Below are 69,233 nucleotides of genomic sequence, written 5' to 3' on the forward strand. Positions count from 1 at the left end.
CTCTATAAAGTAACAAATGCAGGTGAACAGACAGAAAGAAAGTAACAAGACAATGCAGCCCATGGGAACCATGGGCATTTGGTCCTCTTCTTCATGTAACTCATTTGTGCCTTGAGGGCATGCTTGGCCAAATCACATATATATACTACTTTCATCTGATGACACAGTGTTCACTCAAATTTATGGTTCAATGGGTCAGATGACATCAATTCACAATGGGCAGCCCAGGTCACATGGTAACTTGGTGGCCCATGGTCAAGTGTTCAATCTCTCCAAGGCTCAGTAGCAGGCCAAGAGTTGTTTCTCAAAAAGAGAGTATTTCTCTGCAGATGATGGCGGGGTCTAGCTCCAAAATGCAAGAGGCTTGTACTGCAGTTTACCTATAGGGTCTTGCCAACATTCTAAACAGCATCCCTACCTGCCACTGAACCTTCAGTACCTTTGGACCTGCTAGATTGTGTAGCCAAAGTGGTAGAGTAGCTTGAACAGCAGCCTAGACCTGCTGCAGAGCCTTCTTGTGCTCTGGTCCCACTCAAAACTATCAGCTTTTAAGTTTGTTCAGCAAATGAGCGAGAGTAATACATCCAAATAAGGAATATCTTGCTTCCAAAATCTAAAGAGACCCACTAGGTTTTGTAACTCTGTTTTGGTTGTAGGAGGGATCAGGTGCAACAACTTATCCTTCACCTTACAAGGGATATACCTTGATATGTCCAACACCCCTGGAGCCCTAGAAATTTCACTGATGTAGAAATCCCCTGAATTGCAGTCAGATTTATGTACTACCCTCCGATATGCAAATATCTTTTAATAAGTTTAGGGTAGTTGTTATTTTGAGCTTACTAGGTTTAATCATATATATGTATACACACACACACACATATATATATATATATATATATATATATATATACATATGAAACCCATTATATTGAGGATACAGAGACTCCTGTGTTGGTAAAGTACTAATGAAGTGAATTCTGATTCTGAAATAAGAAGTGTATTAATGTCATTTGGAACGGAAAGAAAGTAAAGAGGAGAAAATAAGCACAAAAGAAATTATCAAGTTTTGAACTAACTGTGGCTTTTGCAGAATATCTTAGGTCCTGTTTGTGCTATTCAAGCAAAGGAGAAAAGGAAACAAGAGTCAAGTTAATAGAGTAATAATGCCTTAGACATGAGGAAGTAATATGTATCTACTATTAGTAAAGCGCTTTGGATGTACACCAATTTGGATGTGAAACAGTGAATTTCACTGGGCTCGGAAGCTCATGTTGCCCCAAGCAGCAGTAATTTCACAGGGAGATTTGCACATGGCTGGAGTTTCTCCATCATCTGAACAGGGTGAAATAATGAATTTGTGAGAAGGATTAATATTTGATGTGATCTCATCTGTACACTGATAGGTAAGCCCTTATTCTACCTAATAAGTAGAGCATCACTAGGATTCAACTCAGCTATTGCTGGTGTCCTTATTATTAATACACAGAATATTTGTACTAGAAGGAATCTTACAGATCCTCTTTATGGAAAATCTTAGTACACACATTAGGAGGTGCACACAAGACAACTGGCCAGCACTTTTCCATGTGCAGCAAGCTGACCAATATCCCAGTGGGCCTTGCAAATAATAGAAACTCAACCATTAATGCTTTAGTAATTGATATAAGTTTAGTTAAAGGACCTTAATCATGGTCTAAATTTCTCAGACTCTGTTAATAATAACATATGGTATTTCTGTATTTAAGTATTTTTGCCTTTATAATCCCATACCTATATCCAGATATTTTCATATAATACTTTTATTTTGTAATCACAAATTTACCTAGAGATTATATTTTAACCATCATGGATACCTAGTGCTTAGCAAACTGCTCAAAAATAAAACTCAATTAACACTTATAAATATCACAGTAAGCAGAGACACGAACTCTAAATTGTCCTATATGATCTTTTGGAGCTTGAGAAGCATCGCAGAGTTACAGATATTTTCATTAGGTAGCATAGAAGTACATTCTTCTCAAGCAATAAGTTTTCATCTGCATCCATCATCTCAAATTCACGAATATGTTGAAATGGAAAGACATTTTGTCAGTGGTGCTGGCAGAGTGTGTGTTTTAAAATATAAAAATGACACATTCTACTAAAATAACCTGTTGCAAATTCAGAACTTTGACTAGATTTCTCAAGAAGAATTTTTAGTTGGCCCCAAATCAACTTATTATTTCCATCTGGCTCTTAGCAACAATGTATCCTTGGCATAAAATTGGTCTAATCTAATACTAATTTCAAATTAAAAAAAAAAGGATGAATCAAATTTGAAGGGAGAGTTCAAGTTCTATCATGTCATTCCATTTCATTTAAATATTCTATATTATTTTTGACCAGAGATAATATAATGGCAGCCCTCATTTTATTGCCAAGTAAACAGAGGGAATGTTTTTGAAAGCATTGTTATCACAGTCAAGACTAAGTTCGAGCAATCAGTGATGTCAAGAGATAAAAAAATGCTGTCACTAATCCAGAGTGTTTCTTTGGAGTATCCTTTTTCCGTGTCTCCTCTCTATTGGTTGAGCTTGGGAAGTCTCGATTATTACTTCCAAAGAGCTAAATCTAGTATAATTTTATTATTTACAAATTTATAGAAGCCATTTAATTGGTTCCTAAATAAATATTCTCCAAAGAAACAAAAAATAATAATAATACATGTATTTAGAATTCTTTCATTTGAAAAACCTTATATTGAATTATACCCTGTAGACCCAAGTGTCTTTCTCTCAGTGCTTTCCCTTCTCATATTTTGTGCATATTGGATTTGTACTGTTTAAAGTTCTGTATGAAACAACGTGCCGTGTTAAGACTTAGCTGTCACTCTAAGGGCTTGTTGGTTCTCAAGATCCTCAGGAGCCTCCCGAGTAAAATCTGTAACCATCCCCAATACACAGAGAGGGCAGGGAGAGACTGAAGAAAGAGGGAGGCCCCTCCACATTGGTGGTGGCAGGTATAATAAGCAAGAAAAGTTACCTATGAGGCTTTTCCTGTACAGCCTCGAGATGAGTAAATCTCTGCACTGGCTGGCCAAATCTTAAAAGTTTTATAGGTACCTTAACTGGCTTCAGTCATATATATTATCCAGAGGATCTTAACACAAGATCACCATCTCAAGGCTATGGAAAGAGCAGCCTCTGGGCACGGGGAAGGGAAGCAGAATGCACCTTCCAAGGACAGGCAAGAGGGTGAGGAGCCTCCTAGTGCCCTGAGGTCAAGTACTAAAATGAACCAGAGGTCAGGTACCCTCAAAGTCATCCCCAAAGAGCTTTCTAATATACACTGCTTGTAGTGGTTACTCTTTCTTTCTTTCTTTTTAATTTTTTTTTTTTTATGTTTTATTTATTTTGAGAAAGAGAGCATGGGAGGGACAGAGAGAGAGGGAGACACAGAATCTGAAGACAGGCTCTGAGCTGTAAGCACAAAGCCTGACACCGGGCTCCAACCAGGAACCGTGAGATCATGACCTGAGCTGAAGCCTGTCGCCCAACCAACGGTGCCACCCACGCACCCTGTGGTTATTCTTTCTTAAGTGCTGACACAACAAAAGGGTCAGTACCTTGCAACTTTAATTTTCTATTTTCCTAACTTTTGTATTGCCTAAGAGATCATAGATAAATGCTGATGGAGAATACAACCATTTGATTTTTAAGAGCTTTGTTGTAGGAAAAACATCATCAGTGTTCTGCAAGCTGCCCTGGATTTCTTCTTAGTGTTAGGTGTCTCTTTAGCTTTAATTATAACATCGTCCTGGGATTTACCACTATGGCTGGTGCTTCCTTGAAGGAAATAGTCAAGATATGCAAACACAATTTGCCAATTGTTCTCTTCAGATCAATTCAGAGGATAAAAAATAAAATTTTCTCGTAGCATTATAGTCAAATTTTGTTCTCGCTATGCCAGCTGCCCTGGATCAATTCACCTTCAAACATCCTACAAAAACAATATGCTTGTGTATTAGCACCTGATAAGAGAACATTTATAAGAGAATAAGGTCCCTTTTTGAGAGGCGCTTGTTAATAAAGTTTAGTAACTTAAAATTGGGTTGCCAGAATGTGGAAAAGTGTATTGACATAAAATGAATGCTTATGGCCAAACATAAAATCTGGTTATGTTAGCTTAAGAAAACCTGTGGCCAAAACTGTCTGAATATTCTCCTCATCTTAATTAAACTTTAGACAGGTTGCTTCTTGGCTTTCCTTTAGAAAACACACAATTGTAAATTCCTTCTCTGTTCCTTTGAAATATAAACCTTCTCCCAGCCTCTTGTCAATATTTCAAGTCAGTAATGTCATTCTCAAGGGCTGGAAACTATCCCTTGGTAATGTAATCATCAAGAAAGTACCCTTATCTCCTAGTTTCTGTGGGAAAATAGGGGTTTAACTTTGATGAACACCAATTAGCAAATACAAATTGCCTCATCACTTTGGCCTACCTCTTCCCTAAAGTCACCCAATACTTTTCCAATAACTCATTCTAGCACTCAACACTCTCTTTTCTTGTTAATGTTTATTTATTTTTGAGACACAGAGACAGAGAGAGAGAGAGCAAGCAGGAGAGGGACAAAGAGAGAGGGGAACAGAAGATCTGAAGCAGGCTCCACACTGACAGCAGAGAGACAAAGGTGGGGCTCAAACTCACAAACCATGAGATCTTGACCTGAGTAGAATTTGGTCTGAACCACAGGCGCCCCTCTTGTCTTTTGTTCTAGCAGAACTGAATTCAATCTCTCTCCTACTGTAGTAGTGTTGAATAAAATCCTCCTTGCCTTTTCAACGTATCCAGTGCAATTTTTCTTTGACACATGTATGCCATTATTACTTGAACAATTTCTCAATAATACATTAATTAGAAGATGAGAATTTTTTAGGCCTATAGAACATTGAGGCAAAATAAGTATCCTTGCTAAAGGGCAAAGAGGCACTTAAATTAGTCAACTATACCAATGATTTAAGATATTCTGTTTAACTTCCTCCTGTACTCATTTACAATGACCATAACAATGATATAGAAATCCATGTCAGGTGTGAATAAAGGGACAGAATCACTCTCATCTTTGCAGAACCATTCTAACTTCCCATATCTCAAAGAAAAGAACCCTGCAAGTATTTATAGGAAACCTCATATGGATAAGGCACAATGGAAAAGGGATGGCTCTTCAGAGGGGAAAAGGAAGACAATCTGAAAAGTACCAGTGTATGAATCAGACTTATTACAATAACCTGGGAGTGTCCCAGTGCTCTGGGGAGAATGTCTACGTACAAACTGATAAAAGAGAGGACTTCTCAACCTGGAGTACTTTGGGCCCCAGGCCACTAAGATTAAAGTCTTGTAATTTATTGTGATATTGGAAACGTTTCTTTCCCAGGGAAATGCTACTTAAAAGATTCCTCTAGAGTCTTTCTGGTTGCCACCAGGTAAGTCGATTAGCCTCTGAAATGAAGCTTTGGGTTCCACTGTCAAAGGCAATATGACACCGCTCCTCTTTGAGGAGGTCAGATGTTTCAGATGAAAAGACTCTTATCACTCCCTGTAGGTCTGATTCCATCACTCCTCCCTATCTTTGAATCAAAGAGGAACTGAGAGAACTTTATCTAAAAGAACCTGGGAGTTCTGACTAAATCCCCTACACTAAATACATGCAACAGAGTGAGAAGGTGAATACCTGAAGATTTGCTTCTTTAGGTAATGTGTCTCCTATGCATCTGTGTCCACTGCAAAAACTAATATTTCTTCTAGATATGACATTTTCATCATTAAGGTCAACTTTTTCCTCTGTGGTTATAGTCAATATTTGATGGCAAAACCAACCAGAATCCACAGCTCTCTATGACTCTTAAGAGTTATGCCAGGACAGAACCCAGAATGGGGAAGCAGGCCTTAGGAGAGGGATAGTTTAAATGTCCATTACCAGAAGAGGACAACAATTCCTTACTCTGGGGATAGAATGGAACATATTATCTGTAGCTTAAGCTATGTAGGACAATCTGACTGATGTTATGTATGATTTTTACCTTTATTGATTTTTAATGACTTGAATTTTCTTAATTGATGCTCTCTCTTTCCTTAACTTTAGTTGCTATGTATAGATATAATATCCTTCATTGTTGTAGCCCTTGGAATGCTATTGAAAGGTAACATCTTTAAAGTCCATTTTGGTATGGTTTAGGTTTTTTTAATCCGTGCCAGACATTGTAATCTGGCTACCAAAGCTATGACTTTTGGGGGGGCACCTGGGTGGCTTAGTCAGTGGAGCATCCAACTCTTGATCTCAGGGTTGTGACTTTGAGTTCCACTTTGGGTGTAGAGATTATCTTAAAAAATAATAAAAGCGTAACTTCTTTTTACTTTCTTTAAGAAATCTATAGTACGATAAGATGCAAGTATTTTGGTGGTGATTCATGTTTTTAGTTTTTGGGCTTTGTTTTTATTAATCATGTTTATTACTTTTATACAAACTACGTTTCAAAGAAATTATATCAATTTTCATTCATAATGATATAGTAATTTCATCCTTTTATAAGCCCTTCCATTCCATATGCATGAATGGATGGAATATAAATAGATAAAAACAAAATGACACAGCTGGGTTCAAATACAAGTTGAAAATTTCTTTGGACCAGAATCAGAACAAAGATGTAAAATATTAATATGTTCTGAATCTCTGTAATATTTCTGACTTTGGGGTCTAGAATTTGTCAGGAGAATCCTAGACCTTACATAGGAGAGTGACTAATTCAAGACTCCCTGCTGAAAACTAGTTTTTGCAGTCTCCAGATTTGTTTTGGGGAGTTATTTTTTTGACTATTATAATATTGATGATTTTCCATAGTAAGGAATGATTGTTTTCTCTCAAGTCAAGGAAAACAAAATTATTACACAATTTTTGCATTTCCTTATCTTCAGAGGTTGCCATTTCCATATATTTTTTTGTTTGTCTTATTAAGGTCTTTTTCTTCCTTGAAAGACCAAATTCTAAGAACTTAACTGGGGTTCATTTAAGTTGTACTTTTTCTTGCACTATTGATTATCCTCTATTTGTAAAAGTTCTATTATTTCATTAGCCTTTTGATACATTTTTCTTTATTTTCTTCTATGATTATATATCTATAAATATCTATTACAGTTAAATGTTTTTACATAGGTTATTTACTCTCTTTGGTCTACCGAAATAACTCTTGGAGCTATCTAATGAAAATATATTAGGCCCTTTCCATGTAATGTGAAATGTTTTTGGTGGTCTTCAACTATGAAATTGCAAAGAGCATGAGACAAATAAATTGCTGACATGTATTTCCTCGTGGTAACAGAAATCTCACAAATTAGTTGTCCTAAACCTCATCTAGATCCTGCCAATTTTGTTACCTTTTTTTTTTTACATTTTTAAAGTCCATGACAAATCTCCAATTCATAGAAGCTTTTTATTAGCAAGCTACACTTTTGAATTATATTATGAAATGGTGACTTTGATTATGTCTTTTTATAAAACATCCTATATTATTTTTACTAGGTCCTTAAGTTTCTTTGTACTTTGTGTTGGAGGCTATTTGCATTTTGAGCTGGGTTGGAGAGATAGGTTCCCATCTCCTTATCCTACCTTCATAGACTTAGATTTTATTTATCTGTCATGTATTCTGAAAAGCAACCCAAATAATATTCATTGTTATCATGCATTCAGTTGTTGGAGTAATTATTGCTTTATATTGTCTTATAGGCCATCTCACAACCTGAATCCATTATTTTACATGCCATTTAATTATATTCCTATCATTTCCCAACATTTTAAACATATTGTTTGTGGACATTCCATCCTTGCTTCTTCGGGAATGCCTCTCCCTAAGTGTGACTTCTAAGTAGTGTTTCTACGCAACTTATTATAAATAATGCCTAGCTCAATATACTTACTCTGTTCATTTTTTCTTGTTTCTCAAGCTTAGCTCTGAAGCACAGTTTTTATTCTATGGCATCATTCCCAGGCACACGTTAAGCCTTCAATGTCTTTAGCAGCTGTTATGCTATCTAGAATATTTTTCCCTTCTGTTACTCATGTGGATTTTATTAGTATTTTCTTAATTTATGCTTCCTCTCGTCCACATATAATAAAGGTTTTGCCTGTCCATTTAGGCTTTGTTCATATATTCATTTAATCATTTTTAATTTAGTTACTAATCTGATTATTTCTGGTATATTTTTTCCAAGGTTTCGGTCCTGTTGGTTACATGAGAAACTGGCTACACTTCAAATAGCCTATTAAAAAGAATTTGGAACTTCCTCATTCACAGACATTGACTTTAATCCTTGATCAAATACTGAGGCTTTACTTATGGTGCTGCTGGAGAAACTATTGTCGATTGCTTTCTGATATAGATTTGGAACCATTGAGTCTGTGACAGTCCTGGCTCTTGACAGGGATATTTTTGGAAGTGTTCTAATTCTGTCCTATTATGTGTCCTAGTTTCTATGACTTCTTTGAGCCTCCTTCTGTTTTAGTATTGTTCTTTAAAATAATTGGTTCAGCTGAACCAGGACCTCATGGGACATCATCTGGCATACAGCTTATTTTTAATACGAAGAAGTAAAACTGAGATTGATAAGCAAAAACAAATTTTCTTTTAAGCCACTGTTAGAAAGTTCTGTTATACATTATACTTGTAGCAATAGCTGATGACACACTCCTATTCTATATCTATTTGCACATTTTAAACAAATACCATGCATATGAGATTTAAAATATTTAATATGGAATATGTTCACTTGCTTACTTTATAGTTACGAATTTGTTAACTTATCTGACTTAAGTTGGATTAACAGCTCTCTTTTGTGGGGACAATGTATACTTAACCTATTTCACTTTTTCAAAAATAAGATGAAAGATAGAGAAACTAAATTAAAGAAGACATTTAAATAAGTTTACCACATTCATTTAAAAACTTTATTTCAAACTGAAGTAAGTGATTCCATATTTTTAAATTTATCTTTAATTTTTAATCAATGGCCACTTTTAATCATTTATTCTATAAAATTTTAAATGAATTTAACTTATGTGTTTATAAAATAAATGAATGACTGTTTCACAGATTTCTTATTATCTGAATTGTAACAGATTCTGTATCTAAAATTTGATACAAATTTTACATATTTGTATCAAATTTGCAAAATCTTAAGTAATAACTTTGATTAGATGTGCAAAATCACGATTTCTACCTACTTATAACAAAAATTGTTATATGATGAAACATGACATAACAACCTATAGAAATCATTCTTCCAAGCCTCCTACTTTTATTGTTGCCTTATGATTCTAATTGCTAATGAAAAACACACTGAATTTTTTTCTCACATGGCAGTATAAATATTATTAAACATACCCAAGACAATAGACAACTAAGCAAGTCAGTGTGCAATTCACATTTCTAAAAAAAAAAAAAAAAAAAAAAAAAAAGAACCAAACTGATTTCTGGTTTTGTAGACATACAAAGAGTAGATCTTCACAGAATGTTTCCTTCAACAACCACTGCACCTTGCTGTGCTGTGATGATTGCTTTTGATCACTTTCCATATCATTAAATGACATAGCGCATATTCTCTAAATGTATTGCGTTAACATTTACATCATTCAGAGTTTTTATTCTGTTGCTAAATTCAGTGTTTAGCTGGCTTTTGTTTTTTTATATCAATACTTTCCTGATGAAGGAAGTACAACTCCTTAATCTGGGTAACTACCCAGAATGTTTTCATACTATCGCAACAATACCCATCCACACAGACTCCAACACATAATTTAAATTCCAAACCACTTTTTTGGTCAGCATAATCCTTCATAGCTGCACATCCTTTAGTTGTGTTTTTAGGGAATGAAGCTGAAAAAAGAAATCCTTACTTTGAATCATCATGTTCAAACTGTACACATACAGAAAGAAGTGCTATGTATTTCAAAGATAAGATTTTGGTTTTGTTCTTCCTATATATGGTGTCTACATTTCTTATCTACTGAAATCTAGAATATGGTCCTGGTGCTCTACATCAACCGGTCCTGAGCCACCACAAGATGAGTACATAAATCACAAGTAAGTATTTAGAAACTTTTATAGCCACATAGCATGTGATTAGCATACTCGTCTCACTCAATGAATTCTAGGTTATGGACCCGTTCAGGCATTATACAATTTGCAGGTGAGTCACACATGACAAGAGCTGTATAATCCTTGCTGGCAGTAAGTAGAAACATATTACAATGTGTGATATTTCAGTGTTACTAGTCAGCTGTAATCTGAAAGTATAAAGTAATATAAGAAAAGGTGAACACATAGTTATTTTTGTGAATTATGATCAGCAATTTTGATTTTTAATCCAGTGTTTTTTATTAATTTACCACCATTGCCTAAATTAAGAAAGTAAAATGTATGTTATTATTTTTAATCTGATTTTAATGATGGCAAAATAAGCTTCACTGGAATTTTGTGCCAAGAAAAGACATAATCGTTCTGAGTCTCCTATACGTATTTCTTCCTATGTGCAACTTCCTTTACTCCATTACCCTGCCCATTAACTTCAGTCACCTCAATAATATCAAACTCCAATTTCTATCTTCTCTCCTCAGAGACTGCGTTTTTTGTTTGGGCTCACATCCATATAGTGCAGCCTAGAAGTTATTTTGAGATAAAAACCAAGGACATCACTTTTTTCCATATTTCCAGATATTAAGCCCTACCTCTTATTGTCTAAAATCTAAGAACAGTATTTATTATATTTACATATATATTAAAAGGATATTTCATGTATTTTATCCAGGTAAAACTTGGATATGAGAATTTAAAAGGTAGTAATGACATTCCTATAAGTGAAATTGACATCTCTATTTATATAATCATTATAATTGCTTTTTCCTGTTTGATTTAAACCATCTAATTATGATTGTTAGTAATTTTACAAGATTGGTTTTCTACCATGAAGAACATTGTGTAGAATGTAAAAATGGAAATCCTTACAGATTAGTTTTCTGTTGACTCTAGATCTATATAATGCTGAATCTATCTGAACCAACTAACTCCTCTGCTCTTTAAACTGCATAAAGATCCAATTATATGAATTTATTTTTTATTTCAATTTTATCTCCATTTTATAAAATATATGTGTTATATATATCATTTCAGGATATTTCCTAACATGAATATTAATTGATATGCATGAGGAATGAATGTACTAACAAATTGCCCCAAACTAAATATTATAGGAGTGGAAATTAACATAAAATGGGAAAAATATAGTAATATTTAAAGACAATCTTACATGAAAATTGCATCGATTCTGAATAAGAAAATGCTGCTCTATACTTGTATTTGCAAAAGGAAATACTAATTTGGTTTTTGTTTAATTTTTACCTGCTCACTTTGCAGTTATATTTAATGTTATTTAAAAAGTGTGGAATGGTTAAAACTTTAATTTGTATAACAAAAGAGAACAAAGGTAATGAGAATGATTTTGCCTCTATCATGGAAAAGAACCTATAATATATGGAGAAGAGTAACATTAGCAAATGTTAGAATTATTGTGCTATTTTAGGGGAGGGAGAAAATGAGGGCAAAGTTGGAGTTGCATGGCTGACAATATGCATAGCAATTTATTAGACATGCAATTTCCTAATATGTGACACTGTGATTAGTCTGAATGATTTGATCCTAAGTAATTTATTTGAATCATTTAATTTGAATGCATGATGATTAATGACATTATAGAAATGTTTACCGAAGGTGTGTATTACTTTGGGTCTTTCTAACACACTTAGTTTGATAAGATCTTTTAATGAACTTATAATTTATGTCTGTTAAATAAATTTTGAAAGTATTTTTAGGTCCAAATACATTGGAATCATGTGGACATCAATAGATGTCAGACAACTGGTATGTCAAGATATTCTTGAGTTATTGTGCATGTGTGTACAAAATGAAAAAAATACAAGGGATTTATTATCTTGGTTTTTGTTCATTAACAATAAATTTGACTGTGAACCTTTGATTGTTTTCCAGGTATTTCCAGGGCTCCAGATATTTTGAAGAAAATAAAATTTTTAACAGAAAGAAGGTAGTATAGAGCACTGTACAACACTGTGAAGGCTCAAAATTTTGTGGAATTCTGAAACTGAGTATAAAGTTTTGGTTAAAACAATATTTGTTGAAGGTCTCCTAAGAAGCAATTAGATCTCTATATACTTTTGGACTCTTTGAGATGGAGTGAAGTGTCTCTTCTTATCCATCAGAAAACTAGAGAGAAAGGAAAGCACACTGTCTCTGTAATGCAAGACATCAGACATTTACAAAATATCGTACTAGATTTGGAGGAACTAAGTGAGAGTTTACATAAACCATGTTAACCCAGTCAGTTCCCAGAAGAGAGTCAATCACTTTTTAACCTTAGCTTTTAATCTTTCACCTGAAGCTTCTGATCATAGTGAACCTTATGGTTGACCAGTGGTACTTATGTGCTCAGAATTCTAATAGACTTCTTAACATAATCTTATTCATAAATATGAACAGAACTCCTATGATCACCAGACATTTAGGAAAAACCTCTTTTATGAAAAAGAGTGAGATACACAAATATAAAAAGCAACTTGAGGAAATAGATTAAAAAAAAACTATTGTCAATTAACAGAGAGAGGAAGAGAGAGAGAGGTGTTCCATATATGAAACAAGAATAGAATACAATAAAAAAGGCTATTTGTACAACAGAAAGTGCTCTTGGCAATTAAAAATATAAAAACAGAAATAACAAATTCAAATGAATGAGGAAGAAGGTCAATTTGAAAAATCTTCAGGAAATGAAGCAAAAAAATTAATTTTTGGTTGGAAAACAGGAAAAATGCAATTAGAAGATGAGTTAGTGGAAGAACAAATTCTGAATAATTGTTTTGCAGAAACTAAAAATTATTAACACAACAAATTAAGGAAAAAATCAAATTTGGAAGACAAGAGTATCCATATTGAAAAAAATCCACTGATTGTCTACCACAATAGATAAAAAACATACAATTATTGGGGCACCTGGGTGGCTCAGTTGGTTAAACCCCCAACTCTTGATTTTGTCTCAGGTCATGAACTCAGATCAAGCCCCACGTTGGACTCTGTAATGGGCATTGAGCCTGCTTAGTATTTTCTCTCTCCCCCTCTCTGCTCCTCCCCTGCATGTATGCACATGCCTGCTCTCTCTCACAAAAACAAATACAAAAATAAAAACAAAAACAAAAATCACATTTATTAAGGCATACTGTCATACAATAACAAAACACTAGACACAAAAAAACTACACTATACATCTTCAGAGAAGAGACAGAGGAGAGAGAAAGAGAACATTTCACCATAGAATATGATTAAGAAGTAAGCTTTCAGTATTATTGCATGGCTGCTTTCTGTTACACAGAACAATCTTATTAAGATTTGAATTAAAATCCAATAGACCTTTGGGATGCCTGGGTGGCTCAGTCAGTTAAGCATCTGACTTTGGCTCAGGTCATGATCTCACAGTTTGTGGGTTTGAGCCCCACATCAGGCTCTGTGCTGACAGCTCAGAGCCTGGAGCCTACTTCAGATTCTGTGTCTACCTCTGTCTCTGCCCTTCCCCTGCTAGCACTCTGTTTCTCTCTCTCAAAAATAAGTGTTAATTTTTTTTAAAAAATCCAATAGACCTTTTCCATTTTTGTCTTCTACTAAGACTTGTTCCCATCTGTCACCTTGTTAGAATTTCACAATCTATTCTCATTCCTGTAGAATAAGGATACATGACACTAATTGATATTAATGAGCATATTAGTCTATAACAGAGCTAGTAGAAGAGATAAACAGAAGAATAAGAAGGAGAGAAGCAATTCAGATGCGTAATGATGTATTTCAGTTCAAGCTAGAGGGCATATGTTCTTCAACATTTACATTTGCTCCAGTTCTTTTTTTTTAATTTTTTTTAATGTTTATTTATTTCTGAGATAGAGGGAGACAGAGTGCAAGTGGGGCAGGGGCAGAGAGAGAGGGAGACACAGAGTCGGAAGCAGGCTCCAGGCTCTGAGCTGTCAGCACAGAGCCTGATGCGGGGCTCGAACCCATGAACAGTGAGATCATGACCTGAGCCGAAGTCAGACACTCAACAGACTGAGCCACCCAGGCGCCCTTACGTTTGCTCCAATTCTTAGAAAGTATCCTCTATGATTTGGAATGAGTTCTAAAGCTACCTGTGTAGGACAAAAATTCTGAAATCTTCATGGAGAAATATGGCACATTATAGTTCACTATAAATATCTACATAACAAAGGAATAAAGGAAAAAATAAGAAATGAGTGAGTAGGAAGTGGTAAAGAAAGGAAAGAAGGAAGAAGGAAGGAAGGAAGGAAGGAAATTTACTTTTAACAATGAAATTTATTTTCTTTCTTGTTGATTTTGTTTCTGGGCCCCTATCACAGAACAACCAAGTGGAAACAGTTTTTTCTCAAAGATGACATGACCGTCTGTGTAGAAAATCCTAGAGTTGACGAGAAGAAACACAGAAAACCTCCCTGAAGTAACAGCAAGTACAGTAAATATATTGAAGAGATATCTGTGCTACCATGTGTATTGTGGCATTATTCATGATAGGCAAGGTATGGAAACAGCCTAAGTGTCTGTCATTGGATGAATGGATCCAGAAAATACATACACATGTATACAATGGAATATATTATGAATATATATTCAGCCTTAAAAAAAAAAAAAAAAAAGGAAATCCTGTCATTTGCGACAACGTGGGTAAATCTGGAAGGCATTTTGCGAACTGAAATAAGCCAAACAGAAAGACAAATACCTTATGGTAACACTTCTATGTGGAATCTAAAATAAAGTTGAACTCAGAAACAGGAGAAAAATGGTTGCCAGGACCCGGAAAGCGTGGATATAGCAAAAGGATGGCGGAAGGGTACAAATTTTCAGTTACGAGTAAAATCTGAGGATCCAATGTAGAACATGATACTTTAGCTGATAACATTGTATTGTATGATTTAAATGTGCGAAGAGTAGAACTTAAATGTTCTCACAAAAGAGAGAGAGTTAAATGGGTGAATGTTAAGAACAATAAAACTATTCTTTATGATACTATAGTGGTGAATACAATACATTAAATATTTGTCAAAACCCAATGAGCTTAAAGCACAAAGAGTAAATCTTAGTGTGCTAAGGGTTGTAAATATTTTGTCCCATCCCATAGGCTGCTTTTTCATCTGTTGACAATTTCCTTTGCTGTGCAGGTTTTTGGTTTGATGCGTATGTAAATTTTTAATAAAATCATTTAGGATATTTGGGAATTTGGGATGGAATATAGAAAGTGGCCAAAAGAATCCAAATGTGTTACAAATATCTGAAATAACCTCACTGAAGCAAGTAGGAGAATAAAGTGCTGGCCTAACATCTGGAAGTGAGTGTAGTCTGTAACCATAAGGACAGAAACAAACAAGCAAGAACCTGTACATAGCACCATACTCTATTGATAAAGCTGTTTCCTGTGGGGTGGCAAATGAACAATCCCAAAACTAATACACATGCATACTGACATTGAATGTAAACTGATGACAGATGGTGAGAGCCAGGATTCTCACTGTTGGAAAAGAAGGTTACCTTTAAGGAAGGGGAGGAAGCTCGAATAATCTACGTGGTAATAGATTACAGTTGGAGACATCAGTGGGAAATCATGTTTAACATATACATATATAAACATAAATAATGGCTAAAATATATATATTACATATATATAAATATATATAAACACATATACACAAACATATATGTAAATAATTATACATATAATGTATATACAGCTTAGTATACACACATATACTTCAACCTTTGTTAGTTAAATGAAACTATAAGAATAAACACCCCAGTAACAACAAGGACACCCAGAACTCTGATCTTGCTTGGTTGTTTTTTTTTAAGTGTACTTATTTATTTTGAGAGGAGGAGAAGGGGCAGAGAGAGAGAGAGAAAGAGAGAATCGGAAGCCAGTTCCATGCTGTCAGCACAGAGTCCGATGCAGGGCTCGATCTCACAAACCATGAAATCACAACCGGAGCCGAGATCAAGAGTTGGTCACTTAACTGACTGAGCCACCCAGGCACCCCTCGGTTTTTAATATTACTCTCCAATTTAAGGAATCAGGGCTCTTCAGAGAAATGATTGATTCTAGGACTGGGGCACAAGTTAAGCCTGTAGCATAACGTAGTTCCACAAAGTAATAAACTACTAAAAAAACACACTCACATGCATGTGCACACACAAACACAATGATAGGAGCATGTCAAAAGAACATGGGAGCCAACTGAAAACCCCCAATAGTCAAAGGTGGGCCAATTTGAGCAAAAAATAAAGTAGTATTTGATTAAAACCCAGAGTATAAAATAAATATCCATGAGTCCCTATTAATGTACTAAACGAATAACATAAATGGAGAAGATTCCAGTAATAATAAACAAATGGGGGACAATTGTGTGTAAAAGATATTCAAATAACTGAAGTAAATATTCTGCCATTAAGAAGTACAATGTAACCCCCACTTCCTGAGTGGAGACTGCACATAGTAACTTTCTTCCAAAGAGTGCATTATGGGAAAGGAAGGAAAAAAGAGAGTAACTTCACAGAAGACAAGACTGACAATCAAGACCTCAAGCCAGATGATCAGAGTGAACATCAAGACTAATATCCTATTGACGGTATTGACCCTTGACATGTTTTGATGAGAAGGCCCTTCACCTCTGTGTGGCCTTCTTCCCAAAAACACATTATCCCACTCTAATCATGAAGAAAAAAGGAGAAAAAAATTGCATTTGAATGACATTCTACAAAATATTTCATTGGTAATCTTTAAAACCGTCAAGGTCATCTCATCAAGGAACATGAGAAGTAGTCACAATCAAGCTAGCCTAAGGACACATGGCAAGTAAATGCATGTGGTGTCCTGAATGGGACCCTGAAATAGAAAAAGGACATTAGGGAAAACTAAGGAAATCTGAATAAAGTATGTACTTTAATTAATAATAATAATATTTCAGTATCCATTAATTAATTATGACAAATGTGTGGTACTAACAGATGTAAATAAGAGGGAAAACTAGATGTGGGTATAAAAGAATTATATCTGAGTTCACTATACTATCTTCACAATAATTCTGTACATCTAAAACTAAACAGTTGATTTATAAATGAATGAAATAGAAACTAAACATAAAATAGAGATCCCATTAAAAAATGTAGCTTCAAGAAAGAACACCTAAACTGAAAAATTATCTAGCTAGAATGAATCTAAAAAGCATGAAATCACAAATATATCAAGAAGGTAAAAGAGGCCAGTGACACTGATATTTACAAAAAATAAGAGAACCCTATAAATAACTTCATGTCACTACTATAGGTAAAATGGAAAAAAGTACAAAGACAAGCAAAGCAATGCCATTTAGAATGCAGATACATATTGAAGATGTGTTCATATTGCTTAGAAATGAAGACATAAGGTTTGGAGCAATAAACATGCCCAGCAGGGACATTAATTACTATCGCAAAAGTTAGGATAACATGATCTTGAGAAGAGGAATTGAATCACGAGGAAGAAGTATCATACGTTACATGAAAAGACGTCAGTGATCTGTTTCTTGACATGGGTAATGATTTTGATGGTGTTTTCTTCATTATTAGTTATCATTCTATACATATGTGTTTTTGCAGTCTAATATATATATATATATATATATATATATATATATATGAAATATCTGATCAGAAAAAAAAAAAGAAACATCATTCTATCTATACAGTGTAATATGGATGTGAGTGGTGCATCCAGGAAGCCCACACATAATACACATAATTTGGGAGGGTTTTACCTGATCCAGAGAGACTATCAGGTTGTGAGCCAGGGCAAGGCTTATGCTTAACCCACATAGGCCACGCATGCACACCTCCCCCCAGAGGGAGGCCACTATCTTGGAATTCGATGCGCTTGGCCACCTTAGAACTGGGCAACACAATGACCCAATCCAGGAGATAGATATTGGTGTGTTCAGTGAGAACAGATAGCTAAATCTGTATTTGAAAAACATGATTAACATTATATCATGTTATGTAATGGGGTTTAATAAAATAGTAGGGTAGTTTATTGATATACGGAAAAAATTAAAAAAAAATTGCCTTACCCCAACCCTGGTTCTCTTTCTGAGTACTTTTACTTACCAACTTCTGCCACCCACCACATATTTTGCTGAAGTAACGTTATACTTTAACTTCAATTCCATGTGTTCCTTTGTATTAAATTCATTCCAAGTATCTGCATGGAACATTTTATTAAACCCTTAAGTCACTTATCATGATCCATTTATATTTATTGTTCACCAATATTTACTCTATGCTTCATCTGTCCCATCTTAAACTGTCTTCCAACTTCTTTATTATAATTCTTACTTGAGTATTTTCTTCTATAAATAATGAAGTTCCTGTAAACACAAATGCACACATAAAAAGCGAGTTTAGGTGGAAAAAATTTATGAAGTATAAATGATTACTCCCATGTTTCTGATTTGGACATCAGCATGAATATAGGAAATGCAGGGGGGGAGATCATGTTCAGAAAAAACAGTGGAATTAGTTTGGGGTATTAATTCAGTGATTCTCAACTGAGGGTGATATTTTTCCCCTAGGGAAACACTTGACAATGTCTAGAAACATTTTTGGCTGTAACAACTGAGAGGCATTCTGGCATTTAGTATGTAGAGGACAGATATACCGCTGAACATCCTACAATGAGTAGGACAACCTCCTATCTTCAAAAAATTGTCGAAATACGAACAGTGCCAAGATTTAGAAATGCTGGTTTATTTTAGGGTAACTGGAGAAGTCCAGGATGAGATCTGGTCCCCCTACCTGAAGCTTAGGAGAGAGACTTGGTAAGAAACCTTATCTGTTCGATTGCTAGAAAAGGTCCTGCAGTAACTGAGCCCTTCCCTCCTTTCATGTAATACTTTGTAAATGTTTATTGGCAATTCTGCACCCTAGTATAGAGTGTGGAATCACTCAATTGATGAATAGGTTTTGAAGAAATGGTCTGCTCTCCAAATATATTTTCCCTTTAGGTTTGTTTTGAAATAGCAACAAATGACAGTTCTTCAAAGAGCTTTGAAAGGGACTACATAAATTCGTAAAAATTGATAGTGCAATACAAGGCATAATTATTGAGCCTTTAAGTGAATGACTTTTGCAAGTGTATGATTATTTTGGTCCTGGCACCAAAAAAATCCATTCTTCCTGAGAGAAATCATTATCATTTTCACCGTGTTCTATTTTCTATTCAATCAGAAATGGGGAAATACTTGTAAATGCTTTAAAGGAATATTCCTGTCAATGTGCAATCACAATTTTCTTTGTACATGATGTTCATTCATGGTAAAATAATTTGATTTGAGTCTTCAAGAGCTAGCCAAAAAGAGAATGCTTAGATGCAACACATTCACTTCACACAATGCTCCTGTTAGAAGTCAGGCTTTTTATGTAGATTTCTGCAGGTTCTCCCTAGTGAAAATCTACTTTGTTATTGCCATCAGGTCTTCTCTGCTCAGAGAGTTTCCGCAGGTGGGTGATTGTTTTTCTCGCACGGACAACAATAAACAGCTCTTCCAAGACTTCGTTGTCCTCATTACTTTTCTCAGCCCACTGTGTGGAAATACACATGTTTGTTGCCTTTCAGAAGCGCAAACACTTCTGGAAAAAAATCCAGGAGACAGATGTGCATCATCTTGATGCTGCCTCATCCCGGGTCTCAAACTCCTCTATAGATAAGGGTCTTTATTAGGGAAAAAAAAAACACACAAAACACAAGAAAAGATAGAAATCGGAGCCATTTCTTATGAAAGTTAGTTTCAGAAAATTCCCCTGGAGGGGCTCCCGGGTGGCTCAGTCGGTTTAAGTGTCCAAATCTTGGTTTCGGCTCAGGTCATGATCTCCCAGTTCATGAGTTCGAGCCCTGTATCGGGCCCTGTGCTGACAGCTTAGAGCTTGGAGCCTGCTTCAGATTCTGTGTCTCCCTCTCTCTTGCCCCCCCACCCTCTCAAAAATAAATAAACATTAAAAATTTTTTTAAATATGTCAAATTCAGATTTATTTTTGGCATTATCCAAAATAATAACAGGTATGAGTTTACTCAGTAATCTGGCAATGGACCTTCCCATTCCCGACCCCCCCCCCCCCCCGCCAGATGCAGATAAAACTTCCCTATCAGCCTCAAGAATACGGAAGATCCAGACAGAAGGTCAAATTCTCATCAGCCACTGTGAGCCCAGAGACCACAGATCCTCCCAGGAACACTGACACAGGCCATTTTCCCCTGGGGTAGGGGGGGTCCATGAAAATCAGAATACCAAGCTCTCTACATACTCTATGCAAATCTCATTTTTGCTGCTGATCACCAAGCTCCCAAAAAGGGAGTAAGACCAGTCAGTGCCTTTTTCTCTGTCAGGACCCTGACCAGAGGCTCTTCTCAAATCTCCCAGCCCTGGTTGGCTGCCCCAGAAACTACTCAACTAATTAGAGATGGGGCGGACTGTGGTGGCAGGACTGGAATTAGATGAGAGAGCAACAAATTCACTTTCAAGCAAACACCTTTCAAGACTCTTTCTCAAAGTATTAAAATGAGCATTTATACCTTCAGTATGAGAAAAAAAATAAAGGGTGATTTTATTGTTGCTGTTGCAACACTGGTAATATAGGAAAAAGTTACGTTACATGAGAAATATTCAGCATTTGGCTTAACATGGCTAATATTTCTTCTTTAGATTATTGTAAGTTAGAGAAAGATAAATATATGATTTCACTCATATGTGGAATCTAAGAAACAAAACAGATGAACATAAGGGAAGGGAAGGAAAAATAAGATAAAAACAGAAGGGGAGGCAAACCATAAAAGACTCTTAAATACAGAGAACAAACTGAGGGTTGCTGGAAGGGAGGTGGTGGGGGAGATGGGCTACATGGCTGATGGGCATTAAGGAGGACACTTGCTGAGATGAGCACTCAGTGTTATATGTAAGTGATGAATCACTAAATTCTATTCCTGAAACCATTATTACACCATATGTTAACTAACTTGGATTTAAATAAAATTGAAATTAATTAATTAATTAAATGAAAAATAAACACAAAGTAAAAATTATTGTTATTATAATTTATGAGTTCAAATGAAATTTTTATGCGTCATAGGAAGATTGGTGTTATGCCTCATAAGCAGGATAGAATTAAAACTTGCTAATTGTTCAATGCCCTTACTAAAATAATAATCATTCATTTCACTATCAATAAAACAAAATAACGAAAAAAATCCTTTGAGTCAGTACATTTACCAGAGACAGTAACAGCCCTACAGCATTCCAAATCCAAAGAGATGGCCCTATAGCAGATATCAGCATTTGCCTCTTATTATTAGTTTTATTATGTATGGCATAATGGTTTGGAAACAGAGATGACCCTCCAGTTGTTCAAACTGTACAAAAGAGTCAGTGGTATCTTCATAAAACAGAAAACCTGAAAATGAATCTAGGACAAACCTAGAAATACCCAATTTTCAATATTGAGGCAATATTACAATATTAACATTTGTTGAAGATCAAAGAAATAATAAGTAAAAGAAGGAAAAGAAATAATAACACATTCAAGACCCCACTGTGTTTATACTTCAATAATAAAAACTAATCTTTGATTTATAAAAAATGCTGTACTGGAGTTGAATGAACAAAGAAGTGATCATTTTTAACAACTTATTTTCTCAAAATATAGATGAGGGCCGGGATATTCTGATTCATATTTCTTATGCTTTGCTTGAAAAATCAAAATCTTTGTAAACATTTAAGGCTTGAGGGGGCTCCTGAGTGGCCTCAGTCAGTTGAGCATCGGACTTTGGCTGAGATTATGATCTCAAGTTCATGAACTGGAGCCCCGCATCTGGCTTGCTGCCGCCAGCACAAAGTAGGCTTTGGATCCTTTGTCCCCTTCTCTTTCTGCCCCTCCCCCACTTACATGAGCTAGCATGCAGTGCTCTCTCTCTCTCTCAAAAATAAACACTTAAAACTTGGTATTTAACCCCTGTAAGTGTACTATAGGGCTTCAATGCTTCAGTTTACACATACATACGACATATCAGGGAATTTATAGAAAATCATAAATAAATAATACACTAAGTTATAACTCCCATCCAAAAATATTCTCAACACCCATGCCATTTTTCCTAATTCATATTTGTAAGTCAGTTATATAAAGCAATGTTTCTCAAACCCTAATGTGCGCATGATGACCGAGGACCTTGTTAAAACACAGATTCTTATCCGAACAAGCTCCCAGGAGTGTTTACGTTACTGGTTCATGAACCATTCTTTTCAAAATAGAGGACCTTTTGATCCTACTAAATATGTCTGAATTCAATGTTCAAGAAGGTAAAACTGGTAGTTTAAAAATATGAAATATGTAACTAGCAGCCTTTATGTATAAGCACTGTATTTATTTGAGTTTGGAAAGAAATATTCTGGAACAAATAATAGTCAATCTAAGTCATTTTAACCTCTTCTGCATTGCAGCTTATGAACAGAAAGAATAGGACATTAATTTTAAAAACGGAGTGGAGAATAATTAAAGGAAATGTCAACTGCTGAGTTGATTATTTTCCTAAAATTTTAAATAGAGTGCTTTTTGCCAAAAACACTCACAATAAAATGTAATGTCAACTGCAAATTAGGGGCAATTGCAGTACAGAAAACTCTTAGGCAGTACTTGTCAAATCCCTGATTTTCACGTTAGACTGGCATATGAAAAGGAGAACACTGCATGATTTTTCTTTTTCTTTATCCTTGGTATTGTGTATTTTTCCTACTTGCGCTGTAGAATTGAAGTCCGCACAAATCCTTTCTCCAAATGTTGAGTGATAAACACCAGCCTCTTCATTTCCTAACAGCACTCTGTGCTTAAGGGGTATGACTCTTGTTTCTTCTAATGGAGTCACAGTTTTGATCCCACACAATTCTTTGAAAAGCATGTAAAGAGAAAGCTGCACTTTCCTTTTATCTGCCAGGTTGGGCCAGGATATTCTATTATGCACTGGCATTTGAGTGGGAAACCTAAATGATAAATACACCCTGGAGGTGTGGTATTTCAAATCCCTCTTGGTTTAGAAATGCCCTGGGGGAACTAAGGGTATTATTTACTGAGCATTTCTAAAATGGTTCCCTGCGATGCATTGTTGTTGGTACTTTGTCTTACCCACCTAGTGGAATTGTGATTTGTTTTATAGTAAAAATATATGAAAATGACCTTTCAATCCCTGTAGCTAAAAAGAAAGCTACTTTTGAGGCCAGGAACAACCATTTAATTACTTACATGATTTGTCACCTTCTGTTTATTTTTGTCTCCTCCCTGGGGGCAAAAGTCTTACAAGTATCTTATAAGTATTCTTGCTTTCTTGGCTATTTAAGTTCTTGGATTGTCTTTGATTTTTATTTTAATGTATATAAATATGTAAGAGAGTTCCAATATCTTTCATTTTGTTCTTTCTCCACACCCTATATGTTTATTCTGTTATTTGTAGATTTTTTTCAGAGTTTTTCAACATACAAATAAATACACCAACTAAAATGAGAAGAAAAGGAAGGCAAGACATTTTTTTTGTGTGTGAGAATAGTTTAAGTCATTTAAAAGGCTGTATTGACAAGTCTATATCTTAATGTATAACTATCTTGATATAGATGATAGATAGATATTTGTAATTTGGGCAAAAAATAGCAGAAGCAACCTTTCCTATTCCATTGTGAAAGTGACAAAAAAACTAATGCAAAGAAATCTCTAAAATAAGAGATACCAAATCTACCTGTAGCCGGGCGCAAAGACGCAAGGACACCTGGCTCCGGGAGTCACAAATAGATCCGGTTTGGCCATTCGCTGCTGCTGCTGACAAAATCCAAAGACAGAGAAATAAATAGTGGAAACAAGGAAGGAATTTATTTCAGTGATGCCCACACTGGGAAGACAGCATGGGCTGTCAAAGACTCTCCAGAGTGTGGAAAGTACTTCCAGATTTACATAAGGAAAATGTGGGGCAAAGATGGGTGGTAGTGCAGGTCAAATGGACCACTCTCTTGGAGTCAATCGTGGGTGATGTCTTGCCGGCTCAGGGCAGTCCTTATGCTTGAGGGGGTAGCTTCCTTTCCCATGGTTTGTCCTCAGGGTCTTCCACCTGAGCCAGGAGACAAGCTGGAAAGAGGAACCCAACTAGAAAGTTTGAGGTCAAAATGGAGGCAGCCGAAGCCCTCGTATACCTAACATGACAAAAAACTGTGTAGAGTCCCTATGATATGGCAAGCTGCCATAGACACTGCCAAGACAGAAATATGTGAAGGTATCTAAAACTCTATGGTTTGTTTAGGTACCGAGTAATTTAGTAAATTTCCCACAGTAAATTGTCACTGAAGATATTTATTTCTCTCCCTGTGTGAAATAATTTCTGTAGCCTGCTGTAAGAAATAATAACAGAAATGCTACAAAACCCATATAAGGAGTGTTAAAAAGAAAACCACAGGCTCAAAACGGTGTTACGGCCCCAAATCAGTAAATCAAGACTAAACACCTAACCTAACTGCAGTTTCTCCCCAAGGAATATAACCTTTCACCAGTCAACGTGGGAATTTCTTGATCAGCATCAGAAATTTACTGATAGACCTCTTCTGTTCCCCTTAGGAGTGTGACCTTGCCTAAAACAGTGGACTCTTTACTAATAATTTCCTTTTTTCCATTCTTTCTCTATTTGTAAAGATCTTTCCTATTCTGTAGCCCTTTGGAGCTCCCCTATGCTTGTTAAATTGGATGCTTCCCAACTCATGAATCAATTAGTAAAACTAATTAGATCTTTAAAATTACTTGGTTTAATTTTTCTTATTTAACCGTAGGATTAACAAGATTGGTCCATCTGTATAAATGAGACCAAAATGTTCCAATCTGCTATAGAATATTTGTGCTCTACACTAAGCATATGAATTTCTGGAGTTTTTTGAGCTTGCAAATTCTGAAAGATAACTAACTTAGTGGTTTTCAAAGGATGGTCCCTAAAACAGCAGCCAAATAGTATCATCTAGGAAACTGTCTTTTTTTTTTCTTTATTTTAATGTTTTTATTTATTTTTGAGACAGAGAGAGACAGAGCATGAGCAGGGAAGGGGCAGAGAGAGAGGGAGACACAGAATCGGAAGCAGGCTCCAGGCTCTGAGCTGTCAGCACAGAGCCCGACGCGGGGCTCGAACTCACAGACTGTGAGATCGTGACCTGAGCTGAAGTCGGACGCTCAACCGACTGAGCCACCCAGGTGCCCCTAGGAAACTGTCTTAAATGCACATCTTTAGGCCTCAACTCAGATACACTGAACCAAACGCTCTGGGGTTGGGACCCAGAAACTACTATTTTAAGAAGCCTCCTAGTGATTCTTATAAACATTAAGTTTCCTCTGACCTAACTCCCTTTTTATCAAAGGAGAATATTAAAATCAAGGGGAGTCAACCAGGGCATAGAGCTAGCTAAAAAGTTGCAGAACATAAAGTGTAGCACATAGTAGGTACCCAGTTATACAATCTGACCCGTAGCATAATTAAAGCCATAATATAATGAAATGTAAAAAATAGAATCATTTTATGTCTGAATTATTTTTGCATTTTGGGTAATACTGCATTTTCCTAGTACCAACACCAAATCAAATATTGAACCTAATCCTTAAGATCACTTCGTATAATGACTTAAACTGCTGATCTGATGATGGCAAGATGTCGTAAGCGCAAGATGAGGTTTCAGTCCCGAGAGGATGTGTCAGTTATTAGAGAAGTTTGTTTGTTTTTGCCTTGGTCTAATCCTAATTTGAGCCTGAATTAGGGAGACTTTTGGTTTGATTGTTGAGAAGGGATTATAGAAGATATTGAGCAGAGAAACAGAAATGGCAGAAGGATCATTCTTCAGAGAAGTAATGAAAGGAGTATCTTTTTTTTGTAATGTTCATTTATGTATTTTGAAAGAGGGGTGGGGATGGGCACAGAGAGAGAGAGAGAGAGAATCGTACGTGGAGCAGGCTCCACGTCGTCAGCACAGAGCCAGATGCAGGGTTGGATCTCACAAACCATGAGATCATGACCTTGGCTGAAATCAAGAGTCAGTCACTTAATCGACTGAGCCACCCACATCCCCCAGGAGTATGTTTTAATGTATCTTTGAGTGTATACATCAGAGAAAAGATCAGTGATCAGTAAAAAGATAAGATTCTGGTTGCCTTTAAAAAATGAAATATAAATATTCCTGTGTCTTCAACTTGTCATTCTCTATTCATTACTTTCTTTGCCTATAAAAAAACCCAGATGAACACTATTTTTAAAATTAATTTAATTTCCATAAATCTTCATTAATCTACCATGCTAACTTCATTCTTTCCTTCACTCAAATTCTTTTATAAATACGAAATTAATTCAGGTTAAAAGTTGAAAACTAGAAACCAGAACAAATCAAAGATGAAGCATAAGTCTTTGAAATATCTCTAGCTGATGTTTTCATATTAGTGTTTTCATAGAGCATGTATTCATTTGTTAGCCAAAGTGGTATGATGTGACAGTTGCTGTGAAGCTATTTAAAAAATAAACTAATTTTGTAATTTTCCATTTTAGTAAATAGTCTTTTGAAGGCATAATTACAATGGATATTTAATATTGCATTATATAGACATGGCATAATTTGCCAGTCACATGTATTTAGACATTTGGGTCATTCCCAGGTCTTCATCATTATGCTAGATTCTGTGATGACAAACATCCCTGTAGTATATAAATAACAAATTCAAACAGTTTATCTCTGATAATATTCTCAGCACAAAATCTAAAAAGTAAAAATTAACTAAAATCATTTAGAATTTTGTTATCCATGGCAAATTGTCCTTCATAGCTCCCTAGAAGTATATGATATTTACATCCAACCATTAGCATATAGAACTGTTACTTTTTTATATCTTTAAAATTTTTACAGATCAAATAGTAATATTGTTGTTTCTGTTCCGTTAATTATGTTATTACTGTCGTATTTTAATATTTTAATAATTATTAGCCATTTTTATTTCCCATTCAAACATTTTGCCCATTTTTAATGATGTGTTCACATAGTTTTTGTTGATAAGCAAAAAGCTCTTTAAGCGTTAAACCTTTTCATTTCTGTTGTAAATGCTTATGGTCAATATTTTGGAATGAGCAACTTAAGAGTGATAGAAAATTTTATTTGTGTTCCTTTCTTCTCAAATTTTAAAAATCTATTTCTCTCTCCCACTATTACAAAAACTGCTCTTGCTAAGGGCATCCTTATCAAAATACATGTCACTCCTACATTCACCACCAGCAGCAAGTGGTGTTGCCCCTGGCTTACACCTTAAAACTTTTCTGTTGTTTTTTTTTTAATGTTTTTTATTTATTTTTTGTTTGTTTATTTATAATTTTTTTTTATGTTTTACTTTATTTTTGAGAGAGAAGGGGGGAGGGGCAAGGGAGAGGGAGACACAGAATGGGAAGCAGGCTCCAGGATCTGAGCTAACAGCTCAGAGCCCAATGTGGGGCTCAAACTCACGAACCCTAAGATCTTGACCTGGGTGGAAGTCAGATGCTTAACCGACTGAGCCACCCAGGTGTCTTTTTTTAATTTATTTTTGAGAGAGAGAGACAGAGACAGGCAGACAGGGCACGAGTGGACGAAGGGCAGAGAGAGGGAGACATAGAATCCTAAGCAGGCTCCAGGCTCTGAGCTGTCAGCACAGAGCCTGAACGCAGGGCTCAAACCCATAAACCACGAGATCATGACCTGCGCTGAAGTGGGACATTTAACCGACTGAGCCACTCAGGCACCTTCAAACTTTTCTGTTTTGATTTCCCTGGTTCTACTTCAGTGTTTTGGACTAAGTCCTTCATTTCTTCCTGGGCTTCTCTTTCCTTGCACTCTCCTGAAAAGAAAGGCTCCTCTGAGTTCTTCCCTTGCTTCTGTTTTTGGTCATACTCACACAAAGAGGAGATTCCCAAGAGGCAGGAGGGTACTAGATTCAGATTAAGATGAATTTAGTTTTGTCTTAAATCTCCAGCTCTAGCAGCATTTTATTTTGCAGATAATTCATTTTCCAAAATAATAATCATAATAACAATAACAACAACAATAGTAATAACAATAATTGAAACCATCAGGCTCTCAGCATTTAAGCATACAAATTGACCTATGTTCTTACAAATATTTTGCCTTCCTGTCCTGTTAGAAAAGTCCAACTGCTTGCCTTGGTTAAGATATCTCCTAGACTGCTGAAAACAAACAACAAACATAGCACAAAACAACACTATCAATAAAACTCCATCAAGAAACAAACAATAGCAACAAAAATTGAAACAGACTCATAAATACAGAGGACAAGGGCGCTTGGGTAGCTCAGTCGGTTGAGCATCTAACTTGGGCTCAGGTCATGATCCCACCTTTCATGGCTTGGAGCCCTGCATTGGGCTCTGTGCTGACAGCTCAGAGCCTGGAGCTTGCTTTGGATTGGGTGTCTCTCTCTCTCTCTGCCCCTGCCCTGCTTATGCTCTGTCTCTGTCTCTCTCTTTCAAAAATAAATATTAAATAAATTAAATAAATAAATAAACAAACAAACAAATAAAGAAATAAGGAGAACCAACTGGTAGTTGCCAAAGGGGCTGGGTGGGGGGATAAGCAAAATGGGTGAAGGGGATTCAGAGGTACAAACTTCCGGTTATAGAATAAATAAGTCACCTGGGTGAAAAGTACAGCATAGGGGATATAGCCAATAATATTGTAATAGCCTTGTGTGGTTACAAACTGTAACCACACTTAGGGTGGTGAGCATTTTGTAATGTATGTCAAATCACTGTGCTGTACACCTGAAACTAATTTAATATTATGTGTCACTTATATTTCAATTAAATTATTTTAAAACAATAATAATTAATTAACATATGGTTGCTTCAACTCTCTCCTGAAAACAGAAATTCTGACTTTTTCCGCAGGAGCAAGTTCTCTCTTCTATCTCCCTCTCTCTTCAAAATGACAGCCATAGGGGCGCCTGGGTGGCTCAGTCGGTTAAGCGTCCGACTTCAGCTCAGGTCACGATCTCGCAGTCCTTGAGTTCGAGCCCTGCGTCGGGCTCTGGGATGATGGCTCAGAGCCTGGAGCCTGCTTCCGATTCTGTGTCTCCCTTTCTCTCTGCCCCTCCCCCGTTCATGCTCTGTCTCTCTCTCTGTCTCAAAAATAAACATTAAAAAAAATTAAAAAAAACAACAACAAGATGACAGCCACAAAACATATATGCTCAGGAGCCAGAGTACATGAATTCAAATCTTCATATACGCTGGGTCCAAGGCCAAAATTATGTGGTATCAGGGCACAAGTCAGAGCAGTAGATGGATGAGGAGGTAGAAAGTTATTATTTATTTTTGAGATGATTATATGTAACATATTTCAAAGCTGATGGAAAGGGAAATATTTTTTTTTTAATATAAACTATATTCTAGGCCCCAGTGTCACTCTCTGAACAATGGTGAAAACTTTAAAAATACCTCTCAGAGTTGTGGTAAAAATTAAATATAAGGTTTATGTTAGTTGCCTGAAAATAATAAGGATTTAATTTTTAAACACTATATATACATCATTCCTCCTCATCATTTAAAAAATGGCATCAACATTGATTTTATCAATGCAATTACTTCCCTGATTCCCATTCGCTCCTCAACCCTCCTGGAAATTGGAAACAGGCAGAAGAGACTACTGGGCATTTTCCAATGCACCCCTGAGCTTGACTTTCTATTGACAAGACAATTAACATAATCTATTGGGACAGAAGTTAATTTGTAGATTTTTGTCTGTTCAAATTTCCAATTATTGCTGTCTGGTGAAACTGATAATTCCAGAAATTAGATTTACAGCTCTACCAGAGAGTAATCAGTTTTGTATCTAATCAAGGACCCCCTAACATTTCTTTGATGTGCACATATACCTACTTCTCAAATGCTCTCTGGCCCATTCATAACATCTTTCTTATGATGAGTTGAATAAATTTTTGAAAAGAGTTCATTTTATTTTACTCATTTTAATGAGTCATGATTTTACCCTTTGAAAAGATACATACTTGAATTCACTGCAATCTAGTACTTAATTCCAATATTCACAATTATACTGCAAAATAAGACTATTTGTCTCTGTTCATCCGTTGAGAAATATGAAGCTCACACATGTTGAATAAATTGCCTGATGTTACACAGCTGCTGAGGGTTGGACCTCGAAATAGAAGACAACTTTTGCTCTATGTCATGCTTTCCATATTAAGCAAAATGGCTACATGCTTACGTTCTACAGGGTCTGAGATAAGTTAAAATAGTGAATCTTTCCAGCATTATTAAATTTATTGAAACATTTTTGGAAAAATACATAATTTAAATTTTATGCCACAAAACATTTTTGTAGTGCATCCAAAATTATACAATTTTTATGGTTGTTCATGAAATACACTTGTTTCGAGCTGAATTCCCTGACTTCAGGATATTCTCTGCCATTGGGGTACATTAGTGAAACAAGATTTAGAAGCACTATTGATCTATGGCCTCTCCCAATGCATCGGACAAATAACATATCATTCCTATGCCCAATGAAACATAGTTTGGTGGCCCAGATTATTTAAATTTCAAACCATAAGTTAGGATTCATATCAGAATTGCAATATACAGACCTGGCAGACTGACTAGATTATTGCAAAATTTATGGTTCAGTTGAGCCTTATCATGTAGTTAAGTAGCCTTTGCCAAATGACTAAAGACATATAAAACATATAAATATAGAGAAGCATGATATAAGAGTGAACAGTGTCTACACAGATGAACACAAAATGTTGATATTCACTAAGATTTTTAAAATACATAATATTACATGTATTTTTTGTCTCCCTATGAAAATGTAAATGATAACCTGTTTACATATATTTGCACTTTTAGTATTAATCCAAGTATATATGCTTTGTGTCATATTTAAATATTGGAATGTCTTTCTTGGTGGAACTTTAATTAAATATTTGCTAAAAATCCACTGATTAAATAACTTTATTTGAATGACTATAATCTTCCAAGAAAGTTTAATGATTATTTTGTGTATGTGAAACACCAAGCAAATAAGTAAGCAAACAAAAAATGTGTGAACATTATATTCTAAATAGACGTCCTTATTATATCACTATTGATTTTCCTATAAAATTCACTCAAAGAATTTTTCTCTTTTCCATCAGAACAATTATTCTAGTTATACTAAAATTTCTCATATGTGCAGCAAAATTAATGCATCCAAGGAAGATGAAATAAAGGGTACTAAATGTACTTTTCTATGTGAACCAACTGGAGTACTTGACACAAAATAAATTAAAACAAAATAAATTAAACACAAAATAAAAACCAAAGTTTTTAGGCATTGGACAGCAGGCAGCATGACACTGTGATCCCTGAGAGAATTGAAATTTACAAAGTGAGCTCTACAATTGCACCCGTTTAATATTTGCAGGTATTAATATGTGCGTAAATATAGACACATTTTCTCATTTTTAACCTCTTTAAAAGATAAATGACTGTTTAGACAAAAAAAAAAAATTAAATAGCGATGCATTTTGAGTTTAGTAACATACATGGAAGTATAATGTATGACACCAGCAGCCAAAAGGATGAAGTAGGGGAAGGAACTATATCATTGTAAGGATTATGAAATATACATAAAGTGGAAAAATATTATTGAAAAATGGAGTGTGAATAGGGCGCCTGGGTGGCTATGTCTGTTAAAGTCCAACTTCAGCTCAGGTCATGATCTCCCGGTCAGTGAGCTCGAGTCCCTCATTGGGCTCTGTGCTGACAGCTCAGAACCTGTAGCCTGCTTCAGATTCTGTGTCTCCCTCTGTCTCTGTTCCTCCCCTGCTTGCACTCTGTCTCTGTCTCTCTCTCTCTCTCAAAAATAAAGAATTAAAAAAAAGTTAAAAAAAAATTGGGGTGTGACTACCAAAAGGAGAGAAATATAGACAAAGACAGAGATGGAGGAGAGAAAAGTCAAACAGTGGAGAACAGAATAAATAATTGAAAACTCAATTAATGCAAATGATGGCAGGGAAAGAAAAAAAAATTGAGTAAAAAACAGATGGGACAAATAGAAAGTAAATAGCAAAATGATAGTTTTAAACTCAACCATATCAGTAATTATAATAAGTAAAGTTGGCTTAAACATTCAATAAAAACCTACCCGTGTCATAGGTAATTTTTTAAAAGACCTAACTATATGCTATCTACAAGAAAGTCATTCTAATTTTGCAGATGGGGTAAAAGTAAATGGATGGGGATAAAAAATCCATTATAGACTACTAGAATTTCCTAAACTGGGATTTGTTCCTTGGGATTCCTACTGTGTGTCCAGCCACTATACAGCCTCGTGGCAACGGGGGCTGGAGCAAATGTTGATATTCCGGTGACTGCTATAGCAGTGAGGAAAACTGTCCTTTTTCTCTGACCCAAGAGTCTCCTGTCTTCTGCCAGCAACCATGAAACCGTGGTAGGCTAGACTGCTAGATTGAAAGAAGTGTACATACAGGATAACAAGTAAGAAAACGTCTCAAACTCTTCACAGTCTCTGACAAAGTCCACTTCCAATTGTCACATGACTGGCAATTATGGACTGATTTTGATGTGAGACCTTGGTTTCTCCATAGGCAGGCCTTTTCACAGGCTGCTTGAGTGTTTTCACAACATGCAGCTGTCTTCTCTCAGAGAGGATAATCCAAGAGAGATGGAAAACCAAGTGGAAACTAACTTTTTTTTATTATCTAGTCTCAGCCATCAAATAGCATAATTCTACAGCATTCCTGTTCATTAAAAGCTAGTTAGTAAATTCAACCTGCACTGAAATAGAGAGGAATTAAGCATCCTTTTTTTGAAGGAAAGAGTGAAAAAATTTCCGGACATATTTAAAAACCACTGGGTAGTATCATTCTATTTATAGGAAGTTATAGAAAAGGTAAATCTATAGTGACAGAAAACTGATCAGTTGTTGGCAGTGACCAGGGGTGGGACATAAAGACTGGCTGCTAAAACACACAAAGGAACTTTGTGAAGAGATGGAAATGTTCTACATTCTTATGCTCGTTATACAACGAATAAAACCATGCACTTAAAACTGATGGGTTCTACTGTATGCAAGTTATACATTTATAAATGTGATAAAAATTAGAAAAAAACTGTTCATATTCATGAAATATTGGTTATTATTACACAGGGGTGTAGTGTTTTGACTTCTGAGAAAGATGACATCATTAGGGAGCGTGGTTGGTATATAGGTGGTTAATTCCTCAATGAGAGGAACTAGTAATTTGCAATAGAAAGTTGGGTCTCTCATGGTTTTCTAGCCCAACTACTCTAAATTAGAAGACTAAAATAAGAGTCAGTAGTAATCACGTTTGTTTTTCTTCACCACCTCTTCTGTGAGATAATGAAGTACAATGAACCCAGCATCAATGGCAACATGTTTAGCAATAATGGAAAACTTCGTATGAAAATGTCAGGCAGCGTTCTTGGAATTGGGTGATGAGAGTTATCGGCAAGCAATATCATCGCCACCTGACACCAGTTAGAGTGCTGTTATCAACAGACAATGGGAGCAGGGGAAATATCCTCCTAGTAATTCAGAGCAAGAACATGAGGCATATCCTGAAGAGGCCAGGAGATCTGGTCCTCGGAGCACAAAAGAGACTTCCTTAGCCTCCCAGGACTATTCGGAGATTTTAGGGGGGGGGTCTGGATTTTTCAGGAAAGTTTTCAAGGTAAATTCAGAGAAATGGAACATTATTTTAATCTGACTGATACGAATTTGGAAAGATGAAATATAGTTAGACTAAAGTTTCAAGAGGGAGAGGAGAGGGCACTGCAAAAAGGTGAGCAGACACTCTTTGGAAGAAACATTCGGTATCTATTACAGTAAAGGACACCTGAGTTTCTTAAATGATCTCTTCTCACCATAAAATGGACTGGGTTTCTGCTATCTTTTGTAACAGAATAATCCAATGTATCAAAGTTCAAAGTGAACACTATTATCTAGCACTGACAAGGAACTAGAGTATATCTTTAAACAAACCCTTGATATGGTTATCACAAATCAAATAAAAATCATTCACTTTAAAGGAATTTGATTCAAATAACCCAAGAGGTTTCAAATTATTAAATTTATAAAAATCACCACAGTGCTCATTAAAGTGAAACTTCCTGGGCTTACAGATAGTCTATTCTATTTGGGGTGAGACCCAGGAGTATGAATTTTAAACAAACACCTTGAGCAATTCGAAAGCAAGGGGACCTCAAAACACTCATGTTTTGAGAAATACTGAAGAGACTAATATTAATACTTAATAGACCATAATCTCACCATTCTGAAACAATGCATGCATTTACATTACATTATAGAATAAAAAAGCTATGCAATCAAAAATTTAACCCTGCATGGGTTTTGATTTATTTTTCTTAGCACATTTGAAAAAGAATCTACTGGTACTAGGAATATTTCTATTAATATTTTTCAACCCCATGGACTCATTTTATACAAACATGTTCTTTTCATTATCTTCTTGGATCACTGCCATATAATTATTTATCTTTTATGATACAAAGATTTTTCTCTTCTAAAAATTACTCTTGTTCTATAGCATTATCTAGAACATCTTGTTTAGAATTCTTTCTAGAAAGCAATTAACTGAAACTCTTTTGTCTGTATCTGATACAAAATTACAAGAAGTCTAACTTTCATACAGGTTTAATTACTACTAAATCAATATTATGTATTTAAATCTAATTATAGTATGAGAATTAGGATTCTGATGAAGAAACGATCTCATGGATAATTAGAAATTTAGTTAGCCTGCATTAAAACTAGCAGATTCTTAGTCTTGACTATCTTGATAAAGTACAGGATATTAAAAACTGACTTAAAGACAATAAATTGTCATAACAATAGTCATTATAATTGTACGCTAGGTGTACATAGACAAGGTTTTTTTTTTTTTTTTTCTAACAGGTTTACAATTTGCAGTCATGACTTTCACCTTACCGCCAGCTAGGACTTAGCCCAGAGAGAAAACCAGTCTCTTTTCTTGACGTTATCCTCAGAAGATTAAATCTTATGACTGCCGTTGTCATACAGCACCAACATTATATTATAAACCTAAATACAGAAGCCGTCCCCCGCCCCCCAAACTCCTATCTGTGGGGAATATGTTCCAAGACCAGTAAGGGTTGCCTGGGGGGTCCGCGGCTAGTCCCGAACCCTATATATACTATGTTTTCTCCTATACATACATACATACATATGGCAAAGTTTGATTTAAAAATTAGGCAGTTAGAAATTAATAACAACAATGAATAATAAAATAGAGCAGTTATAGCATACTGTGATAAAAGGTATATGAATGTGGTGATCTCTCTCTCACACATTCAAAATATATTGCACACTACTCACGTTATGATGTGGGATGATAAAACGCCTAGGTGATGAGAAGAAGTAGGCACTGTGACATAGTTAGGCTACCATTGACCTTCTGACAATACGTCAGAAGGAGAACCATCTGCTTTCCCACTGCAATGGACCGTGAGTAATGGAAACCGGGGAAAGTGAAACCTCAAAAAAGGGAGGACTACGGTATTTGCCATTACTTTTCACTTCCTTCTTTGCGAGCTTCTGGGGAAACAGAACAGATGTTTCACTCTATTTACATAATGAGTCTTCATGTATTTGAAACAGACTATTATTACCATTTTACTGTGTAATGTTAACAATTGTACCCATAATGCACAGGAAAACGCAATCTTACAGTGCTGAAATTTAACAACAAATAAGATGTGGTGTGCTTTGAATGCAAATAATGTTTTCGAGTATCTCTTTTAAGTAGTCGATTACTGACAGTTGTGTAAGACTTGAATCTGAAAAATGCGACTGTGAAGGTACAAATTCTGTTTTCCTTCACACATCCATCTGTTTTTTTATATGATTACTTACTGCTCAGTGCACCATCTCCTGAAAATTTTCAGTCCGTTGTTTAGATTAGATCAAGACCTTTTTTCTTAAGCATTTTAAATGCCTCTATGGAGAATAATCTCACTCCACTGTTACATAGCTCTATGTTATACACACATTGTATGCTGTCCTTGCAGGCATCAGCTTTAATTTTAATTTTTTTCTTTTATATCTCTCTGCCTAGAAGTAAGTAAGCTCCTTGAGGGAAAGGGTACTTGTCTTAGCCAGCAAATCACTGCCAGGATGTAGTAAGTTTTCAATTAATTGTTCTCAACCTAATTTTCAAGCCATTTCCCTTTTTGCCATCAATTCACATTCTTCTTGTTTTCTTGAATATTTTTTTACCATAAGAATTTGTTTTCCTACTCTGCAAGAGTGCTGATTCTTAATTTGGTTTTTGCCTCTCACTTCTTGTTCTTTTGTAGTTTTAAAAACCCTCTTTTACACTGTTTTCATTTCTGTATTACCTTGAAAACCATTGTCGTTTGCATTCTTTCCTAACAGTCCATAAATAGAAACAATACCTCATCATTTTCAATATCATTGAATATTAAAGATACAATTGTTATTATTGAAATTACTATCATCCTTTCACTTCAGGCAAGTGAGAAAACTAAGTAATGAAGAGACTGAAACCAACCACATAAATTTCTTTTTTTTTTGTCTGTTTGAATTTTACTTCAGTTCAATTTTGGTACATCTATCTGATTTTTATTAGTATTATGTATTTCTTTTTAAGAAGTTACAATGGCACTTTGGTTATTCAGTGAAGTACTTACATACTGTGCAACAGCCTCTTGCTTCAACCCATTTGTTTCCTCAATTTCATAATCCTTTGAAGAGTCATTGTGACAGTGGAAAGCTAAGTGCCCTATGCTTCTGCAACAGCATTCAACAGAATGTAAGCTGAAATGTAGCCCCATCAGACATGATTCTAACCCTCAACCACTACGACTTTACCTTTTCTGCTACCCTCTACCTGACTGGTTTTCTTAATATTTTTTCTTTCGAGAAAATATTCTCCTCTCCAGTAGGATGAGATCATCACAGTAAGTCCAGATAACGGTAACCCTCCCAACTCACACTGCTCTTGGAACAGCACTATGATTGTCCCCATAGTAGCTTATCCACAGTGATTCATATAAGAATCGCAGTTTCTAAGAATTTTCATGAATTTGTTTCCTTTGGATACAGTTCTGGTGACAACACAAGATATAGATCACGAGATAAATAGATACTTGTGTGTGCATACAAACAGGGATGTAGATATTCTTAATCAGGCTGACTCCGCTTAAGATTATTGCTCTAAATATCCGTTTATTTTACAAATGCTTTTGATTGCCCGGGCCTGGGTGGCTGAGTCGGTTAAGCTTCTGACTCCTGACTTCCGCTCAGGTCATGATCTCACGGTTTGTGGCATTGAGCCCCGCGTTGGGCTCTACACTGATGGTGTGGAGCGTGATTGGGATTCTCTCTCCCTCCTTCTCTCTCTCTCTTTCTCTCTCTCGCTACCTCTCTCCTGCTCATGCTCTCTCTCTCTCTCAAAAATAAACGTTAAAAAAAAAAACACAAATATTTTTGGTTGCCTTCTATATAGCAAGCCCTATGATCTGCATTCAGGATATAATGATACAGTTGCTTATTGTTTCACAATGGTGGGAGTAAGGTTTATCAAATAGCCACAGAAATAAATATATATCTGAAAAGTATTAAGGTATGCTAAGTAGAAAAATTAGGGAGGTGCTTGCGAGAGAATTAAGTTTGAGGGAACCTTAAATTGAGAGGCTTCTTTGAAGAAGTAACAATTAAGCTGACACCTAAGGAATAAAATGCAGTTAAGTAGTAGATGAGAGGATACTTCAATCCTTGAGGCAAGAAAGAACATGGCTCATTACAGTTAAGCGTCTGACTCTTGATTTTGGCTCAGGTCATGATCCCAGGGTCATGGGATCAAGTCCTGTGTTGGGCTCTGTGCTGACATGTAACCTGCTTGGAATTTTCTCTTTCTCCCCCTCTGCCACCCTCCCCTGCTCATGCTCTCTCTTAAAATAAAAAAAAAAAAGCATTAAAAAGAGAAGTAAAAAAAAAAAATAATAAAGTGAATGGAGGGAGTGGAAGTAAAGAAATAACACTTTATAGATGTATGAAATAGGAGACACATAGACTTGACAATTGGAACTTGTTTGCTGGAGATAATTTTAATTTTGGTGTTAGATATTATTTCTGATTATCTTTAGTTTGGAAAAGATTTATAATGAGCTAAAGTCAAAATAGACTAAGAGTATTCATACCAACAAGGGGAGCAAAGGGAAAATCATGCACAGATAGAAGACATTGCATAGTGATCATTTACAGAAAGCAATTTACTTAGATATTTTTGTTGTCTAATATTCGTCTTGTCTCTCAGATTCTTTGGGAAATGAACACTGAAAGCAGATATTGAAGACTCCCTGATGAGACTCACATTTGGAATTAAAATGATCAGTCTGCTGCAGATGCAGATATCCATAAACATTTGACATTTTTAAAAAGTAAATACAATCACATTATTTTGTTGGTAATGATTTTTAAAATATGGATGTTTGGGGTGCCATAAATTACTTTTATGGGTTATTTTCTCAGAAATATGTTGAAGTTACAACTAGTTAAAAATTTTCTATTACTTTCCATTCCACTTATTTACAAGATTTCATTTGCTTTCACTGCCAACTCTATTGAAAAAATAGTCTAAATTCATTACTTAACATCGTGAAAACAAGTTGCCTCCCTATTACTACTGAAAACTATCATCAAAGATCATTCATTATTTCCCACCCACCAAATGCAACAGTTTTTTCTATGTTCATAAACTACTTCATCTCTTTATTTTTCTCTACATTTCTTATGTATACTAAACTTTCTATCTTCTCTTATTCTATTTTTTTCCTGTACACATTTTTTCAACTTCAGCATTTACCAAAATAGCTTTCTCACTGAGTACTGCTTCATCCATTCTATAACTTTTCCTCTTTATTTTATGGCTTCCTTATTTACATCCACAAATAGATTTGCCAAGTTGCTGCCCATGCAACAAAATGTGTTCATATCAGGATTCAGTATTTTCCTTCAGTTCCTTATTCTTATTTCCACTAAAGACCATACTGTCTTCCCAGTATCATAGGCTCCTTCACCATAAAACCCATTTTTAAATAAGCTTCCATAACAGAAAAAAATATTTATAAACTATATGAGTCTTTTCTCTCTTTTTTAAAATGTTTATTTGTTTTTGAGAGAGAGAGAAAAGAGAGAGAGAGAGAGAGACTGTGAGCAGGGGAGGGGCAGAGAGAAAGGGAGACACAGAATCTGAAATAGGCTCCAGGCTCTGAGCTGTCAGCACAGAGCCCAACACAGGGCTCGAACCCACAGACCGTGAGATCATGACCCGACCCAAAGTCAGCTGCTTAACTGAGTGAGCTACCCAGGCGCCCCGAGAGTCTTTTCTTTATTGCCACTCACACCACCTAAATGGATTTCCTAATTGATTGTCCTTGCCCATAATTTTCTCTTCTTAATTTCATCATTTACATGGCTTTCATATTTTTTTCCTCAATTATTGGTGGCTTGAGAGCACCCCCTTCACCAAAAACTTGCTTACAAACACATCCTAAATTTTTCGTATAAATTTCAAGGCAATTGCAATTCCAACTGTAAACTACTTTTCCAAATTCATCTACCAATAGTCTTTTCACACATTGTGTTTTTCTTCACCAGGGCTCCTGCCATTTTGAGAATGCACTACACATTTTTATGGTTTCTCCTTTAGGTTGGGTGCTGTATAAATACAGCCCAAGACCAAGATTCTTGCGAAAAAGATTTATGAGAGTCCTCTTGGAAAGGAAGTGTTACATAGACTGAGCGTTTTATGCCACCAAATTCATATGCTCGAATCTAACCCCTAATATATTGGTGTTAGGAGGTGGGGCCTCTGGGAGGTGGTTAGTGCACTTATAGAAGAACTCCCAGAGGGCCTCTCTTGCTCTTTCCCCTTTCTACCATATGAGGACACAGTGAAAAGACAGCCATCTATAAACCAAGAAATGGGCTCTCAGCAGACACTGAATCATCCTCTAGAGGCTTGATTTTCGACTTCCCAGCCTCCAGAACGTGAGAAATAAATTTGTATTGTTTATAAGCTCCGCAGTCCATGGTATTTTTGGTATAGCAGCCTGAAGGAACTAAGACAGTGACTAAGAGAAATAATAAAAATGCAGTGCTCCTGTTTTGTTTTTAAGGGCATATTCTCTTTATCAGCATTTAATACTTTTCTTCTATAGCCTTTTACAATGAGTTACTTATATGGAGCAAAATCCTTGAGAACAAAGACAGGTTTTTTTGTTCATTATTTTTATACTCACTCAACCACAGCTCCTAGTAAAAACCTCTATAGCATAGGCAAAAATTTTAAAATAGTTCTTAAAATATATTGTCAGTAAAAGTGAATATTTTACAGGAAATCTTAAGAGTAGTAATCTCATTTTCTGGAAAAAAAGGCCATTATATATTTTATATTTTAATGATATATTTATGGTTATGGATTTAAGGTCTTCTTTTGTATTTCATGTCAGACTTTTCAAAAAATTCATCATTATTTCTGTCACTGAAATACTATTTGGTATTGTTCCAAGATTAATTATATCAGCCATTCTTTTTTTTTTCTATAGCAAAACTGAGAGCTATTAGACATAAAGTTTATATAACTAAAAGGAGCCTCAGGAGGTCACCTTAGCTCAAGACTTTAAGTGGAACGAAACACTGATCTCAAATTATTTCCAAAGGTAGCTGTCCACTTTTGGGGCCTAACACAGACTAGGTTCCCACTGACTTGCTTTTATAATTGAAAGCAAGCATCTATTTTTGTATATCGTATTCAATTGGCTTAATTTTTAAATCTAGATTAACTTTCTTTTCCCCTTGATTTTAGGGGGGAAAAACCATTTAAAGTGAATTATTTAACTTATTTCACTGAATTTTTTTATTTTGAGATGATTGTAGGTTCCCAAGCTAGTCATAAGAAATAAAAATCTTTAACCACTTCTCCTTAGTAGTAATGTCTTCAAAATTAGAGTAGAATACCACAACCAAAATATTGACTTTGACACAGTCAACACGCAGAAATTTTCCATCACTGCTATGGTCCTTTATGTTGCCTACTCCCTACCTGCCTCCTCCTCCCCCATAACGCTGTGCAACAGCTAATAAGAATACTATACACATGGAATCCTATAATATGTAAACTCTGGATTGGCTTTTTTTCACTCAGTATAATTCCCTTGAGGTTCATTCAGGCTTTTGCAGGTAACCATATCTGTTCTTTTTCAATGCTGAATAATGTTCCATGGTATGGCTATATCACAATTGGTTGAATTCCTCACTCCCTGCAGGACATTTAGGTTGTTTACAGCTTTGGGTTATTACAAATAGAGTTAGATGAAATAAACATTCATGTGCAGGTTTTTGGTGATCACAAATCTTCATTTCTTTGGGATAAAAGCCCAAAAGCGCAATTTCTGGGTCCCGTGATAGTCGCATATTTAGTTTTTTAAGACACTGCCGAACTATCTTCCTTTGTGGTTATTTTCCATAGCCACCAGCAATGTATGAGTGATCAAGCTTTCCTTCATCCTTTGCAGGACTTGATATTGATGCTTTATTTTGGCCACTATGATAGATGTTAGTAGTATTTCATTATTGTTTCAATTTGCATTTCCCTAATGGCCAATGATACTGAGTATACGGAGTATTTTTTATGTGCTTATCTGCCATCTGTATATCTTCTTCATTTTTAAATTTTTTTAAATGTTTTATTTATTTTTGAGACAGAGAGTGACAGAGCGTGAACAGGGCAGAAAGAGAGAGGGGGACACAGAATCCGAAGCAGGCTCCAGGCTTTGAGCTGTCAACACAGAGGTCGATGTGCGGCTCCAACTCACGAACCGCGAGATCATGACCTGAGCCGAAGTCTGGCGCTCCGTATATCTTCTTCATTTAAATGTCCCTTCATATATTTTTCCTATTTCTAATTGGACTGTTTATCCTTTTACTATTGAGCTTTGAGTGCTCTTTCTATCTTCTTGATGCTAGTCCTTTGTCAAATATGTGATTTACATATATTTTCAACCATTGGTAGCTTGCCTTTTCATTTTCTTTGCACAGTTTTAAACTTGGATGAAGTTCGAGTTTCCATTTTTTTAAATTTTATGAACCATGTTTTTGTGTGAAGTTTAAGAATTCTTAACTATAAAAAAAAGGAGTCTTGCCAAATCCTGTATCCTAAAGTTTTTCTATTTTTTTCTAAAAGTTTTATAGTTTCACATTTAATTACAAAATTCATTTTTAGTTAATTTTCGTATAAACTGTGAAGCTTAGGTAACAATTATTTCTCTCTCTCTTTCTCTCTTTTTTTTTTTTTTTAATTTTCTGGCTTATGAGTAGCTGATTGCTCAATACTATTTGTTGAAAAATTCTCCTTTCTCTGGTTAATTGTTTTTTCATCTTATTGAAATCAGTTGAGGATATTTTTGTTCGTCTATTTCTAGATAATCTTTTCCATTCTACTGATGGATGTGTCTATCTTTCCACCAACAGCATAGAGTCATGATTCTTGTTACTATTATAAAAATTATTGAAATTGAGTAATTGGTTCCTCTAACTTTACTTTTCTTTTGCAAAATTGTTTTTTCTATTCTAGGTGCTTTGCATTTCTATATAAAATTTAATACGATCTTGTTTATTGTATAGAAAATCTCTCTGGGATTTGAATAAGAACTATATTATCCGTGTATCATATTGTGGAAAATTGACGTCTTTGCTATGTTGACTCTTCTAACCCATGAACATGGTTTGATTTCTTCATTTGTTTAGATCTTTTAATTTTTTTTCCCTTGGGGTGCCAGCGTGACTCAGTCAATTAAGCATCCGACTTCTGCTTGGGTTATGATCTTGTGGTCTGTAGGTTGAACCCCACGTCAGGCTCCGTGCTGACTGCTCAGAGCCTGGAGCCTGTTTCGGATTCTGTGTCTTCCTCTCTCTCTGCCCCTCCCCTACTTGCACTCTGTGTCTCTCTCTCTTTCAAAAATAAACATTAAAAAAACTAATATTTTTCCTTCTACAGTGTACAGTTTTAGCATATAATTTCTGTACATAGTTTAGATTTATATTTAAGTATTTAATTTTTTGACCAATTATAAATTATACTTTTACTTTCAGTTTCCACATGTTCATTGTTTGTACACGGAAATGGAATTGAAATTTGTGTGTTGACTTCTATCGTGCATCTTTGCTGAACTCATTTGTAAATTATGAGTGATTTTGGGGGAGGTTTGGTTTCTTTTTGTACATTCCTTGAAATTTTCTACATAATCAACCATGCTGTCTGCAAATACAGACTGTTTTACTTTCTTCTTTTCTAATATATAGACCTTATGTTTCCTTTTCTTGCTTTATTGGTTGAAATTCCAAAACTGTTGAAAAAGAAGGATGACAGTGAACATCTTTGTCTTGTTCTTAGAGGAAAAACATTCACTCTTTCAGCATTAAGTATAATATTAGTTGTAGGGTTTTTGTAAGACATTCTTTATGAAGTTGAGGAAGTTCCATTTTTTTACCGACCAGTTTACCAGAACACCAGTGACTTTTTTCCAGAAATTAAACAAATCATTGAATTCTCTGGGCCTATATTTAAGAAGAAAAATAATGTAATTTTGATTTCTTTATGAACCTAAATTTAGATGTGTTAATCAGCAATGGGAAGTAAAAGGATGAAACTGAAGAAATAGATGCCAATCAAATATAAGATTAGTCATCATCATAGAGTTTACACCTATGTATGATTTATGTTATATAGTATCCATTATATCTAAAACTTCAATAAAACATATTGAAATCTATAGTATCAAATGTATGGGTCAAGGGAAACTATAATAAACAGTTAAAATATTGAATATGGGAAATAAGTTTTAAAAAAACCTAAAGACTCTTCCTTGCAAAATTAGATATATTTGTATCATAATCACTACTGCAAATACATATAGATTAAATATATGTAGGTAAGGAGTGTCTTCCTTTTACTTTAAAAGTGGTAAAAATTCCCCTTGTTTCCTTGTTTCTGGTAATACATTTTATTTCAGACAGGGAGATCTTTTTTGTGCCTTTAACGTGAAGTAAAATATAATCAATATAATCAACCATATTACTCTTTTGTGATAATAAATATATTTTTTTTCTTTGAACCAACTACACAGATTCTACAGAGGTAGAAAAGAGTGGTAGCATGAATTATGTTTCAAGTTATCAAGGACTGAAATTAGCAAAAGTCAGTCATAATGAAAATATTAGGAAATTAGGGCGCCAGTGTGACTAGGTCGGTTGAGCATCCGACCCTTGATTTCATCCGACTCTCACTGTCGTGAGATTAAGCTCTGAATTGGGCTCTGGGCTGACAGCACAGCGCCTGCTTGGGATTTTCTCTCTCCTTCTCTCACTGTCCCTTCCCCGCTCACACTTTATCTCTCTCTCAAAATAAATAAATAAACTTTAGAAATATATTAGGAAAGGAGATGCCTAATAAATATTTGTGAAATAAATAAACAATGATTATAATCTGAAGCATTATATTAGAGCAAAGCAACCTGATTCTCACAGGAATTAAGAAGTTTCCACATCCACAAGGTGGTACATTGGTGAAAGTGGAGCAAAACTGATAATAGAAGCAAAAGAAATGTTTTGTTCTATGTACATTCAGTTTTCAGTGTACCAAGTGCGGTGAGTGTGCCCCAATAACACTTAACGGACATGTCAGCAGGGAAAGGAAAATGACTGGTACCTTATTAACAATCCCTTGCTTTAGTTTCCTGTTAACTATGGCTGCGGCCGTCTGAGCCAGCTATCCAGGAGTAGCGAGATTCCCAACGTGCATCTGTAGGCAGTGGAAGAATGCCAATAAAGAATAGGAAAGGACTAAACATGCCAGGGGAAGCCAACTAACCATGGTGAATTGGCCACCTCTATGTGAGCTGAGGGAAGATACTAACTGTGCCTCCTTGGAATACCAGTCTTCTCAGTTGATTTTATAATTCTTTCTTTGCTGTTTCTTTTTTTTTTTTTAATTTTTTTAACGTTTTATTTATTTTTGAGACAGAGAGAGACAGAGCATGAACAGGGGAGGGTCAGCGAGAGGGAGACACAGAATCTGAAACAGGCTCCAGGCTCCGAGCCATCAGCCCAGAGCCCGACAAGGGGCTCGAACTCACGGACCGCGAGATCATGACCTGAGCCGAAGTCGGCCGCCCAACCGACTGAGCCACCCAGGCGCCCCTTTTCTTTGCTGTTTCTAGTTACCTTGTTTTCTTAACTCTGGTTGTATCCAAAATCTATTTTTGTCATAATTCATTATGCTATTTCTCTCACTTTTTAAATTTTATTTTGCTTCTAGTCCTGTCTCCTTATTTGCTAATATCTGGGAATATCATGAGAGGGTATATATCATGTTATTTAGGTTTCTTGAATAGTTAGAGGGTTGGTGATCAGTAGTTTTACCATATTTTCATAAAAACCTAATACAAGTCTGCTTTATAGTTGATGTTCCTTCTGACAAAGATGGAGAAATAAGGATTAGATGATTAGATTTACTTTCAGGCTTTAAAAGATAAAACAAAATATTGGATAAAATATAAGAAATCATAACACAGTTGACATCAAGGAACAAAAGAAAGTTATTCCTGAAAATGAGGAAATAAATAAGATAAAAACTTGAGCTTACTGACTGTAGAAAGTTTCCATGGTGCAAAGTGAAGGATTCTAGCAAAGTCCAAACTGTCTGAGTTAACCATATAGAACAGGAGGTCCAGGGAAGCCAAGGTGGCTAAGTTCACAGAAAGTGCTGGGGAGGAGAGCAGTACACAGAGAGAAGACTCCCAATGTCTGCAGAAGAACCCTCTTATGTGTTCATTTGGGTACCAATCAGCACATGTGTGTAAACAAACTACCCAAAGCCAGAAAGAATTACCCAAAAGAATTAGGAGGGAAAATAGGAACTAGAGATCACACAGGGCCAAGAATAGTGCCTGTTCCCAATAGCCAAAGTGAAATACTTCATAATTCATGTGGTATCAGTCAGAGTTCTAAAGAAGGTCTTGCTTCAGTAAGGTGGAAAAAAAATTTACTCCAAACTTAATGATGCTTTGGAATTGCCTAACAAAGCCTAAAACCAAGACCCAAAAGTATCAAACTGATTCCAAGTTCCAAGTAACTTAACTGTGCTGCAAAATACAGATCAGTATATTTACCAAAAAACAAAAACAAAAACAAAACAAAACAAAAACAACAAAAAAACTAGAACACAACAAAACAAAAACAATAAAACAAAGAAAAATAGAAAAAAACAAAAACGAAAAACTCTGAATCCAATAGGGTAAAATTTACAGTGTCAAGTATTTGATAAAACATTACCAGGGATGCATGCAAGGAAGCAATAAAACGCAATCCATAATGAAGAAAATATAGGGAATGAGGAAATGGCACTTCATAGAATAAGCAAAAACATTAAAAAATGCTATTATAGCTGTATTGCACATGCTGAAGAAGTTACAAGGAAGACTAAACATGTTAACTAAAGACATGGAATAGATTTTTTTATTAAAAAAAATTTTTTTTTAATTTTTATTTTTGAGAGAGAGACAGAGTGTGAGTGGGGGAGGGGCAGAGACAGAGGGAAACACAGAATCTGAAACAGACTCCAGGCTCTGAGCTGTCAGCACAAAGCCCGACATGGGGCTGGAACTCACGAACCACGAGATCATGACCTGAGCCAAAGTCAGACACTTAACCAACTGAACCACCCAAATGTCCCCCCACCTTTTTTAAAAATTTTTCTTTTTAAGAGACATGGAATAGATTTTTTTAATGTTTTTTTTTTAATTTATTTTTGAAGGAGAGAGAGAGACAGAGCATGAGCCTGGGAGGAGCAGAAAGAGAGGGAGACACAGAATTTGAAGCAGGCTCCAGGCTCTGAGCTGCCAGCACAGAGCCCGATGCAGGGCTCGAACTCACCAGCCGTGAGATCATGACCTGAGCTGAAGTCGGACGCTCAAACGACTGAGCCACCCAGGCGCCCCGGAATGGATTTTTAAAGAGAACATAAACTGAACGTCTCTAGATGAAATCTATGCCTGAGATGAAAACTATACTGGATGGGATTAACCCCAGATTAGATATTGCAGAAGAAAATATCAGTGAATGGAAGATATAGCAAAAGACAGCATTCAAATGAAACATAGGGAGAAAATTATCTGAAAAAAAAAATCTGTGTACTTTAGCAAAACTTCAAGTGGCTAAAATGTGGTTAATTGCATCTCCAAAGTAAGAGAGTGACAGAAAACATATGGCTTACAATTAATGACCAATGTTTTTTCAAAATTTGGTGAAAACTATAAATTTGCAGATCTAAAAAGCTCAATGAGCACAAACACAAAGATGTGAAGTACAGTATACTAAAGCAAATCATAATGAATTGCTTAAAGTCAATGATAAATAGAAAAAGTTTTAAAGTAGTGAGGGACAGACACATTATATGTAGAGGGACAAAGATAAAGGGCACAGATTTCTGGTCAGAAACAATGTAAGTTACAGGATAGATTGGAATAGTATCTTCAGTCTATCAAACATATATAAAACCTAGAATTTTAAAGTCATAAAAAAATATATTTCTAAAAGGAAGGTGGGAGTGCCTGGGTGGCTCAGTAGGTTAAGCATCTGACTTTGGCTCAGGTCATGAGCTTGCAGTTTGTGAGTTTGAGCCCAGAGTTGGGCTCTGTGCTGACAGCTCAGAACCTGGAGCCTGCTTCGGTTTCTGTGGCTCCCTCTCCCTCTGCCCTTCCGCCACTTGTGCTCTGTCTCTCTCCATCTATCAAAAATAAATAAAATATTTTAAAAAATAAAATAAAATAAAAGGAAGGTGGAATAAAGATGCTTCCAACATAGAAAAGCTGAAAAAACTCATTGCCAGCAGACCTTTACGACAAGAAACATTAAAAGAAGCACTGTAAAAAGAAGAAAAATATTGCAAGATAGAAGTCCGTACCTGTGTAAAAAGGCAAAAAGTACAGGAAATGATCACCAATAGGTAAATATGATGACTCTTTTCTTAGTATCAAAATATCTTTAAATGTATTAATCATGTAAAGCAAAAATAACAGTATCATGTAGTACTTGTAGCATATATAGAACTAAGATGTATTACAATAAATAACGCAAGGACTAGAAAAAGAAAAATAAATATACTAGTATAAATAAAGTTCTTATTCCATACATGAAAAACCATACTATCACTTGAAGGGTAGACTATGATAAATTAAAAATTTGTACTATAAATGTTTATTGATTTTTGAGAGAGAGGGGGAGAGAGAGAGAGAGAGAGCGTGCACATGCATATGTGGCAAAGGGGCAAAGAGAATCCCAAGTAGGCTCCATGCTATGAGCACAGAGCCCTGAGGCAGGACTAGATCCCAGGAACCATGAGATCGCGACCTGAGAAGAAATCAAGAGTGAGTCACTTAACCAACTGAGTCACCCAGACACCCCTAAAAATGTGTACTATAAACCCTAAAGCAATCACTAAAGGAGCACAACAAAGAATTTTATCTCAGAAGTTTAAAAGGAAAACCCATTTTATAATTTCTATATTAAGACTATAGACTTAAATCCACCATATCAATAAATCTATTAAATGCCTGATTATCTCAATTGAATGGTAGAAATAATCAGATTGGGTAAAAAAATCAAGACCCAGTGCATCTAGGTAGCTCAGTCGGTTAAGTGTCCGACTTAGGCTCAGGTCATGATCTCATGGTTCATGAGTTCCAGCCCTGCACTGGTCTCTGTGCTAACACCTCAGAGCCTAGAGCCTGCTTTGGATTCTGTCTCCCTCTGTCTTTGCCCCTCCCCGGTTCATGCTCTGTCTCTCTCTGTCCCAAAAATAAATAAAAAAACGTTGAAAAAAAAAAATTTTTCTCTCTCAAAAATAAATAAACAGCATTTTTTTTTAATCAAGACCCAACTAGACACTGCCTGAAGCTAATCTACTTAAAATATAATTGCGAAAATAAATAAATAATAAATATGGAAAAGACATACATGTTTAAATTGGTCAAAGAAAATAAGAGTGGCTATATTAACGTCAGATACAATAGATTTCCAAGAAAAATATTACCAAGAACAAAAAGGGTCAGTTCATCAAGAAACATACTAACTAGGGTGCCTAACTCTTGATTTTGGCTCAGGTCGTGATCTCACAGTTTGTGAGATTGAACCCTATGTCAGGCTCTGCGCTGACAGTGTGGAATCTGCTTGGGATTCTCTCTCTCTCTCTCTCTCTCTCTCTCTCTCTCTCTGCCACTCCTTAGCTCACGCTTTCTGCCCCTCTCTCAAGATAAATAAACATTTTTTAAAAAGAAACATACTAAACAAAAATACTTGTATACTCAATAACAGAAATGTAAAAGGCATGATGCAACTAGAAAAATCCATAATTATAGAGATTTGAGCAGCTCCCTCTTGATAACTGATAGAACAATTAAATGAACAATCAATACAAACATAGATGAACTATACTGTCAACCAATTTGGCCTTGTTGACATTTATAGATTACTCATTAACTGCTGAATAAACTTTCTTTGTGAGTGGACCCAGAACATTTGCCATGACAGGCCAAATCCCAAGCCATAAAACAAATCTCAATCCATTTAAAAAGTATTCAAGCCATACCAAATTTAGATCACAAAGAAATTAAATTTGAAATCTGTAATGAAAAGACATCTGAGATAGCTCCCAAATATTTGGAAATGAACACACTTCTAAATAACCAGAGCGCCAAAAAATAATCCTCAACAAACAAGCATACACACAATGAACAAAAGAAACCTAAAGAATTAAAAGGGGAATTAGAAATTATTTTAAGTGAATAAAAATCAAAACGAAACATGTCAAAATTTGTTGAGATGGGGTTAAAGTGGTACTTAGAAGGAGATATGTAGCACAGAATACCTCTATTACAATTGAGGAAATATCTAAAATTAATGATTTTAGATTCCCACTGAAGAAACCAAAAAGGAGAGCAAGTGAAGCCAAAGGTAGCAGAAGAAAAGAAATAAAGGTCAGAACAATAGTCAAATAAATTAAAAAAAAAAAACACATAAGGAATAATATCAAATATTAGTAAAATTAAAAACTGGAGGTTTTTTTTGAGAAAATCAATAAAATTGATAAACCTTCAGGAAGATTGATGGGGAATAAAAGAGAGGAGACAAACTATTAACCTACCAACATCAGGAAGCAGAAAGATATTAACCCTCTAGATTTTACAGGTATTAAATGTTTAATAAAAAGAGACCTTTATGTTAATAAGTTCAACACCTTAGATGAAATAGATACAATCCTTGAAAGAGTCAAATGATCAAAATCTACTTATTAAGTAATAGTTAACCTAAACAGTTCTTTATATGTTAAACAAATTAAATCTATAATTAAAAAACTTCCCACAAAGAAAATTCCAAGTAGTGATGTCTTCACAGGTGAATTCTACCAAGCATTTCAGAAAGAATTACTATCAATTATATAGCAAGTCCTTAAAAAAATTTGAGGAAGTGAGAATATTACCCAAGTCACTGAGGTCAACAATATTCTGATACAAAAATAATAAAGAGATATTTCAAAACCTAAAAATTACAGAAGCAATATTCCTTATGAACACAAATCCAAACAATTTTGACAAAATGTTGACAAAAGAAATCAAATTATATATAAAGACAACAGAATTTAAATAAAAATAATAAAATTCCATTAAAAATGATAATATACCATGAGGAAGCATAGAAAACAGGATTTATTCCAATAATGTAGGCAAAGTGTAACATCAAAATGAATTGGTATAATTCATCTCATGGACAAAATATATATATATGTATATATATTATATAAATATGTATATACGTATATATATTATATAAATATGTATATATTTTTTATATTATTTATACATGTATATATTATACAAATATATATATTTATATAAATATGTATATATTTAGATCCATATATATACATATATATATATATATACACCAACAGATGAAGAAAAAATTGACAGAAACTAGCATCCAACCCAGGAAGAAAAAAAAAAATCTCTCAGCTAAGTAGCAATAGAAGGGAACTTCCTCAAACTCAGATACGTCTGACTCCAAAACCTGTTTTTGAATGCTTTGTCAGGATTACATTTATACATTAATCAGGAAACACAAAAACAATCTAAAGCACATCACTCTGTTTTCAAAATACCTAAGAATCTGTTAGTATTCTCTCCAATGTATACTCTATACAGGAGTAGCACAAAACTCTCCCAAGGAAATATGTAGGATGGTGTACTCCTATTACAGCTTTCCAGTTCTTTTTCTTTTTTCTCTTTTTACTTAAGGTTTATTGAGTTTCTCTTATGTACCAACGTTAGCTGACTTGTAGGAAGACCAGAACTTCTGCTATGCTGTTGTGAATTGTCTTCAGTGATGACTAGACACAGGACAGACCTATCTCAAGTAGAACGTGCCATCGAAAGACTTAATAAATAGCCCATTCACCCTGGCGTTTCTTAAACCCTATTGCACAGAAACTCACTGTAACATCAGCAGCTGTATACTTAATATTATGGACTCCACGACAAAAGCTGAGAAAATTCAAGAAGCATTCACAGAATACTGTTTTCTCCTACGATAAATGCCCACTTGAGAAAAGCTGTTTCATGCAAGGGAATATTAGGGAATTTTGAATTGGAGAGTATTTTTTTCTAAAATCCATAATTTGAATTTTTTAATAAACAAGGCCATATTATATATAGAAATGGAATCACATTAAGAGCTATCTGGAGGGCAAGGACCACATTTGACACCACTTCTTATGTGTAATACCAATAAGTATTCGTATTGAAAAAGGTAGGTGTTTAATATTTATCTTCTAACTCCAAGCCAGTGATTTCTCCATAGCACCAGACTATGTTCATTTTTGGTCAAATGAATATATAATTCTTATGAATAATATACCAGTCAAAATATATTACTGATTAATGATAATCACACATTGTTGTGTTTTCTCGTTCCTGATAGATGTTTAATTTATAATGTGAAGCAAAAATGACATAGATAAGTGCTAAGTGCTAAGTGCTAAGTAATAATGTCAGTCCTGAAGGCTAAATTTATTTTTTCATTTTTCTGGAGAGATGGTATTGAGACACCTGGGCTTCTTCCACCTGACGTAGCATGACCCACTGGAAACTGAATAGAAGGAAAAAATGACAATGACATTAATTGAACATTTACTCTGTGCCTAACGTAGTAGAGGGTTTATGTATTTATTAATCCTACACTTGTTGAGTAATTACTATCTGTAAGACACCATCTTTTGTGCTGGAAACACGATGGTGAATAGCACAAATCAGTCCCCTTACTGATACATTTCTGTGAAGGAGAGAGGGGCGGTAAAAAAGAAAGTAAATAAATAAGGTATCTGTAGTCAGTGATAAGTGTTAGCAGAAAGTAAAACAGGGTAATTGAATAGTGACTAGAGGGGTAACTCTTCTGAATTCGATGTTAGGAAAGACTAAAACATAAATGGCAAGTGTAGGCTTGAAAAGAGATCTGGGGGAGAAAATTTTCAAGAGTTTTTCAAAGGGGACAGCACAGGCAGAGGCCCCGAGGTGAGCACACAGCTTGGCCTCCTCAAGAGAAGGCAAGGGACCAATATAACCAAATGAGAGGGAGGGAGGGAGGGGAAAAGTCAGGGAAATGCAGGAACTTGTAGGCCATTAAAGGAAGTTTGAAATTATTCTAAGATGAAGATTCTTTGGAGAGACTTAAGCAGGGGATAAATATGATATTTTATTTGTATTTTTAAGAGATCTCTCTGGCCAGTCTGGAGATCATATATATAATGCTAAGACTGAGGAAGCAAGAGTGAAAGCAGAATGACTACTTGGGAGGTTAATTCAGTACTTCAGGAAAGAAATAATGGTTGTTGGCCTAACGTGGTAACACTGAGGAAAGAGAGTCAGTTGGGTGGATTTGGAGCATAATTTGAAGGTAGAGCTGACAGTCCTTTCTAATTTCTTGGATTTAGGAATGGAAGATTATGGTAGAAGGAAAGTCGAGAATAATACTGCAGTTTTTTAGTTGAGTTTATATTGGTGCCATATGATGTCTCATTAATTTCTCATTGTAAGATTGCCAAACAAACATTAAAAATCCAAGGAACGCATGATGGAAGTTCAGGAAGAGGAAGAACTTGCCTACACAGCCAGGGAATGGTGGGATCGAGAGGCAAATCCAAAGAGCAGTATGCTTATTTCTACAACATCATCACCCTTGGTAACAGTGCACCCTTTGTGCACTCTGCCTGCTTTGACTGGACTAGAAAATAAAGAGCTACAAAAAGCAGTGATTCCTTCTGCCAAGCACAGACTCTACTTGAGAATTTTAACTTGTGGGGGACTTGCAGCAGACCGTTACATTTGGCATTATTTTTTTAACTGCTGCCAAAATCTACCTTCCGACTTCCTCATGTGTGCTATTAGAACTCTCATACAAGGCCTAATCCCTCAGCTGTATAAAACCATTAAAATATTTGAAGATAGAATTGTTTCCCCACAAGAGAAGATCTTCACTCACTACACAGTGTTTGGAAAATGGACTTAAGATGATTTTGAGTTGGTTGCTAGTTTTGTTTTTAAGAGAATGCTTTTAGAAGAAAATATGTTATGTTTTTAAGAGACTTACTTCATTTTTTTATTGGTAGTATGGAATTAAAATTTTCTGCATGCATGTTTGACTGAAAAGTCAATATTTCCTCCTATTACTGGGGACTTCAGGTTATACAAGTAATATTTGATATCTTCCTTAGGTCAATTCTATACCATTAATGGTAGTTTTATTGCCTTTAAAGAAAGGGAAAAGAAAGAAAAGAAGATATGTTTAAAAATAAATAACAATAAAAAACATTTTTTTTATAACTGATGCTCCCTTTGCTTAGCTTTGCAAGAAAAAATAAGTCTCTCTGCTCTTGGGATAATAGTTCTCCTAAAACACCAATAATCATTAGCTAGAGAAAAACACATATTCTTCATAATATATGCCCTACATAATATGTTTACCCAAAGAAAAGAGATTCAGAATATATGATACTGCCTGGGGTGGGATGATTTCTTCTAGCATAAGTTAATTATTATGTAGGCTAAAACAGCTTCATAAAGATGTCTTCAGACACTGTCTCAGAAGAAGTTTTCAGGCTGAATTTGATTTGCCCTTTCATTATCCCTATTAATTTAAGGAAAATTATAGCACAAAGGAACATTATAATGATTTATGATTCTTTGTGATAAATGTTGGGTAGAAAAATCAGTAAGTGAATGAGATAAGCCCATAGCTATTATTGTGAAACATAATTTGTTTTCATGAAATATAAATAATGGTCTAAAATAGAAGCAAGGAAATCAAACTTACAAAGAAATGCCAATTAAAGATGAAGACAATGAGTTTATAAAATGATATTTGGAGAAGTGTTATCAATAATATCATAAATTTAGAAATAGCCTTCATGCCTAAAGATAATAGGAAAATAGTTATATAAATTTATCCATTCATAAGTCCTTATAATCATGTTTTCACAGGCTTATGAGTCAACGAAATGCTTCTATGATAAACTGAAATGGTACAATGCAAGGGTAACAGGTTGCTCCCACCCTAGGCTAAGCTCTGCGTTGTATACACTAAAGCATTGTATCAGGTACTCCTCACCACTCTAATAAATAGCTACCATTGCTGTCTCCATTTTCCCGATGTGTTAGGAATGGCTAGATGAAATGAGTTTCCAACTAACACGTAATAGGTGTTAGAGCATCTATTTGATTCGAACCTGGTGTGTCAGCTTTCCAAACTCATGCTCTTAATCATGACTTGCCCCCTTTTCCTTAGGATTGTCACAATGTCTCGGCTTAACTATCTTTAGGATGATTGAATTTCATTTTTATTGCTTATTGCTCTTCCGTGAATACGCAGCCAAGAAAACACTCAGAGTGAGTGTGAGTCCACCCAGGAACTTAACAAGGCACACCCTATAATTCTGATGGGCTTCAAAATGTATCATCCTGGTATCTCATTAACATACTACGGAATTAGGATTTCGCAAAGCTCTTCTGTTTTAGTGACTGTGATGCCCTCACAGTAAGTAGAGTTTTCTTGAACCTTTTAGCTGTGAATTTCTATACTGTATCTTTATACACTTGGTTTTTGGTTTTGGTACTCACTGAATAATGAAAGCGTGATATCCAATATGCATTGATTTTACATGTTGTTTGTATAGGCATCTAAGGGGATATTAATTTTGCCTCTTTCTCTGTGCTATCAGCTTCCATTTATCTGTTTCATCCTCAGTGTCATCTGCTGTAAGAAACCCATAAGCTCGATTCTTTTGGATGGTCCATTGGTATGACTACTTATAGGACACTAGACTTCCCAATGTCACTCCATCTTCACTGGCTGCTCCGTCCTTCTCAGTCTTCTTCACTGATCATCCTTAAATTCTTACTTCTAAATATCGGAGTGTCCAAGACTCAACACTTGGACCTCTTCAGGGTTATTTCATCCATACCTATGGCTTTAAATGAATCTTTTATTTGATGACCCTCAAATGTTATATCTCAACATAAGTATATCCAAATGCCCATATGAAAAGTTTCATGCGCAGGTCTAAATAGGTATTTCAAATGAAACAAGCCAACAAACATAAAACAAAAAACCCCCTTCTCCTGCCCCTTCTCCTTGCCAGCCTTAGTAAATAGCACCGGCACCACCATTCATCTCTGAGGGCTAAGTTTATGCCCTCACCTATAATCCATCATCACATCTTGAGGCTTTATCTTCAAAGTGTATCTCTAGCCACTCACATCTGACACCACCACCACAAAGTGTCTTGGTTCACTTCGACTCTCAGTACAGCTTCTAAACGAGCGGCCTACTTTTGCTCAAACTCCTCTGAGCCTACTGTCAGACTTACCAGTTTCAGTCACCAGCTCGATTGCCGGCTCTATGACCATATGAAAGTTACTTAATTTCCGCATCTAAGTTTCCTCATTTATTAAATAAAGAAAACAATATAAACACCTCACAGATTTCATGTACGACGTAAGTAATTCAAGATAAAATGCTTTTGGAAGTGTTGTCATCACATCATTAGCAGTTAGTTATTATTTTAAGCCAATTTAATAGTCAGTTTTAATACTTAAATTTGATTATGTCACCTTTTTGTTCCAAAGTCTCCATTGGCATCCATCACAATTGGTTATCATCCAAAGTCCTTACCATGACCCCCAAACTCTAAAAGATCTGGACCAGTGTTACACCTGACTCCATTTCTAATTTCTGCCTCCCAGGTTATGGTGCCTCTTGTTTTCCCTGTGTTCCCTGAATTTTCTTAACTATTTCAGCCTCACATCATTTTTCCAGGTGCCTCTGCTTGTCCCTCTTTGCCCAGGTCCTTGCAAAACCTTCTCATTTTGTTAATGTTTTTGCTCAGGATTTACCCACATTTCAGGGATGATATGCCTTCCCTATAAAAAATAACACCCCCTAACAGTCTCCATCTTTTTACCTTGTTTTATTTTGCTTCATCTCACTCATCACAACCTGATATACACTTATTTGTCCATTTGTTCATTCCCAGTTCTTCTTAAAAGCAAGTAAACTCCATGAAAATAAAGACTTACTTTAGCAAGATTGTTGTTCACTTCCATATTTCCAGTACCTGGAACAGTTTCTTGTACTAATAGGTACCATTAGCTTATTAATAAATACCAGCGAATGAACAATTGCCTAAAATGCATAATAATTATCTTTTCACATGTCTGTCTCCTTCAGTAGACATCAACCTATTTTCATTGCTTGAGCCATAAAAAGCACTTAGTGAATGAATGTAGTCAGAAAGACTATTCCCATGGAAAATGTAATTGGGGAAGGTGTGATGTCAATGCAGCTCCTTATACCTGTGACCAAATATTTAATTTACAGAAAATCTAAACTACTTCTTTTCTTTTTAAAATGTTTTTAAAAAGTTTATTTATTATGAGAGAGCAAGAGAGTGGGGGAGGGACAGAAAGAGAGGGTGAGGGAGAGAGAGAGAGAGAGAGAGAGAGAGAGGATCCCAAGCAGGCTCCACGCTGTCAGCACAGAGCCTGATGCAAGGTTCTATGTCACGAACCTTGAGATCATGACCTGAACCAAACTCAAGAGCCAGAAGCTTAACTGACTGAGCTACCCATGTGCCCCTAAACTATGTCTTTTCTTTCCTGGTTATCATTTCTGATATTATTTTGCTCCTTTTCGTTGATTAAGTACAGGTTAGTTCTGCGAATATGGATAATGGGTTGCATAATAACAGCTGACAGTATCTCTGACACCAAAAAAAAAAAAAAAAATGGACCCAAATATTAAAAGCCAGTAAACATGTTTTGAACAATTATTAATTCAAATTTAGTTGCCTCAATTCAGCTTTTGAGATTCTCCTTGACTTTGAACATGGATATGTCTTTTTCATGGATTATTATGGCCTAAATTCTGTGTTCTAATGGCAAAGACAATTACTATCTGAGAAAAGAGACAGAGGGCAAGAGACTGAGGATGGCAGTGGTGTTGGAGTACCTGGTGGAAGGCTTGAGGAACCGACTGGAAGATCACAATATACTCTAACAGTCAAACCCTCTTAACGTGCTTATGCTTTTAAAATTTTCTTAAACATTTTTTTATATGTTTATTTACTTTTGAGAGAGAGAGAGACAGAGAGACAGAGCGTGAGCGGGGGAGGTGCATAGAGAGAGAGGGAGACACAGAATCTGAAGCTGGCTCCAGGCTCTGAGCTGTCAGCACAGGGCCCCATGCAGGGCTGGAACTCATGGACCGTGAGATCATGACCTGAGCCGAAGTCGGAGGTGTAACCAACTGAGCCACCCAGTGCCCCTAAATATTTTTTATCATGAGATCTTTCTAGAAGTTCCTCCAGGAGTTCATATTGCCAGAAATATATTTCATTTGAAATTCTCTTTGCTGAAGTCAGCTTGAGAGAGATAGTAGAAATCATCTCTGTTCAAAAACTTAACTGAGGTATTTTTACTACCAAAAGGAAAGGTACAAAGAATCATTTGATCATTGTAAGAATAAAGAGGAAAAATTCATTGAGAGTTCATGCATGGATTTATTGAGATTCATTTCAATCAAATCTATTGCACAAGTATCTAGTCTAAGGTAAACAAAACATGGCTTTGGAGAAGCGCATGCCAAAGTCATTTTCTGATCTGAACAGGTCAGTGAGGTCATGGCTCTAACCACACGAATGAGCCCTGGCTGGGCAAGAGAGCAGCAGGATACCCACAGAGATCAGGGGCTGGTGGTGAACACCTGAATCTGGTAGTTCTGGTTCTGACACTTCCTAGCTTCCAGAACATGGGGACATTTCTTAACTTCTTCATTAGTCACACTCGTAAGCATGGATGCTATCTAACAGGATTGCTCTAAGGAGCAAATGGATGTCACTTGGTTCAAGCAAGCACCACGTTCTGGAAAGGGGGCAGTATGGCGCTCGCTGCTGGGTAACTCCTAAGCGAAATACTTCAGGAGCTACAAAGCAGTGGAGGGTAGAAAGAGTGTGCTGATGCTGGTAAGCGAGAGAGAGATCGTTCTAGTCTATCTGCCTTAGTGTGTTATAATCCAGGCTTATCTGTCATTTTCCTTCTTGCAAGATTTGCACCAATTCCTCTGCCTGAAATGCTCTTCATGCAACATACTCTCTCCTTTGCCAGAACTCCCACTTGTCCTGTAAGTCTCAGCTCAGATGTCATTTTTCCCTAGGAGGCCTGCCAGAGCCCACTCAAACTAGATTAGGCCCATCTTGTCCCCATGGTACATTCTTCTTCATAACACAGCTGGTCTTGTGACTACTTGTGCAAAATCTCTCTTATTGGTCACACAGAAAGTTCTAAAGGGCAAGGACTCTGTTAACCATCAGAGTATAATACAAATGCCTCTCACATGAGTGGATGCTCAATACATGTTTGTTGGGTGAGTTATCAAGTAATTTTAATCCACATCTCTGAATAGTTAGGAATATAAAAAGACAGCAGAGGGATGAAACATATGTAGGGGGCAAGTAAAGAAATTTAAAGAAGATCTTGAACAGTTGGCTTTTTCATAGAAGATGGGTGAAACATAACTGGTAAAAGTGCCATGTATTATCGTATGGTATAGAGCCTGTCATATAATACATGTTCAATACCCATTGAGTAAATAAATGTATAATTAAATGAATGCGTATATAGTTAACATGAGCCCTCTGGGACTCTGATGTAAGACATTCTAGATGTGATTATAACACAAGGAACAACACTTAACTGTTAATATGAAATGGATTATAATTTCAGGAATGGAAACATAAAAGATTGTTGGGGGATCTTTCTTTTCTATTGCATTTACAGTTATTCAAAATGCCTTGGTTCGTATTTATATCTGTTCATAGATATGAATTGTGAGGGGGGAAAGAGTGACTTGAAAAGAGTTTCTCCTACATTTACAAAAACGGTGAAAATATTACGGTTTTTTTCTACGTGTAAAAAGGTTCACATTTACCGAAGTAACCTAAGGACCAAATGTAACCAAAAAGACACTTACTGGAGAAAGGAACAATTTTCTTTTTCTTTTTTTTTTTTTAATTTTTTTTTTAACTTTTTTAAATTTATTTTTGAGACAGAGAGAGACAGAGCATGAACAGGGGAGGGGCAGAGAGAGAGAGGGAGATACAGAATCAGAAGCAGGCTCCAGGCTCTGAGCCATCAGCCCAGAGCCCGACTCGGGGCTCAAACTCACGGACCGTGAGATCGTGACCTGAGCCGAAGTCGGATGCTTAACCGACTGAGCCACCCAGGCGCCCCAGGATCAATTTTCATTGGAAAGATAAAGTCAGTTTTGAATCTGTTCAGACCAAAATGCCTATGGGAATTTCTAGCTCTAGTGGAGGCTGGGGCAAATTATAGAATCTCTTTTTACTCTATATAATAGTATCAGACTCATATTATTCCTGTATTAAAAGCATAGTTGTACGTGAAATGTTTAAAACAGTGACTGGCAACTGATATTCAAAGGATATCAGTCATTACTTTAACAACAGTAGTGATGTTGGTACTAAAGAGTCTACTAGAAAGTGGAATACATAGGCCTGGAACTGAGGAAAGAGATCAGGGTTATCCACACACATTTGGGAAAACTCAGTACAGAGGTAATGATCAAATCTATAATGAAAAAAAAAAAAAAAAGGGTTTCCTAGAGAGAGAGAATCGTTTGAGAAAAGTTGACATAGAAGGGAAAACGTCTCCTGGGAATATTTATATCCACATTGTAGATAGTAAGGGCTTATTCAGCGAAGGAGCTAAGAAGAAATTGAAACAGTGCGGTCCTTTTTTTAAAAAAAAAAAAAGCCATTATATAAACTGCTAATCAAAATACATTTCTATTGAGTTAGAAGATAGTCTCAGGACTGGCCACAAAATATGACTCAAAATAAAACATTATATAAAAACAATGTGTGTAAAAAAGTTTCTTTGGAGAAGGGGATGATTTATGTTGAACTTCGCCTCCATTTTCTTAGCAATTCTGCTCTGACTCCAAATTCAGCAGACCAAAAGCTAATGTGATGTACCCTCTCTGGATGACAGTTTAGGCATTCTCTATTACTACTGGAGTGTATCTGTCAGGGATCTCTAGCCTTATTATAGTAGTTTTTCTGACTACGCAAACCATTATCCCATGGGGACTGCACTATGTACCCTTTTCTCCACATCATTATATATCCAGTGATGTTTGAGTACTCAATATGCATCTAAGCTCTGGATATTTGTCTGGCTGTTTTGGTGAGTCTAACCCTTAATTATTTTTTTCTCTTAATTCATTTAAAAATTTTTTTTAGAATACATTTTTGGTCACTTTGCATCATACTGTGACCTGGATGCTCCCATGTGAGTGTTACAGGCGCTAATTCTGAAATCATCGTGCTCTGATACAAAACCTGTTTCTACCTCTTACCAGCTACATGACTTTGAATTATCTGACCTCTCTGTGTCTTTGTGCCTCAGATTCCTTATTTGTAAAACGAGGGTTATGACAGTAGTACGCACTTCGTTGTATGATGCCTTGCACATAATATGTGTGTTGTGAGTATAAACTATCATTATTTTGAAGAGGTATTAAGTACTCAAGGAGGTATAAGACATATTTATTTCCTGCCTTCAGGAAGGTCACACATAATAACGGAAGTAAATCTTTAAACAAATCACTGAAAATATAGCATCATTGTTGTACCAGAGCGATGCTTACTAGGTACAGCATTTGAACACACAGAGTACTTCATCAGCTTTTGTGGAAGCTCCACGCTCAGTGTTTCAAGAAAGGACATTTTTTCACATGCTACTCGAGAGGTTACTAGGCTTATGCCAAATTATGTATTTTCGTAGAATCGTATTAGTAAGAAAGGGGAACTAAAAAGGCAGTCATTACATGGATGCTTGTGAATGAGAGGTGGCCGATTAAATAGGGTACATTATGGAAAACGAAGATGAAACAGAAAAAGTGAAAATAGTAAATCATGGTTGTGTTCAGGCACAAAAATAAATTTTATGCCTTAAAATGTTTTCTTGTTTTGGCATTGTATTGGGAAAGGCAGCATGTTAATAGGCACAATGTGATAATGTGTGAATAATGAATGTAAACTTGAGAATCAAACAGGAAAATGGTTTGAAATTTACACACTGCCATAAAGTAATACTAAATTTTTGTATACAGAAGTTTTATATAAACTACAAACCCATATGTTAGTATTTTATAATCGAAGAGCTAAAAAAATGACTATAAACATATTTAAATAAACATTAAAATGTATATTTGACATTATATACTCAAATCTATGATTTTAACCACTGTAAATTTTTACTTGCGAAATGTCTTCACACTTTCTGGAAGCAAGGTAATATGTAATAATGGCAAGTTTTGTTTGCATTTATAATTCCACCTTTTCCAAAAATGATCTTAGGTTAGGACAGCCAATAAGCAAAGACGGGCATGTATATTTCTTTACCAATTGTTAGACTAGATGATTATGTTTTTCTCATAAATTTTTAAGACATCAAGAAAAATAAATGTAAGTGCTTACTTTAAATAACATGTATAATAACATTTCAAGTTGTATTTTAATTGTCATTCTGGACCTCCGGCCAGTTTTATGCCATCTATCCCAATCAGAGTATGAAAAGTTTCTAGATATAAATTCAACACAAAAGTGCATCCTAATTCAAAAGTTACACCATTAATTATGGGGAAAAAAATGTCTTTCCTGTCAGAGCACTCCAACTCTTCTGATACATACGTGTTAGAGAACTAAAGAGATCCCATCTGGCAAAAGAAGTGGGGGCGGGGGGAGGAGATAGGGCTGGAATCAGGAATCCACCCTGGCTATAATCCTGACTTATCCTTTCCCAGCTATATACAGTTGGGCAATGACTTAAACTTTTTATGCCTGGAAGATAATCGTGACACTGAAAATTATATTGGTAACTAATTATCCTTTGATGTTGGAAACAGTTATTCAGATAGCCGGGATATACACTTTTTCCTACCTCCAGAAAACCATTTCCAGATACTGAAGCACAATTTTATTGCCCATATATTGTTGTTGTTGTATTGTGTTTTGATGAAAATGCTAAAGGTGACACATGGTGTAAATGTCACTCCAACTTCTTTCCTGTGTGGAGATGATTTGACAGCTAATTATGAAGTACAAATCTTGGAAACTCACTTTTGAAGAATCAAATACTTTCTGATGCATTTCAAATAAAAATATTTTAAGGTCTAATTTTGTGCTTGAGTTTAGTTACCTTTGATTCTTATATGTCTTACCTAAATAGTCGCTTAATTTTTTAAAACCCCTTTAAAATCTTTATAATTTACTCTAATTCATTTAACATTTTTTGAGTCAAAAGACTCAGAAGGAATGTCAACAATGTTACAAATAATTAGCAGAATAAGTGCTACAGAGGATGTCGAATCTTTTTAATACACACGTGAACATACATACGCACAGAAACATAAACGACATTAAATAAAAATGAACAGAGACATGTTTATCTCTTTAACACAAATAGCTGACAAGATAATGCACATAAAACAGACTTGAAAGGCTTTTAAGATACAGACTAAATATAGTTATAAATCTGGAATGCATTTTAATTTAAAATGAATCCCAAATAAAGATGACAGCTTCACACTGGTTATCCATATTAACCCTCACTGAGAACTAAGGCACATATTTGCAAGAAGACTATGTAAAGACGGATATGTGGTCTATGATTTCCGAATCACGTACAATTAACTGTTACATATGATTGTAACTCATGACTTAGACTTCAGTATAATTGTCCTCTGATCAGCTAACAAGCCAAATCAAATTTAATTTGGGGAGGGAGGGAAACACTACAGATATCCATTTTCATAAGTATTTTAAGAACCTTGCAAATCATTTTTATGAGTCTGTTTCCTTTTAAATCTGTAAATATTTAGACAAAAGTGTTTTTAGATATGGTTCAAATATATCAATAGCGTACAATGATAATAAGCACAGGGTTTTTTTTTCTAGTGCAAATTTCTTGACCATAGAATTTTGGGGGTAAAATGTGATTTTTACATAAAAAAGCTCTAAATTACATTATAATGAATCAAAAAAAGAAGGAAATGGAAAATATGCCCAGGTTAACCTATAATTGATTATAGTTTTGATTCTTACCAAATGGACTTTCTTACCTATAAATATTGGCCATATAATGGATGATAATTAAAATAGCATGGCTATGATGTATACATTCTTAAATGTAAAATATACTTTTCTTTGGTTTAGGAAACACAAGTACAAATTCCTTCAAAATGCTTTCCATATGAAATAAATTTAATTTATTTAATTTAGGTGTGATTTAATATGAATGTTTAAATAAAATTTTATATATAAAAAAGAGTGACTTTCATTTAAAAAAATTTCCATGAATGAATTCTCAATTGGCAGGCTCATAGTTAAGAAATTACCAGCTTGTTTTAAAAATATTTTTTCTTTAATTTTTGTTGTAGTTTGAATGTAAGATACTGTTTAGCTGCTGACCAAAATATGTTGAGTGATATTTGAATTAAATTCTTATCCAAATAAATAGATTCTAGACACGTAAGCTATGCAGATGGCAACAATTTAAAATTACCAAACTGTGCAGTTTGTTAATGGATTTAATTTGACTCTTTGAAAATACAGATAGAGATACTGATTAGATGCCAAATAAATTTACAGACAAGCACAATTTACACAATCTCAGATTTTTTTTGAGAGAGAAAAATATGTGTCCATATTTACAGAAGTTGTTGATGAATGTTATGAAATATGTGCTCTTAATTAAAGTTTGAATGCCTTGAATTAAAAATTGTTGGGACAGAAATATATAACTCTTAAATGTCACAGAGTTATCTATATACTCACAATAGCATTTCTAAGTGAGTGGGATCAAAGAATTTCATGCTTTAAAGAAAATATAATACTTAATCCTCAGAATAGAGGTTTCAACTTTAGCCCTTACCTTAAGTTTATATTTATTCAAGATACATTCAATAAATGTTTTTTTTTTAGATAGAATAAATGAGCAACTGAATGGATGAAAAGGCACAACACTGCTTTTCTAATATTTTGAGATGAGGAACCAAATTTGAAACTAAATGTCAAAAACTGTTTCTGCATTAAGAGGCACTCCAATGCACAAAACATTTTTTAAAGGTGACACATGTTTCATTATGTTTTAAATAATCCTATTAAGTTTCCTTGTATCATTGCCATGAGATAGTCCTAGTAACCATATACTCCAGTTGAGAAGACAGAGACAAAGGGAGGCGTGAAACAAGGAGAGATAAAGCTAGAATCCTGGTTTTGACTCCCTCCCAAGTGCTTAATCCACTCCCCCACATTCCAATTTACAATAAAATGAAATTGGCACATTAACCTGAAAGGAAAAAAAAAAAGAAAGAAAAATGACCAAATTCATTCAGTGAATTCAGGCATATCCAATGAAGCAACAGTGAGTTTATGCTTATCTGAAAAGGAATTTGGTTCTGAAATAGCACAGTTGACTTATACCTAGTGGGGAAAAAAGGCAATTAAAGAATAGTCTGGAAGCGCTTGAGAGTGGAATTAAAATACAGAATTGGCTTGTGCTCATTGTGAAGTGACTTTAAAAAGAGATTCTGATGAGCAAACATATTAAAAATAGAGCTCTCACTCTTCCTGCTCCATCGAAAAGCCTCCCACTTCCTACAGAAATTCTATAAATTGTGCAGCTCTTTAAGTACATGGAGGAATAGAACACATTCGCAATTATTGGGTAGAATATGTGAGTCATGCAGAAATAGAGCTTAGCAGGAAATTTTTATTTCATTGGACAAATTCTTAGTTATTTATTACAGTTATTAAGAAGACTCTGAAACTGTCAGACCTGTCTTTGATAAAATGAACTGTGTTCCAAGTGCCCTCCAAACAAAATCTCTCATGAAAGACAGACCAGAAATAGACGGGATACCATGGAGAAAAAGCAAAAGGCAAGAGGAATGAAACTCAACAACGAGATACCATTTGAAGTATAATATATGAAAAATGGCAGTTGTACTTAAGGGCACAGGAAGAGAATGTAAAATGGTAAAGCAAGAAGGAAATGAATAGAGACAGGATATAAAATGCATACACAAATTCTTATGATCCAGATTTACTCCAGGCACTTCCCCGCTCGCACTGGATATGAGGTCATTTGTGTTCATTTCTGTGCTTGAATATCATATTTATATAAATATGTTTGAACCTTCACGTACTTAGAGTGCCATTCGCTATGAGCTGTTGTTATTTTAAAACATAGAAATACAGAAGGTATTATTTATCGATAGAACCTATTCTAATTTCTAGTGTCATAATCTAGCCAAAGCAATACATTAAGAGAATGAACCCCCTTTTTTTTAATAAAATTTGTTACAATTTTCACAAACCTTCTAAAATATCCCCTGATTTCCATTAAGAACATCATGATGATTCATTTATACTTACCCATCTTTCATGTTGGTGATTAAAAAAAAACAAACCAGTTTTAAAATTATTCTACTTTTAAATATATATTTGCCTCATTCTTCGATTTCCTTTAATAAGCTTATTTTGAGTTCATGTAAAATTTGTGAAACCTAACAAACTCCAGAGTTCATGGATAAACCACAAATTACCAACTAAAATTGATAATACAGAGAATTTATGCAACTAATTCAATCAAAACACCTTCTTATTTCATTCAAATTAGAGGTAAATGGAATATTTGTCTGAATTACACTTCATTTTACAAAACAGACCAGAGGCTCTCAAAATGCAATAGATAATAAAATTCTACCCAGATGCAAACAGGTTTACCCAGAGATATATTTCAAGGTACAGGCGATTCTTGACTTATTTGTTTAAATTTACTAGATCCCTAACTCTTGAATGTGATAAGATAGGGGACAGAAAGAAGGGGAGAAAACACATTGTATTCTATTCTAATTAGTTTCAATAAGTGTTCTTTTTTAATGGTATTGTCAAAGTGTTGTATTGAAATGATCCTGTAGGGTTATTACATTGTTAACGCTTCTCTGCATTTGCTTAACTTACTACCATGACCACTAAAATATTTAGGGTATCTGCAGAGTGGAAAGTAAAGACGACTGTATTTTTAAGCAGATGCATTTGCATACGCATCCATTAAACATTAAAGACATTAAAACCCACAAAGTTTCTAAAAGACATTTTAATGTGCAATTTTGAGGAACTAAAATGTCTTAATAATTTTATAATTTACCAAAAAGGGACTGCCTAAATACTAAAATGATCACCTTTGTAAAAAGACCTAATCAGAACTGTGAGAGTTTTAGTTTCTCATTCGTATTCTCTGTAAAACAATAAAGGAGCAAGCACACTTTCTGAAGCCTGGAAGCCTGGAAATGTGTTACCTTGTGGAATATTTAAAGCAAGTTACCATTCTGGCTCTTTCATATGACTATAAAAGCAACTGAGCTCACAACACACCGTGCAATGGCGGATGATAGCAACGTATGACATTATATCTACCATAAAATGAGAAATGTAATTGATTCACTCATATTTCTACATATGCCCAAAGCATTTAATGACTGTAGAGTTGGAATACTGACAATGTTAATCATTTTAGTTAAAAAACAGGTTATTTCTACTCTGTTCCATTTGTACTTAGGTGACGTGTGAACTGAGCAAAGGTGTCCTTGTTCAATAGAAATAGCCAAGTTTGGGAATCCACTTAGATATATATATATATATATTTTTTTTTTGATTTCTCAGTATTATTAGTTTGAAGAACTATGAGGTAAAATAAATAAATAAATAAAGATCTTTGCCTTTTGTAAGAACATGTTTTATGTATGATTGAAGTTTTTACAACACTCCGAAAAAGCCATCCGATGTTAGATTTAAAAATAAAATCAAAAGCATTTTCTGACATAGTACACATGAAAAATTGGAAATTCCAATATCTTCAATAGAAGTTGTAGAAAGTGTATGTCTCCTTGGAGTCTGACACCCACTTAACACAGCAGAAAATAAGGTACTATACTGTAAACAAAAAGTACAGTAAAGGACAGTTGGAAATTTACATAAGAATAGTTCATAAACATTTTGGTCTTTCCATAACAGTTTTTATATAAAATGAATAAAAAAACCTTTAGACAGCTGTCATCACTCTTGTTTGACCACTTTTCACTTATATGCACACGGACATATTTATATAGCAATATATTGATGCACCGTTACATGGATATTAAACTATGATTACTGCTTTGTAACTGAGATGTGCATTATCCAATCAACATTATCCATAGTTGAAATACTCTTACATTATGTATTCTTGTCATGTTGTATCTAGAAAAACATGAAAATATAACTTTACATTATTTCAATTATTTACATTAGTTCAAGCTTGACAGAGAAAAATTGGTAAGCTACAATTTTTAGAAGAGTAGGCCCAGAGGTACAATAAATAGCATTGATTGTATAGAGTCATCTTTTTCATTTTTAAAAACTCATTTTAAGTACAATATGGAAACAATTAGTCTGCAATTTGGTCATTCTAGCACGTATTAGTAAAACTTAAAATGCACCTCCAACATTCCTGATGAGGAGAAATGCACAAAAATATCGTACTCTCTACGGATTTGTGATCAGGGATGACTAAATTTGGTGAAGAACATCACGATACCACATGCCCCCACGTTCCATGGTCGGGGCTGTTGTTTAATCCTACATCATCTTTCCCTTCTGTGGAACATAATCAATAAAAATGTTTTCAAGGCACTTAGTAAGATACCAAGTGCTACACAAAGGCTTACTTGCAGAAATAAGTAATTATTTTAATAAAAAAATATTAAAAATAACTATTGGATGTTAACAATTGTTTAAAACCCTAAATTAATTTTATTGGGAGGGGGGAGCTTTAATAGAAACAAATGGCCTTTGATGAAGGGAAAGAGAGCTCCTTTAATTTTTTTAATTAGAGAAATAGAAGCTCTTTAGTCAAAAGTTACAGAAATGTGATGTTTTGTCCCCATTGCGCATATTAAAATAGCCATTCCACGTGAGGGATAAGAATAAATACAACATATTAGGGTTGTTTTTATTGATGGCAATGGGAAGAAACTACATTGCAGGTGACTCAGAAGTGCTTAAATTATTCATAATATATAAGCTTTATAACAGCTCTTCTAATTTTGAAAACAAAAACTTAGATTTAGCTTATGGAATTTG

The 69,233-nt window shown here is 35.2% G+C and overlaps 1 long non-coding RNA gene across 1 annotated transcript; it reads left to right on the top strand.

Annotated features, from left to right (window-relative positions):
- Positions 1 to 35,759: 35,759 nt before the first annotated feature.
- Positions 35,760 to 40,329, top strand: LOC122237648. The gene is made up of 3 exons (XR_006216238.1): positions 35,760 to 35,836; positions 38,619 to 38,742; positions 40,252 to 40,329. It is a non-coding gene; the product is annotated as an uncharacterized LOC122237648 (long non-coding RNA).
- Positions 40,330 to 69,233: the final 28,904 nt, after the last annotated feature.

Source organism: Panthera tigris, chromosome B1 (genome assembly GCF_018350195.1).
Source record: "Panthera tigris isolate Pti1 chromosome B1, P.tigris_Pti1_mat1.1, whole genome shotgun sequence".
NCBI classification, from domain to species: domain Eukaryota; kingdom Metazoa; phylum Chordata; class Mammalia; order Carnivora; family Felidae; genus Panthera; species Panthera tigris.